The following is a 72,089-nucleotide window of genomic DNA, read 5'->3' on the forward strand; positions in this document are numbered from 1 at the left end:
TTAATTCTAGGAGGAACACTAGGAATTGAACCCAAGAATACTTTATCACTAAGCTATATCCCCAGCATTTTTTTTTTTTTTTGAGGTGAGGTCTCACTAAGTTCCCAAGACTGATTATGAACTTGTGATACTCTTGCCTTAGTGTCTCAAATTGCTGAGATTACAACCATGTACCAAGTAACTCTAAACCTTCAAGAACAGTGCTTGGAGCAAGGGGTGTGACAGGAAAATCACAGATTGGAAGCCAGCCATAGCAATTTAGCCAGACCCTCAGCAACTTAGTGATAACCTGTTTCAAAGTTAAAAAAAGGACTAAGGGTGTAGCTCAGACGCCAGTTCAAGCCCCAGTACCGAAAAGTGGGGTTAGGAGTTCAAGGTATAGCTCAAAAGTAAAATGCCACTGGGATTAATCCCCGGTACCACATATCCACAAAAAGAATTTTTAAAATTCAATGGTTAATATTCATTTCAGGATGTTGAAAGGCACACTGTAAAATATAGATCATAAAGAGAGCCCTATATAAACAGAAGAGCTAAAATTATACAATTCTTAGAATAGGAACATGGGCATTAAGTCTTTGAAAAATTGGTTATAACACCTAAAGGACAAGCAACCAAAGAAAAAAAGATATACAAATTGGATATCAAAGTTAAGAGCTTTTATGATTCAAAGAATGTCACACTAAAAAAGTAAAACACAAACCACAAAATAGGAGAACATATTTGCAAATCATACGTCTTACAAGAAATTGGTATCCTGTATAAGTCTTACAATTCAATAATAAAGTGGACAAAAGGTCTGAAAAGCCAGTTCTCCAAAGATAAATGGTCATAAGGATGCTCAACACTGGGAAAATGCAAATCACAGTGTAATGCCATTCTACACTCACCAGGATGGCTAAAATCAGCTCCTAAAGCAACTATCAAAAAAAACCAAAAACACATAATTTTTTTTTTCACGGTACTAGAGATTGAACCCAAGGCATTCTACCCCCAAGCTATACCCCAGCCCTTTTTTTAAAAACTCTTTATTTTGAAACGGGGTCTCACTAAGTAGCGGAAGGCCTCACTAAATAGCTGAGACAGGCTGCAAACCTGTGAACCTCCTGTGTCAGCCTCCCAAGAACTGAGATTCCAAGCATGTGCCACTACACCCTGCTGATAAATGCCCACTTAACAAAAACAAGCCCCAGTACCACATACGTAAAGAAAAAAAAGCATGCATATGAATGTTCACAGCATATTCATAATATTCAAAAAGTAGAAACAATTCTAAGGTCCATTAACATAAGAACAAATAAAATGTTTCTTTACATAAAATGGAATATTACTCATCTGTAAAAATTATACATGCTATTAATGAAAACATTTTGTTAAGTCAAAAAAGCCAGACACACTATCAGGCACAGTGGCATGTCCCTATAATCTCACACATTAGGGAGGCTAAGGCAGAAGTATTCAAGTTCAGGCCAGCCTCAGCAATTTAGCAAATCCTATCTATCACCAAGTAAAGTTTAAATTGGAATTAGCCAGGCGTGGTGGTATCGCTTGTAATCCCAGCATTTGGGAGGCTGAGACCTGAGGATCGCAGTTCGCGGCCAGCCTCAGCTTCTTATGAGACCATCTGCAACTTAGTGAGAGCCTGTTTCAAAATAAAAAAAAATAAAAAATAGGGCAGGGAGCATAGCTTGGAGGTCAAATGCCCCTGGGTTCCATCCCCAGACCCACAAAAATAAATAAATAAATAAATAAATAAATAGGAATTAAACCCCAACCTCTCACTCTGCTCAACTGTCAACTCAAGACAGATCAAAGACTTATAAATCAGATCAGACACTCTCAGACTTCTAGAAGAGGGCATAGGATCAACACTCCAACATATAGTACTAGTAGAAACTTCTTCAGTAATACCACGAAAGCTCAGAAAATTAAAAAGAAGAAATAATAAGCGGTATGGTATTAAAATAAAAAGCTTCTGTGCAGCAAAGGAAACCATTAAGAGCCTACAGAGAGAGTCTACAAAATGGGAGCTACTTGCCACCTACCCTGCTGATAAAGGACTAATATCTAGAATATACAAAAGCTTTAAAACCTTAACACTAGAGCCAGGTGTGGTGGCGCATGCTCGTAATCCTAGCATTCAGAAGGCTGAGACCAGAGGATCACGGTTCGCAGACAGCCTCAGCTACTTAATGAGGCCCTCTGCAACCTAGTGAGACCCGGTTTCAAAATAAAGAATAAAAAAAAAAAGGGCAGGGGCTGTAGCTCAGAGGTCAAATGTCCCTGGGTTCCATCCCCAGACCCGGGTTTGGGGAGGACACACTAAATAAAAGACCCAATTAAAACGTAGGCTACTGAAATGAACAGACACTTCTCAAAAGAATTACAAATGGCCAAAAAATATATTTTAAAAGTTCATCATATTTAGCAATCAGGTAAATTCATTCAAAACCACATTAAGCTAGGTGTGGTGATGCACACTTGTAATCCCAGCATTTGGGAGAATGAGACAGGATGATTGCAGGATCCTGGACAACCTCAGCTACTTAGGTCCTTTGCAAAATAAAGAATAAAAAATAAGCCCGGGGTGTAGCTCAGAGGTACATGCATATGAATGTTCACAGCATATTCATAATATTCAAAAAGTAGAAACAATTCTAAGGTCCATTAACATAAGAACAAATAAAATGTTTCTTTACATAAAATGGAATATTACTCATCTGTAAAAATTATACATGCTATTAATGAAAACATTTTGTTAAGTCAAAAAAGCCAGACACACTATCAGGCACAGTGGCATGTCCCTATAATCTCACACATTAGGGAGGCTAAGGCAGAAGTATTCAAGTTCAGGCCAGCCTCAGCAATTTAGCAAATCCTATCTATCACCAAGTAAAGTTTAAATTGGAATTAGCCAGGCGTGGTGGTATCGCTTGTAATCCCAGCATTTGGGAGGCTGAGACCTGAGGATCGCAGTTCGCGGCCAGCCTCAGCTTCTTATGAGACCATCTGCAACTTAGTGAGAGCCTGTTTCAAAATAAAAAAAAATAAAAAATAGGGCAGGGAGCATAGCTTGGAGGTCAAATGCCCCTGGGTTCCATCCCCAGACCCACAAAAATAAATAAATAAATAAATAAATAAATAGGAATTAAACCCCAACCTCTCACTCTGCTCAACTGTCAACTCAAGACAGATCAAAGACTTATAAATCAGATCAGACACTCTCAGACTTCTAGAAGAGGGCATAGGATCAACACTCCAACATATAGTACTAGTAGAAACTTCTTCAGTAATACCACGAAAGCTCAGAAAATTAAAAAGAAGAAATAATAAGCGGTATGGTATTAAAATAAAAAGCTTCTGTGCAGCAAAGGAAACCATTAAGAGCCTACAGAGAGAGTCTACAAAATGGGAGCTACTTGCCACCTACCCTGCTGATAAAGGACTAATATCTAGAATATACAAAAGCTTTAAAACCTTAACACTAGAGCCAGGTGTGGTGGCGCATGCTCGTAATCCTAGCATTCAGAAGGCTGAGACCAGAGGATCACGGTTCGCAGACAGCCTCAGCTACTTAATGAGGCCCTCTGCAACCTAGTGAGACCCGGTTTCAAAATAAAGAATAAAAAAAAAAAGGGCAGGGGCTGTAGCTCAGAGGTCAAATGTCCCTGGGTTCCATCCCCAGACCCGGGTTTGGGGAGGACACACTAAATAAAAGACCCAATTAAAACGTAGGCTACTGAAATGAACAGACACTTCTCAAAAGAATTACAAATGGCCAAAAAATATATTTTAAAAGTTCATCATATTTAGCAATCAGGTAAATTCATTCAAAACCACATTAAGCTAGGTGTGGTGATGCACACTTGTAATCCCAGCATTTGGGAGAATGAGACAGGATGATTGCAGGATCCTGGACAACCTCAGCTACTTAGGTCCTTTGCAAAATAAAGAATAAAAAATAAGCCCGGGGTGTAGCTCAGAGGTAGACTACCCCTGGGTTCTATCCCCAGTACCACAAAAAAAAAAAAAAAAAAAAAACACTGAGATTCCATCTAATTCCAGTAAGAATGGCAATCATCAAGAACACAAATAATAAATGCTAGAAAGAATGTGGGGAAAAAGGAAATCTAATACACTACTGTGTATTAGTATAGCCACTATAAAGATCAGTATAGACATTACTCAGATTAGGAATGGAACTACCATATGACCAACCAGTATCATTCCTGGCAACTTTCCAAAGGAATTAAAATCACACTATTATAGCAATAGTTGTAAATCCATGTTCATGGCAGTATAATTTATAACAGACAAATTATGGAACCAGCCTAAGTATCTATTAGCAGATGAGTGGATTTTAAATCTATGGCATATACAGAATGGAATTTTACTCAGCCATAAAAAAGAGCAAAATCATGTCATTTACAGAAAAAATGGATGAAACTGAAGAATATTATACTAAGGAAGATTAGCCAGTCCCCAGGAAACAAATAGATAATATGTTTTCTCTTACATGAGGAAGCTAGAGAAAAGTTCGGAAATATGGGCAACTTCAAGTGGAAGAGCAGAGATACCAATGTAGTGATTGAGTGGGTTTAAGGAAGAAGGGGAGATGGAGACTTAAAGAGTATAGAAGTTGAAATAATGCCTATATATGTAAACAAAATTGTCAATTCCAATCTCATATACGAGTATATGGAGGGAGAGGGATGGGATTCAGAGGGAAATTCAAGAGTTGTGTGCATGTATGTTTCTATCACTTTATGCCCCAATATGATGTAGTTATAATGCATCAAGTAAATAAATAAGATGGAATGGGGATGTAGCCCAGGGGCATAGTTTTTTCCCTGGTTTCAATCCCAGAACAACCAAAGAGAGAAAAAGGGTGGGGGAGGGGGAGCTAGACACAAAGGACTACAAGTTTTGTGGCTATTTATATAGAATATCCAGAACATGCAAATTCATAGACAGTAAGATGATCAGTGCCTATAGCTAGAAGGGATGGGAGTGATAGAGTGACTGCTAATTGGTATGGGTTTTCATGCAACGACATTTGATTAAAGTATTCTAAAATTGATTGTAGTTATGTATGAACAGCAGTGAATATAATAAAAACCACTGAACTTGTAATCCCAATACCTGAGAGTCTAAAACAAGAGGATCGCCGGTTCAAAGACCGCCTCTGCACTTAGCAAGGCTCTTCACAACTCAGTGAGATCCTGTTTCCAAGTATAAAATAAAATAGGGCTGTGGTGTAGCTCAATGGTAGAATGCCACAGGGTACAATCCCCAGTACCACAAAAAGAGAGAAAAAAGCCGGGCATGGTGGCACACGCTTGTAATCCCAGCATTCTGGAGGCTGAGACCAGAGGATAACGGTTCACGGAAAGCCTCAGCTACTTAGTGAGGCCCTCTGCAACTTAGTGAGACCCTGTCCCAAAATAAAGAATAAAAAAAAGACAGGGATTGTAGCTCGGAGGTCAAATGCCCCTGGGTTCCATCCCCAGACCTGAAAAAAAAAAAAAAAAAAAAAAAAAAAGAGAGAGAGAGAGAGAGACAGAGGTAGAAAGAAAAAAAAAACTGTACACCTCAAAAGGTGAATTGGATGGTATGTGAATTATATCTCAATAAAGCTATTTTTTTAAAAAGGTGTTGAGTTTATTAGGTTTAAACCCTACCTAGCACACCTCTACTACATTTAGACTTCATGAGATAAATAACAGTTTTATAGGGATGTGATGAGCTTCTATAGAATTCTATTCCAGGCACACAACTCTGAGGGGGTGTTCCCTGGTTCCTGTGACCCTCAAGAGGGATCCATTCAGTCTGGATGTCTGGATACCCGATGTATACAGTTGTCACACTTCAACAGACCATGACCATCCACATGCCTCCCACTATCTTTGTGGACAACCCATATTTACCTTACTTGTTCAAAGGGTAAACATTTTCTTTTTTTTTTTTTTAGTACTGAGGAGGGAACCCAGGAACATTCTAACTCCAAACCACAATCCCAGCCCTATCTTTTTATTCTTTATTTTGAAACAGGGTCTCACTGAGTTGTAAAGGGCCACACTAAGTAGCTGAGGCTGTACGAAAACCACGATCCTCCTATCTCAGCCTCCCAAATGCTGGGATTACAAGCACTGTCACCATGCCTGGCTTCTCTCTTTTTGTGATACTTGGGATTATAGCCAGTGGCATTCTACCTTTGAGCTACACCACAGCCTGGCTTCCCTTTTACTTTGTTTTGAAACAGGTTCACCCTAGGTTGCAGGGTCTCACTACATTGCTGAGGCTATACTGGAACCTGCAACCCTCCTGTCTCAGCTTCCCAAGTACTGGGATTACAGGCATGCACCACCAAGGCTGACTCCATATGTGTGTGTCACTGAGGATTGAACCCAGCAGCAGTCTAGCTCTGAGCTACAACACCAGCCCAATTATATTTTTATTTTGAAAAAGGGTCTTGCTAGGTTAATAAGAGTCTCACTATTTGCTGAGGCTGGCCTCGAACCTTCAATTCCTTGTCTCAGCCTCCCAAGTACTGGGATTACAAACTTATGCCACCATGCCTGGCAGGCAGACCCATTTTTGTAATTGATTGCTGACAGCTTTCAAACTCGGTCCCCTTTCCCACAGCTGGGCAAACTAACAAGAAAGCTCAGATGCTTCCTATGAGGAGCCAGCAGGAAGTTCAAACCATGCAAACCCTAACAAATGCAATGCCATTCTTGTCCCCTGCCACACTCTTTTATTGCAATAAAAGCCCAGCCATTCTCTTTTTCCTGCTCTCAATCTATTTTTGGACTAGCTTGGAAATATGCCTGTTTTTTGTTTTGTTGCTTGTCTGTTTTGTTAATACTGGGGATTGGACTGACGGGCATTCCACCTCAGAGCTGCACTTTTAGCATTTTTTGGTTTCTTATTTCTTTGAACAGGGTCTCAACAGGTGATTGAAAATCTTTCTATTTTGCTGAGGCTCTCCTTGAGCCTGCAATCTTCCTGTCTCTGGCTCCCAAGTACTAAGATTACAGGTGTACACCACCAAGACATATGTGAATAAAAATTATTTTACTCTTTTGTCTGTTTGTGACATCATCAATCTTAATATCAGAACCAGCCGAGCATGGTGGCACATGCCTATAATCCTAGTACTTGGGAGGATGAGACAATAGAATCACAGGTTTGTAGATTCAGAGACTGCATCTGCAAGTAGTGAAACTGTCATCAACCTAGTGAGACTCTGTTTCAAAATAAGAAATGAAATTGGGCTGGGGATATAGCTCAAAGAAAGAATGCCTGTGGGTTCAATTTCCAGTAGCACATATGCACACATAAAAAAAATCAGAACTAAATTTCAGGTGGAGGTCCATCTTATCTCTCCAAAATGGCCAGAACACCTAGCTACTTACTGTTTTGCTTCACAATAAAGTAAGTGGGTAATTATTTTTAAGGTGTCTGAGCTACAAAAAGTTAACAACTACCCTAAATCATAATGCCACCAAGGCCTGTGAAATATGGGTCTGTGGTCTGGTGCCTAGTCAATAATCATTTGTGAAATGAATAACTATTAACATCCAAAATCAAAACTTTCTTAAGGCAGTAACAAAGTATTTTTAAATGTTAAAATTCTATGCCAAATAAAAAACAAAAACTAGCAAAAATTTTGAGACAGACAAGAACATAGTACTGAAACCTTGACAACTCTCACCAGACCAATTTGCAAAGGTAATGACTTTTTCTCTTTTTTTTTTTTTTTTTTTTTTCAGTATTGGAGATTGAGCCCAGGGGCATTCTGCCTCTGAACAGTTTGGGCACATAAATGAAAATCCTTTTTTATGGTACTAGGGGGTGGAACCCAGGGGCTTTTCTACCTCTGGGCTATACTCCCAGGCCTATTTTATATTTTATTTAGAAATAGGGTCTCCCTAAGTTGCTGAGAGCCTCACTAAGTAGCTAAGGCTGGCTTCGAACCTGTGCGATCCTCCTGTCTCATCCTCCCAAGCACGGGGATTACAAGTGTGTACCACCACACCCGGCTTATAAATGAAAAAATTTTGGTGCACAACACTATAGTAAAGAAAGAAACCCTTAAGCCAAGGAAGAATATGAAACGGCCACTAAACAGGTGGGAAAACGCGGCCCTCGCTAAGAAACAAAGCAAAAACATGCCACCTACAGGCCTCGGTGGGAAACCACACGGCCCCCGGAGCAACGCAGCTGTCCTAACCTGTGACCCACCACATAACCCCCAGTAAACCTGGGCTGCACCGCGCCAGCCCAGGCCTCCCAGCCGTCCCGCAAAGCCGCCCCTGCAGAAAGACCAGCTCGAGGCATCGGCCCGGAACTCACGCAGCGCGACAGGATGCGTCATGGCAGCGAGAGCTGCATGCCAAGCCCACCCGCCCCAGGAGGTCCTCGCTCCCACGCCGGGCGCTGGGGGAAACTGAGGCACCAGAGGAGTAGGGAGCAGCGGCACTTACAGCGGGCAGCCGGAGGCAGCCATGTTAGCGGCGACTGCGCAGGCGCGGTGCCGGTGCCCGGATGTGCGCTTCCCAGAAGGCTGTGCGGCCGCCGCCGGCCCCGCCCCGCCGGCGTCCGGGAGAGGAAAACGCACTTCGGAGGGCTGGGGCGGGGCCGGAACGCGCCACCTTTCACCCCGCGCCCGCCTACTGACGTCTGGGAGGAGGACGCCACACGGTTGCGAGCCGCTGAGCGGTGGAGGGCGGAGCGCGGTGCTTTAGGGGACGTAGGCGATTTTCTGTTTACTCCTTTATGCGGTCATGCTAGGACTAGGGTTGCTGCTTTTCTCCTGGGTGTGTGTATGTTGCTGTGTTGTTGGGGTTTGAACACAGGAGCATTCAACCTCTGAGCTGCACGAAACCCCATTTTATTTTTTATTTTGCAACTGGGTCTTCAAGCCCGGCGTGGTGGCGCATGCATGTAATTCCAATACAAGCAAAGGAGGCTGAGACAGGAGGATCACAGGTAATGGCCAGCCTCGGCAACTTCGTGAGGCCCTCTACAACATAAGGAGACCCTGTTTCAAAATAGAAATATGGCAGAAGGTGGGGTTCAGAGATAGAAGGCCCTGAATCCACTCCTCAGTACCAAAAAATGTGTCTGCTATACAAGTATATAGGCTGTAAAAGAACAAAAACAGACCAAGAAGGTATCTTCCAACCTCAGAGTGGTACCAGAGGAGGAGGGGAGAGAGACTAGGAGGAAACAAAGTCAAAATACAAACGTCTAACTACTTACTAACACAAGTAAAATCTGAATTAGAGTACATCGGCATCGCCTTTGTTACTTATATTTTATGTTATTATTCTCAGAATCTCTGAAGGTTGATACTTCATAATTCTGAAAAAGAAATTTGAAATAAATCTGCTAATGATTATTGAGCCAGGCGTGGCAGCACACTCCTGTAATTCCAGTACTTAGGAGGATGAGAAAAGGATTGCAGATTCTAGGCCAACTTCAGCATTTCTTCAGTTCCATAGGGAAGAGGCTCCCCTAGTACTAAGTCGTGCTGGCACAGCAAACTTTTTCTGTGAATGTCCCAATAACAAATATTTTCATCTTTGCAGGCTTTAAGATCTTTGTCATGACCACTCAACTCTGCCAGAGAACAACCATAGATAATATTAAACAAATGGATGTGGTTGTATACCAATAACACTTTAATTACAAAAATAGGAGGATCACCAAGGCCACTGTTTATCAAAGCCTGTCCAGGGATTGATTGTTTTGGAGGTAGGAAACCTTTAGAAGGACTTGATGTAGACATCAAGATAGGAGTCCTACCTGGGCATGGTAATGCAAGCCTATAATTAAGTACTGGGGAGGCTGAGACAGGAGGATCATAAGCTCAAACCTAGCCTCAGCGACTTAGACTCTCAACAACCTATCAAGACACTGATCCAAAAATAAAAAATTTAAAAATGAGGTGAGTGTGGCTGGGAGGTAGAATGCCTCAGTTCCAATTCTTAGTACCACAAAAAAGAAAAAAGATACCAGTTGTGATGGCACATGCCTATGAACCCAAGACTAAGGATGCTGAACCAGAAGGATCACAGGTTTGAGACCAGCCTCAGCAACTCAGTGAGGCTCGCATCAACTTAGACCCTATTTCCAAAAACAAAAAAAAAGCCTGAAGGTGTAGCTGGGAGATAGACTGCCCCTGAGTTTAATGTCCAGCACCACACACACACACACACACACACAGAGATAGGAGTCCTAGAAATCTTTTATGAGCCCGGCAAGGTAGCACACACTTGTAATCCCAGCATTTGGAAAACTAAGATAGGAGGATCACAATTCAAGGACAGCCTTAGCTACTTAGGCTCTCTGCAACTCAGTGAGACCCTGTTTCAAAATAAAGAATAAAAATAGGGCTGGGGGTCTAGCCCAAAGGTAGAATGCCCCTGGGCTCCAACCCCAGTAACCACAAAAAAAAAACTTTTATGAAATGACATATTTGTCTAGGAACTGTTAAGTCTTGTGTACTAAAAATGTAAAGAAAATAGTCACATAACAATGTATTAACACATCAGAAACATACAGGGAGCTTCTAGAAATTGAAAATAGAATTGATGTAAAAGCTCTGAATGGCTGGGCATGGTGGTGCATGCTTGTAATTCTAATAACTGGGAGGCTGAGACAGGAGGATCATAGGTTCAAGGACAGCCTTAGCAAGTAGTAAGACTCTAATCAAACAAGTGAGACACTGTTTCAAAATAAAAATATAGGCCAGGCATGGTGGCCTGGAATCACAGCATTTGGGAGGCGGAGAATGGAGGATCTTGGTTCTCGTAAGCCTCAGCTGTTGGACCTGTCGGCCCCCAGGAAGCACGCACCCTCCCAGTAATCACTCACAGGCAGAAGTCGATGCAATTTGCAAGAGGTTTTATTATGTCCAGCGCTGGGGTCGCCTCTCAAGTTGAGGAATCGACCCTTAGCAACAGATGTTGGCAGCTTTTATACACTTTTACAGAGGCGCGGTTAACATTAGGTGTTTTATTATCATTGGTTCTTATTTTTAACCTGTCTCAGGATTGGGTGGTTTGGCCAGAGATACCATTTTTTAGCTCTAATGACAGTTTGTGGTAACCAAGGTCTGGTGAGTGGAAAGTCCCTGAATTGTTACTTTTGTCTTAACAACGGTTGATGGGGAGCTAGTTCCTGGAACACAGGGAAGTAAAGTCCTAGCAACGGCAAGTCCCAGTACCTGCAAACAGGGGCACTGGGGCGGAAAGTTCCGAATGCCAAGGCGGTTGGGGTACTGGGGTCCTACATTCCCCCCTTTTTCTTTGGGTAATTCCAATCTTGGAATTACTGTTCTTTTCCTTCTAAGTGCATAGTCTGATATCTCCGCTGTAGCATGAGAACCTGGACAGTGCTAATGCGCTCTCGAATAAAAGCAAGCAAGTGATTTATTGTTAAGCCTTTTTCTTAATTTGCTCATCGAGTCTTTGATGACTCCTGAGTGATTGATATAAAAACAGCATTTTTTTAAGAGCTGCACACCGACCCCCTTGTTGGAGAAAGAGGAGGTCTAGTCCCCTCCTGTTTTGTAAAACAACCTCCGAGAGCGAGGAGAGGGATTCTTCAGCTTAGAGATAGTTTTTTCTATGTCTTTTATATTTTTATCTATTGCAACTTGAAGACTCTGGTAGTAATGAGGCAATTGAGTCAAAGCCGCCCCTCCAGTAGCTACCCCTGCCGCAATACCCAACCCTAAAAGGACAGATAGTTATGCTGACAGGTTCTCTTTTGACCCGTGGATATTGGTTTTCATAAGCATCCAACAAAGTAATTTCTGAGTGGTATATCATTCTGGGTGTTAATCGGACCATAACACAGAAATCTCGGGTCTTTTTTTAAAACTTGGGCATTAATGCATGGGGTGAGTCCTGAGGCACAGGCCCACCACCCATATTCTGGTGGAAGTATATAACTTGAGTTTTTTACACCTGGAGGTTCACGGTAGGTCGATCTACATAAAGGTTGGTGGGTGCGGGGTATGTTGCCTAGGCATGTACCTTGCCCAGATACAGTGGTCAGGGTAATTCTGGCCCCCGCTATGTTCCAGCGGCATTTGGAGGGTCGGACCGTGGCTATAGGGGCAGGAGGTTTAATTTGCCATGCTTGGTTAGGCCCTACTACCATGTGATGGCCTATGGGCTCTAATTTAAGCCTAATAATGAAAAGGAGCCCATCATCATTTTTTTTTTTATAGAACCGGAGGCCCCATGTATATCTTTTAGCACAGCCGGTGGCCTTTTTTTCCAGTTCACTGAATGAAATCTTTAGAGGGTGACACCAGTCAGAGCACTCGGGGATATTTCCCCACCAAGGGTTTTCTTTTCCTTGTTTGTGATGTGTGTAATTAGCAGAGACTGTAATGAAGTCCCAGCTGGAGGAAGGTTTTCAGTAGGTGTACCCAGTGGTTTCACAACCCCAGCTTTTCCAGAAATAGTCTGCCTGTCCTCCACATTTAGGATTAAGTGACCGGTCTCGGTGGAGCCCGGGACATACATAAAAGGTTAATACCCTTAACTTGTTCCTATGGCTAGGATTTCCACAACCTCCCCAAGGGTCCAATCCAAAACGCCCGGGAGGGGAGGGAGATGAGGGCGTGTATTGTAAATCAAAATATCCCTCTAGGTCCCAGTGGGCCGGGGCTCCCATAGCTAGTTTGCAGACATCAGGGAAGAGGTCTGGCCACCACGTCCCCAGGGGAGCAATGTTGGAGCTGCTCCAGATAACATCACCCGCCCCACTTATCACTTGCCAGATTAGGTTAAGGGGTTGATGAGGGTTGGGAGCCCTGGTGTTAACTAGATTTAGACACAGCATCAGTATCAGGAGGGACCTCATCTCGTTGGAGAGGCAGCTTCTGGAGTTTTAGTTTGAAGGGGTGATCTGTTCGCCGCACCGTCCACAGTTCTTTTTGGGATTCAGGCACTGGTTTGGCATGTGTCGCGTGGATCCAGGCTGGAATGCCGTCTACCTGGAACTGATGGGTGGTCTCAGGGGTCCCCGGCTCGTAGACAGCTGCCAACTGTGACCATAGGTCCTTTTGCACCGCCTGTAGTCCTCTTAACATGGCACGTAAATCATTGTTATTGTGACTGAATAATCCGCCCTCGCCCAGACTGGCCAGGGGGCAGGGGCCCCATACAAAATTTCGAAGGGTGTTAAATTAAATTTTGAGGGGGTATTTCTGACACTAAAGAGGGCCAAGGGAAGGAACACCACCCAGTCTGTTCCGCCAGTCTCCATGGTCAATTTAGTTAAGGTCTCTTTTAGAGTTCTATTCATTCTTTTTACCTGTCCTGAACTCTGGGGACGATACATACAATGAAGTTTCCAATCGGTCTCCAAAAACCTGGCCACTCCCTGACTTACCTGGGCAACAAAGGCAGGCCCATTATCTGATCCTATTACCTTAGGTGTGCCAAACCGAGGAAAGATTTCTTCCAGAATCTTCTTGGCAACTATCATGGCCGTCTCCTTTTTGGTTGGGAAAGCTTTTATCCATCCTGAAAAAGTGTTTACAAAAACTAGGAGGTATTTATAATCATACCTGGCTGGACCCATTTCTGTAAAGTCTATTTCCCAATAGACTCCAGGTGGTCTCCCCACAGGCGTTTTCTTGGCTTAATTTTTGTTCTGCCAGCATTCACCTTTTGGCAGGGGACACAGTTGTGGACCGTCTCCTCGAGCAGTGGGGTTAGGCCAATTGATTGGGTTGTCAGTTTGTTTACCCCAAGGTGGGTTCATTGATGCATTTGTTGTATCATCTGCTTCGCTTCTTTTTAGGCAGGATTAGTTAAAAGATTGCTCTGGACTTTTATCCTCTGCAACCACCAAGGCTTTTCTTTCTGATGTCCGGGGCAATGTATGATGATCACTTTGGTAGGCAGATGCAGGGCTCCAAGGAGGGCCAAGATTTTTTTTTTTTTTTTTTGCCAAGGTTAGGAGCCCACGCTGCTGGTAGATAGCCCCATGTACATGCGCAGTGGCGAAGACATACCTGCTGTCTGTGTAGATATTAATTTTTCTTTACGCCACTTGTTTGTTTCAGCGAGCACCTGCTGACAATCATGCAGAGGGGATATCTCAAATTCAGGGTCTGGCAGGAGAGTAGCAGGATTTAGCCCCACAGCGGGGGTAAAGGTGACAAGGTCAGAGTTCAACAACAAAGCCTGATAATGGGTCATTCATGCATTGGTTTGCCATCAGTCTAGAGGCTGTCACACCACATTTTCAAGGGCATGGGGGGCTGTAAGTCTTGCCCCCAATTTAGCTTGTCTGCATCTCTGACCCAGGCTGCCACTGCCACCACTATGTGTAGACAGTCTGGCCACCCTGCTGCCACTGAGTCCAGTTTTTTTGATAAATAGGCCACTGGTTGCTTACAGGGCTCCAGCTGCTGTGTGAGCATGCCTTTGGCTATTAAAGGCTTAGTTACATCTGGCAGTCCGAGTGAGGGTGCTGAATTGTTGAAGGCTATCTGTTCTTTCTTGCCCCAGTTAAACGGGTGGGATGCCTGGCCCACTCCCAAGTCCACTGTTCTTCGGGTAGTCCATGAATATTGTTTATTACCAGTGGCCTCTTGCACTCAAGACTTTTTGACAGAGAGCAGGCCGGAAGTCTGAAGCAGGACTGAGTGCTGGGCACCAGTGCCTACCAAGAAATGAATAGGCTTTCCCTTCACTCTTACAGTTACCCTAGGCTCGGGGAGGGGATCCAAGCCCCGTATTTTTTAGTTACTGTCTTCACCCAGGATCAGTACTCGGGAACTCAGTCCAGAAGTAGCATCGGGTTTCTTAGGGCCAGAGTTTCCCCCCCTTTTTCTTTGGGCAGCCTTTGGCCCAATGTCTATTTTTTTTATTTTTTTTTTAGTAGGCGCACTGGTCTGTATCTAAGGGCCTCCTGTTGCCAGGTACCTTTTTTCCTGTCCTTTTGTTCATAACTACAGTGGCCAGGATCCAAGTTAAAAATTTTTTATGCCTTTGATCTCTCTTTAAGTTTTACGCCTCCTGTTCTTTCTGCTTTTGCTTTTCCCCTGAACTGTTTTTCTTATCTTACTCAGATTTATGGGGCACCTTGCAGCCCCTTTTCTTACCTTATTCAGATTTATGGGGCGCCTTGCATCTCCTCTGAGACCTGCCATTAGAGCCTGGCGGTAGACTCTCAGGTGCTCCCTACCTTCTGCTGAGTTCATTAGGTAGGGGAGTTGGCCTCCCATCGGTCCTGGGGATGTTTTTCCGCGCCTCCAGTAGGATACGCTGTCTCTCTTTCGTGGTGAAGAGAGCCTGCAACAACTGCTGGCAGTCGTCCGAAGTTGGCTGCTGCTGGGCCTCCCAGCTCTCTCCCTACTTGAAAATGAAACAAAGGGCCGAACCCAAGGAGGAGGAGAAAGAATGAGATCTCTTTAATTTTGGCAGATGAAAAAGACCCTGTGGCTGGCTAGCCAGTTCCAAGAATCAGCCACTCGAATTCACATAAAGTCAGTCTGTCCCACTTTTGTCACCGGCCACACAGAAGCCAGTCCAAGTCCAAAAACACAGACGCCACAGACACAAGAAAACAGAAGCACTCATTCCTTACAAGTTTTCCAAAGTAACCTGATCGCAGCCGTCCCAGACTGCAGTGGCCGTCTCCTGGCCACTTCAGAATGAAGATGGATCCTTTCAGATCCAACTTCCCAGATGGATTCTGGAGCGTCCTCCAGAATCACGTGGGGGCGGTTCTCCTGGCACGTCTGCCGAACCGCGTCCCCTCACTTGGGACCCACTTCAGCAGTTTTTGAGACCCACTAGGCAGTCTCTGAAATCCACTAGGCAGTCCCTGGGACCCACTTCCGCAGTTTCTGAGACCCACTAGGCAGCCCCCCAAAGCAGCCTCAGAATCTGCTAGGCAGTCCCCAACTGGGGCCCACTAGGCAGCCCCCCAAAGCAGTTACTCTCAAACACCAGTTCCACAGTTTCAGAGATAAACCTTAACAGCAACAGAACAAGAACGACAGACAAGACGAACAAGACAGCTCGAGCATATCTTAACCTCCGAAGTCTGCGTGTGGGATTCAGGGGAGTGCGGCTGAGCTTCCCGGCCAACGCACCAAATGTTGGACCTGTCGGCCCCCAGGAAGCACGCACCCCTTCCAGAAATCACTCACAGGCAGAAGTCGATGCAATTTGCAAGAGGTTTTATTATGTCCAGCGCTGGGGTCGCCTCTCAAGTTGAGGAATCGACCCTTAGCAACAGATGTGGGCAGTTTTTATACACTTTAATTACAGAGGCGCGGTTAACATTAGGTGTTTTATTATCATTGGTTCTTATTTTTAACCTGTCTCAGGATTGGGTGGTTTGGCCAGAGATATCATTTTTTAGCTCTAATGACAGTTTGTGGTAACCAAGGTCTGGTGAGTGGAAAGTCCCTGAATTGTTACTTTTGTCTTAACAACGGTTGATGGGGAGCTAGTTCCTGGAACACAGGGAAGTAAAGTCCTAACAACGGCAAGTCCCAGTACCTGCAAACAGGGGCACTGGGGCGGAAAGTTCTGAATGCCGAGGCGGTTGGGGTACTGGGGTCCTACACAGCTACTTAGCGAGACCCTTCACAACCCAGTGAGACCCTGTTTCAAAAAAATAAAAAGACTAAAAATAGGACTGGGGGTGTAGCTCAGAGGTACAATGCCTCTGGGTTCCATCCCTAGTACCGCAACAAATAAGTAAAATAAATAAATAAAAATAAATAAATATATTGATAGGGCTGGGGTGTAGCTCAGAGGTAGGTAGAATGCCTTTAGTTTCAATCCTCAGTAACAACAACAACAAAAAAAAAACCTCTGAATGGGCAAGTTAAGGAAGAAGAAACCAAATAGCTGTTAAGAATACAAAATGCTGATCAGGCTTATGTATGATAAAGGAAATTCAAATTTAAGTAATAAAGAGTGCTTTCTTCTTACTTCCGGGAAGATGGCGACCGAGAAAAGCGGGGCTTAAGAGCCCAGCTAACAACCAATCTCCATTACCACAAAATCAACGCCTTTCATAGCCATAAAACACCATCACCAGAGAAACAAAAAAAAATCACCAGGCTCCAGAGAGAAAACGGACTGAGAACAGAGCTCAGAGCCACAGAGGAGATACACCGGCCTCACGCCCGAGGACACGGCAGCAGCGCCATACTGCCGGCGGCAGCGGTGATTTCACCGGACGGCTACAGCAAGCCGAGGTGAGCAGCTGCGGAACAGCCAGGCGGGATTTTTCAGCGCAGGGAGCATCTAAAGCTCCCAGTGGCTGAGCTCAGCACATACTGCAGGGACTCAGAGTGGAACTCAAAACCAAGAAGAATTAAGCCAGCCTCACGGCTGAGGGCGTAGCAGCAGCGCCATATTGCCACCGGTGGCAGCAGCAGCAAATTCACCAAGTCCAGTACAGCTACATCTGCGAACTCAAGAATAGTGAGTCAAATTGCGGGCCACAGAGGAGAAATCCCAGTACTGTACTTCCTGGGACTTGACCCAGTGGGGGAGGGGCGGTGGCAGAGATATCACACCATAGGAGAACGTGCAACCTGGCACCCCCCATAGTTTAAAGCAGCCTCTATTGACTCCCTGGGTCGGAGACTCTGTGATACAACCCAGTAAAGGAGTAGTGGGGTCTGAGATACTACAGACTCGAGATCCAGAGCACCTTAAGTGAAGTCATAGTGACCCAAGGGAAGAACCCAGAGAAGGCACAAACTTCCGAAATCATGGGAAAGAGGAATAACACTGGAGCAATGAATGCCCACAACCCCACAACATCAGAACCCAATAAAACAGAAAATCAGAGATTTCTAGAAGATCAAATCAGGAAAATAACTGTAGAAATAATAGAGGTGCCCCAGTACCACCACCAAAAAAAAAATATATATATATATAAATATATATATATATATTCTCCACATATAATCTATATATGACTATATATATATATATATATATATATATATATTTTTTTTTTTTTTGCAGTACTAGAGTACTAGGAATGGAATTCATGGGCATTCTACCTCCAAGCTACACCCTCAGCCCTATTTTATTTATTTATTTATTTATTTATTTATTTATTTGGTGGTACTGGAGGTGGAACCCAGAGACTTTCTACCTCCGGGCTATACTCCCAAACCTATTATATATTTTATTTAGAAACAGGGTCTCACTAAGTTGCTAACAGCCTCACTAAGTAGCTGAAGCTGGCTTTGAACTTGTGCAATCCTCCTGTCTCAGCCTTCCAAGTGCGGGGATTACAAGCGTGCACCACCACGCCCAGCTCTTGTTTTTATTTTGAAATAGGGTATCACTGAGTTGCAAAGGGCCTAAGTAGCTGAGGCTGGCCTCAAACCAAGATCCTCTTGTCTCAGCCTCCTGAATGCTGGGATTACAAGCATTAGCCACCATGCACGGTGTCTCATATGTTTTATTTTATTCTTACCCACATGTTAATATCAACCAATAATAGACCATTGAGTAAAGAAAGCATCTAGAAAATTATATTTCAATAATGAAGTACGTAAGTACATGCCTGACACTGTGGAATATACTGAGAGGACAACTACAAATTAAACATTGCAACCAAATGAAAAAACTACTACTGTTAATCCAGCCATTTTCACACATGATTGACAATGCATTCTCTGCATCTTAATTTTTTTTTTTTTTTTTTTTTTTTTTTTTGCGGGTCTGGGGATGGAACCCAGGGGCATATGACCTCCAAGCTACACCCCCAGCCCTATTTTTTATTCTTTATTTTGAAACCGGGTCTCACTGAGTTGCAGAGGGCCTCACTAAGTAGCTGAGGCTGTCCGAGAACCGCGATCCTCCGGTCTCAGCCTCCTGAATGCTGGGATTACAAGCGTGCACCACCACGCCTGACTTGCATCTTAAATTTGAAAGCCTTCTATAATGAAAAATTTCCTCCTATCACAAATCTTCAAAAGATATATGAACGAAGAAGGCCACTTGGCCTTCTTAATATCTTTCTCCATCTTAGTGTCAGGCACTATCCCAGACTGTAAGGGATGTCATGTGCTATTTGTTGCATGTACCATGCTATTAATCCAAAATGTTTATTAATTCCAGTAATTCTGGTCCTGAAGTTTTTGGACAAGGAACTGGTCTATGTATATGTGTTTCTAAAGCAAAAAAATATGTACAACATTGTTATTTTACATGTATAGCAGTTAACATTTATTAAGAGTCATGCTTTTTACAAACTACACTAAATAAAATGCCATGCTTAATTTGCTACAAGAGGAAAGGTATTCAATCATACAGTTACATTAAGATGGTTTTCCTGAATCAATTTTCCACAATATATTTATTTAAAACTAACTTTTAATCAAAAAACATGTTTTTATTCTATATCATTAAACATGAAGACATAATTTAAAAATATTCAAGGGTATTGCCTCTTTGAGATGATAAAGCCCTCCATCAAACTTGAGGGTGAGCAACTAAATTCTCATTCATATACAAAACAAATGTTAGTAAACACAATTTTTAATATGACTCACAAAACAGCCTGTCACACTAGCCAAAACCACTCAAAATCAATTTTCTGGAAGAGAACACCAGGAAGACCAAAGAATACTTCGTAGCCGGGTGTGTGGTGGTACACACTTGTAATCCCAGAACTTGGGAGGTTGAGACAGGAGGATCACAATTTGAGGACACCATCAGTTATTTAGTGAAAGAGTAAAAAATAGGCATGGGGATGTAGAATCCTCCTAGGTTCCATCCCCAGTACAAAAAAAAAAAAAAAAAAAAAATTCATTTTCCTGGATTGACAAGAGAGAGAAACAAACTCCATATTCTGGTCAGTAGACTTTGACCTCTTTCTGGACTTGGAGACTGGCCCAAATGTGAAAGAGAAAGACCAAATTGGGATGGTGTCCTACCTACAAGAGCCAAGAAAAGTCCAAAGAAATACTATTAGAATCTAAAAGATATCCACATGAACTCTAAATAAGAGTATGTATCAATTAACAGACTATCTTATTGCAACAAGGATGAACAGGGTGTAGCCCAAGAGTGGACTAACAGCTCCTGAAACAAGTTAGCAAGCAGTGAACAGGAAGACCATGGGAAGGTACAAGATGGCTGAGACCTGCCAGGAAACCCCAAGAAGTGGAAAATATACCAGGCCTTGGGCCCAAGAAAAATCGATCAGTAAGCCCTGAGCCCTAAGAAAGAGTATCAGAGGGCCAGGGTCTCAATGAAAACAAGACCACACCAAGGAAGGTCCTCAGCAACCTAAGAAGACGCTGTTTCAAAATAAGAAAATAAAACAAGGCTGGGGGCCAGGCATGGTGAAGACTGCTTGTAATCCCAGTACTTGGGAGGCTGAGACAGGAAGATTATAGGTTCACAGTCAGCCTCAGCTTCTTAGTGAGGCCCTCTGCAACTTAGTGAGAGCTTGTTTCAAAATTTAAAAAAAAAAAAAAATAGGGCTGGGTTCCTTTCCTAGTACACCAAAAAAAAAAAAAAAAAAAAAAAAACGGTTCGGGGTGTAGCTGGGAGGTAGAACTGCTCCTGGGTTCAATCGAGGAGGAGGAAAAGGAAGGGGGAAAGAAGGAGAGAAGAAGGAAGAGAAAGAGAAGACCACACCAGACCTGGAACCTAACATCAGAGGAAGAGGACAGTCAGTGGTCTATGAGAAAGAGAACACTTCCTTGTCCAAGAAGGAAAATATGCATATGCCATATTCTGGTCAGCAACAGACTTCTGCATTACTTCCTGAATAGGAGGAAGCTGATCCCAGGGTAGCCCTACCCTATGCCTGGGGTAGAATCAACTCTAATTTTCTCTCCAGATTTGGGGTGAACAATTAGGCCCAGCCTCCCTAGGACTGGGGGGAGGGGGACACCACGCCCATATTTTTGCACATCTCGAGCCCTCCTTCCTCTTCTTCCCAGAAAGAAGGCTGATGTCAGCCCCGCTCCGGACACTCTTCCAGTTCACCCAGACTCCGCCTCCGACCTTGGCGGACGCTCGGCCCCGCCCACTCCTCTCACGCGGCCTGGACGCCTCTTCTCAGAAGCCTGTGCGTATTTTAGCCTCAGCACCTGCACACTTCCTGCCCTTCCCTTTCTTCCTCTCTGTAGACGTAACCTTTAGCAACCCCTGCGGCCTTCTCTCTTCCCTCTCGCGGATCCCGCGTGGACTCCGGCCCCGCCGCCCTCCACCGTCACGGCGGGCGCGCAGGCCCCGCCCCCACCTGGCCTAACGTACCCCACTTCCGGCACGCCCCTCCCTTTCACCAGCTTCCGGCCCGCCCTCGAGGTAACCCTCGTCGACCAGGACTCTTCCGAAATGGGTCTCTGCCCACGGAAGTCCGTTGGGCCCGTGGCCAAGAATCACCTTGAAGACTTTCCCCAGCAACGCTGGCCATCAGAGGGGTGCCGTCGAGACACATTTGCGGCGGACTCGTCTTTACGGGCCGCCCGGACGGACGGGCCAAGATGGCCGCTGCGTGGGTGCGGTCTCTTGGGGCCCGCCGCGGGGGCGTCTGGGAGTTGTAGTCCGTGCCGCGCGCGCTGACGCACTTCGCTGGGGGCCGACGGGCGCCACGCTCTCGGGGTGAGTGCGGCGCCAAATCCGTTCCCGTCGGGGTTGCGCGGGGTTGGTGCGTGGTGGTTCCGTGGTGGGAGCGCTGCCTGGGTCTCTAATCCTGAAAGCTCGGGAACCGGGAGCGGTCCTTTCCTGCTGCCCCCTGCCGCGGGTCCGGCAGGGGCGCTGTGGTCAGGAGCCCGAGCCCGAGGGCCAGCGGCGCGCTGCGGACGTGACAGGGGTGGAGGGAGCGGCTGCCTCGGGAGTGGGGAGATGGGGTGTGCGGTCTGCTCTCGGCTGGGGGAAACCGGCCCCCTAGGCATAGGGCGACAGGTGTGACCGCACACTTGGGGAGTTCACGATGTGGGCTTGTCATTTCCTGCAGAACGACCTGCTTCAGGTCCGAGGCGAGGGAGGCCGTGGCTGGCTCTCAGGCGACTTCCGGTTCTCCTGACGTCGATTTTCTCAGGATTCTGCCCACTCCCACGAGAGAGACACCGAGGAGGAGAAAATTATGGCCTCCAGGCAATTGACAGCCTGGTCCTGTGTGAGTAGAAGCTTCATTCAGTTTTGGGGATGTTGATTTATTTTCTTTCTTTTTGTGGTGGTGGTAGGTTTTTGTGTTTTTATTTGTTTGGGTTGTTTTGTTTTGTTTTGTGGTGCTTAGGATTAAACCCAGGGCTTCATACATGCTAGCCATTGCTATAACTATATTCAGGTTTGGAGATGGCTCTTAAAGGGGGAGGGGGGCAGCAGGTGGTTGGATGTTAGTCTGTGAAACCATTAAGCCCCAGAGTACCTGTGGTGGGGGATGAGACAAACATAAGAGACCCTGCCTGATAGAGAAACCGCTCTGCTCTCCAGAGGGCAGGTTAGAAAAGAGGCCAAATTTTAGGTGATTCTCAAGCTTTAAAGTATATATACTTTAAGGTGAGAGGGAATTGCCAAGACTAGGCAGGGATCAGGCTCATGTTTAGATATCAACAGTTAGTTTGATGTCAACTAGAGGTAACATGAATTCTTTAAGGAAAGTTCATTAAGGGGAGAGAAAGAAAGTAGATATGGATCTCTGACTAGCGGAGGAGGTAGAAGCAACAGAGGTCACAGGGATGAAGGCTTGGGTGTGACAAGTCAGATCAGGGAATTTTCTAGAAGACATCCATACCAATTTCAGAGTCAGATCCCCGTATTAATTTAAAAAAAAAAACTGAACAGGTCTTCATAGACCAGAGGTATCACTAAAAAAAAAAAAGATGAACAGGTCTTTGTAGACCAGAGGTATCACTTGTCCTCCCTGCTGTGACTTGAAGATCAGACCCCATTTGCTCAAGGTTCCAGACACGAGAGAAACTTAAGATGACAAATATAGAATGCTTTCAGGACATCTTGGTCAGCTTCCCCCACTACACACACACACACACACACACACACACACACACACCCCTACCTCTTTCTGTCACCCTGGAGGAGGATCTTCCCTGGCTGAACAGTCCCTGTGGGTTTTAGGAACCAGTGAATTTTGAAGATGTAACACTGGCTTTTACCCCGGAGGAGTGGAGACTACTGGACCTCAAACAGAAGTCCCTGTACAGAGAAGTGATGCTGGACAACTACAAGAACCTAGTCTCAGTGGGTAAGGCTGGCTTCTATTTCAGTAAAGATCTCTGTTTTGTAGCATAATATATAGGGCCTCTGAAGTGTTTGTCTGCTTGGATTCAGGTTGCAGGGTTCAGAGTGGAAGTGTTAAAGCCCTGAAGCCTGAGAAGGAGGGCCTGTAACCATAGGAAAAAGGCAGCTCATCAGTATGATCCTGAAGCTTCACCCAATACCTCACTCATCTCCTTAAAAATACCAGGGAGGTGGATCTGTAAAGGAAAATTTCATCTGTAATAGTGAATGTTGACTGTTTTTGTAATAACTTTAGGGAATGAGGTGTCAGTATCTAACAGCTCTGGACTCTCATTAATGATCTTGATCCCTTCCATCTCTTTGATTCTTATGAACCTTCCTATTTTCTGGCTAGTTATTGTGTGGCTGTGGCCCCCAAGATTTTCTTTCCTTTCTTTTTTTATCTTTTCTTCATTACTGGGGATAAAACCCAGGGCATTCTACCTTTGAGCTATTTTTCTTTTTTTCTTTTTTTTTTCTTTTTTCTTTTTTTTTTTTTTGCAGTAGTAGCGAAGGAGATGGAGTCCAGGGTCCTTCTATCTCCGAGCTACATCCTCAGCCCTATTTTTTATTCTTTATTTTGAAACAGGATCTCACTGAGTTGCAAAGGGCCTTACTAAGTAGCTGAGGCTGTTCTCTAACCATGATCCTCCTGTCTCAGCATCCCAAATGCTGCGATTACAAGTGTGCACCACCATTCCTGGCTTCCTAACATTTTCTATGTTTGAGGCAGAAATAAAGGGAAGTGGCCGGGAGTGGTGGTGCACACTTGTAATCCCCACGCTTGGGAGGCTGAGACAGGAGGATTGCACAGATTCGAAGCCAGCCTTAACTATTTAGTGAGGTTCTCAGCAACTTAGTGAGACCCTGTTTCCAAATAAAATATAAAATAGGCCTGGGAGTATAGCACAGAGTAGAAAGCCCCTGGGTTCCACCCCCAGTACCACCAATAAATAAATAAATAGAGCCGGGCATGGTGGCACACACTTGTAATCCCAGTGCTTGGGAGACTGAGACAGGAGGGTCACACAGGTTCAAATCCAGCCTCCGCTACTTAGTGAAGCTCTCAGCAAATTAGTGAGACCCTGTTTCCAAATAAAGTATAAAATTGGTCTGGGAGTATAGCCCGAAGGTAGAAAAGCCCATGGGTCCCACCCCCAGTACCTAAAAAAAAAAAAAAAAAAGAAGAAGAAGAAGAAGGGGAAGTGAACAGCATGGCCAATCTTTTTTTTACATCTGTCAACATTTATTAAGCAAAAGACCAGGTGTGGTGGTGCACGCTTGTAATTCCAGCATTTGGGAGGCTGAGACTGGAGGATCGTGGTTAGCAAACAGCCTCAGCTGCGCATTGAGGCCCTCTGCAACTTAGTTAGACCCACTTTCAAATAAAGAATAAAAAATAGGGCAGGGGGTGTAGCTAGGATGTCATATGCCCTTGGGTTCAAAAAAAAAAGCTTTCCCAGAAGAGCCCCCAATGAACAATTTCCATTTGTCTCGCTGGCCAGAATCCTTGTCCTTTTTACCTTTCCCAGCAGGGGAGTCCAGAAAATCCCAAAGAAGGCATGAATATGGTGTTTGTCACTACTCTAGGCCTGAAGTTAGGTCATGCCCTAGAAGGGGAGAAGGCAGGGACAACATGTGTTGTATTAGGACAGCATTTTCTCCTGCACACAGAACCCCAAGCCCTCTCTCTTTTAACTTGATCAGAACATCAGCTATCCAAGCCAGATGTGGTGTCTCAGTTAGAGGAGGCAGAAGACTTCTGGCAGGTGGAGAGAAGAATTCTTCAAGACACCTTTCCAGGTGAGAACCAGGCATATGGGAGTTCCCACATGGGACAGCAGAACTGGTTATTGGCTGATTGATGTCTTGGGAAAGAGGTGGAGTATGAGAACCTAGGTGGGGTGCTATGATAAGAATCAACTCCAAGTTTTCATCTGACTTCAGTCACCAATTTCTTACTTGCTTTGAAGGTGAGCCTTTGCTACTGGATAGTTGTGTTGACAGTACGTGTTTCCCTCATCCATTCTACTCATTGTCAAGTGCTCTCTTTTTTTGTGTTCACTTGTAACTCTCATGTTTGTCTCCAGCAAGGCTGTGTGTGTGGGTGTAAACATTTTTTTTCTTTGTGAGTACTGGGGATTGAATCAAATCTAGGGACATTCTATCTCCAAGCTACACCAAGCCCTATTTTCTATGCGTTATATTGAAATAGGGTCTCACTAAGTTGCAGAGGGCCTAAGTAGCTTAGGCTGTCAGGGAACTCACTAAGTTGCTGGACCTGATGAACCTCAGGTCCCCTGACAGCCTCAGCTACTTAGTGAGGCTCTCTGTAACTTAGTGAGACCCTGTTTCAAAATAAAGAATAAAAAATAGGGCTGGGATGTAGCTCTGGGGTAGAATGCTCTAGGTTCAATCCCCAATACCGGGAAAAAAAAAAAGTTGGTTTTTCTATAGGTTGGATTTCTACAAGTGCAAGTATAGGATCAACCAATATATACTCTAAAACTCTGATATGAACAAATTGCTCAGCTGGGCATGGTGGTGCATGCTTGTGGTACATACAGAAATCCCAGTACTTGCGAGGCTGAGACAGGAGGATCACAGGTAAAAAGACAGCCTTAGCAATTAATGAAACTCTCATCAACTTAGCGAGACCCTATTTCCAAAATAAGGCTGGTGGTGCAGCTTGGAAATAGAATGCCCCTGGGGTTCAATCCTCAGTACCACAAAATTAAATTAAATTAAATGTATAGCTGCTCAAGTGAATGAGCACTCCTTTCTCATTCAGCACTTGTAGTTTGTGATGGTCCATTTTTCTTTTGCTACTGGGAATTGAACCCAAGGGCATTATACCTCCAAGCTACATCCTCCAGCCCTTTTTTATTTTGAAACAGCGTCTCACTTAAGTTACTGAGGCTGGCCTTGAACCTGCTATCCCCCAGTTTCAGCCTCCTAAGTACTAGGACTAGAGGCATTCGACACCATACCTGGCTTATAATGATCTCTTTAAGGTTTACAAATTTCATGGCTTGTAATGGTCTTCTTAACATTTGCAAAAGATGTTCAGTCCACATTTTTCTCATAACCACTGAAATGAACCATTTGTAATTTTTCTTTAATGAGTTCATACATTTCCCCTTCTTGGAATTCATTTTTATTGTATTTGTCGGACCTCTGTTCTGGATGTATATATACTGTTTTTATATAGTCTTAACGAAAATTTATAATTTAAAAACTTCCTGTTTTTCAAATCTTTACTTATTCATTTCTTTTTTTTTTTGGTGCTTGGGTTCAAATCTGGGCCTTGCACGCACCGAGCGGGTGTGCTACCACTGAGCTACATCTCCAAGCCCATGTCTCTGCTTTTTGTTTGAGGTTTTTACCATGTGGGCAGATTATCCAAATACTTTAATGTATTCAATCCATTGTTCAAATTATTTTTTATCTAGTTCAGTATTTCTGGAATTTCCTCTTATGGATACAGTGAGGCCTGTGTTCTTTCAGCGTCATTTTCCAACTAGATTCTTCCTCTGCTTATTTTAACATCATTTTTGCATGCTCTCAGTCCTCTTTCTGGGCTCTCCTTAGTGCTGCTTTGATCTTTTTTCTAGCTAAGTGAACATGGTATTGCTGTACTTCCAGGTTATAATGGGTTTTGATGTTACATCTCCATGTAATTTAAAAATAATAATGCTCCTGGGCGTGGTGGCACAAGCTCGTAATCCCCGCGCTTGGGAGGCAGAGACAGGAGGGTCGCGCATGTTCAAAAGACCCTGTTTCCAAAATAAAAAAATATATAAAAAATAGGTCTAGGAGTGTAGCCCGGAGGTGGTAGGGTTTCCAGGAACCCCAGTACCACCAGAAAAATATGTTAAAAAATAATCATGCTGTCCTTGGCCATCTAGTTCTCCAGATGAACACTCACCAGCTTGTCTGGGTTAGTTGAGGAAGTGCTGTCAGTGTATACATTGTTTTGGGCTTACATCATTGCTGTCGTCTGATCTGGTTAATCCTCTCTCAGCCCTGCAGAGGGGATCCAGAGAGGCCTGTCAGTCTGCTGAATTGTCTTAAGATTTGTAACACTCAAGTTAGGTTCTCATTAAATTTCCCTGTACAAAGTCCTTTTATCAGAAAGTATAAAATAGCCGAGCGTGGTGGCACACGTTTGTAATCCCCGCACTTGGGAGGCAGAGACAGGAGGATCGCACAGGTTCGAAGCCAGCCGCACTGGCTTAAAGAGACTCTGTTTCCAAATAAAAAAGTATAAAAAGAGGTCTGGGAGTGTAGCCCAGAGGTAGAAGGGTTTCCAGGAACCCCAGTACAAGAAAGAGAGGAAGGAAGGAAGGAGAGGCAGTTGTGTTAATTTGTTACTTCTTTTGGATAATCGTGTGATGGTGGTGGTACTTTCAAAACATGATGCTGAGAGTGATTAATCTGATTTAAATAGGAAAGTGTCTTAAGTTTTCATGAACACAGCGCTGGATTCAGCTTTTTTTTAAGTCATTTTTTATCTGGATGAAGAAGTAGTCTTCTACCCCTTTCTAGTGATTGAAAAATTAGTAACATTTTAGTTTCCCTTCCTGAGCTTTCCAAGATGATCATAGGGATTTGTCTTCTCCTTTAAACAGTGAACATGGTGATAATAGACACAGAAATGGAAGGACTAATGCACTGCTGGAGCCACTTGATGTTTTGTGTTTCTGTGTCATTCATAAATTAGGTTCGGAAGGTGGTTTTCTTTGTATGTTTGCTATCTTTGCTAATTTTTCTATCAGCATTTTGGCCACAAAGCACAATGGATGCCTCCCCTTCTCCTTCTTTGTGCTCTGGTGTAAGTAGCATTGGGATCACCTGCTTCTGAGAGTACTCAGCTATGAAATCTCCATCTGGTCTCAGTCTTTAGTCATGATCTGTTTGCCACTGCTTGGTGGGACTGGTGTTTGTGATTCCTCCTATCCTACTTCTGGTTTTTCCATGTTTCACAAGCTCCATCCTACCATTCCCTCCATCTAATAAACCTAATTTCTGTGGGTTTTTTTTTTTTGTTGTTATTGTTGTTTTTTTTTTTTTTTTTTTGGTGGTACTGGGGTTCCTGGAAGCCCTTCTACTTCCGGGCTACACTCCCAGACCTATTTTATATATTTTTTAAATTTGGAAACAGGGTCTCCTAAGCCAGTGAGGCTGGCTCCGAACCAGCGCAATCCACCTGTCTCTGCCTCCCAAGCATGGGGATTACAAGCATGCACCACCACGCCCGGCTTAAACCTCATTTCTGTTAACACAGCTCACCAACCCATACTTCAGCTGCAAGACTCCCCCCAGCAGTGAAAATGCTTTGTATCTGCCCGTAATGGTTTCCATTCCTTTGGTTGCTCCCTTTGTTCCAACCTACTAAGGTCCATTTTTGGCTTTGTGGCTATGAATTTGTTCCATGTCTTACTTGAGCAAACCTCCTGGCTGTTCTCTTCTGGATGATCTATCCCCTGAATTTAGCTGCTTTGGGAGTGCTGTGATGGCCCGTGGTTCTGCATATCTGAGGAGAGCTGGTTTCACAGGTGAGAGCAACTTGGGGTAGTATCCCAGGGAAGAAACCATGTGAGGGGAGGCTTGTCAGGAAGTCCTTGCAGACTGGGCATGAGCTGTAGATAGCTGAATCACCTCTCTTCTGTCAGAGTCTTTAATGAGAGGCTTTCCTTCCCTCTCTCCCTTTTTTGTACCTCACATATATATATTTGTGGGGGGGTAACTGGGGATGGAGCTCATGGGCCTTCTACCTCCGGGCTACACTCCCAGACCTATTTTTATATTTTTATTTGGAAACAGGGTCTCTTAAGACAGCGAGGCTGGCTTCAAACCTGTGCAATCCTCCTGTCTCCGCCTCCCAAGTGCAGTGATTATAAGTGTGCACCACCACGCCCAGCCCCTCACAAATATTTATATAGGACCTTTTTTGTTTCATTTAGTATATTAAACGATTGGGTGATAATCCAAAGACCTGACATAATCCCTGTTATCATAGACTCCATAAATGGATGGTGGCCTATAAACAGTTTACATTGTACAAGGTAAAGTACACTGAGAAATTATTCTTGGCAAGTCGGTTGGTATACTGCAGGGGTGGGATTAAGCTGAAATCTTAACGGCAAAGAAGACTCTAGACATTAAGAATGGTGATGAAGCTGGATTTGGTGACACACCTGCAATCCCAGAGACTTGGAAGACCGAAATAGAAGGATCACTAATTTATGCCCAGCTTGACTAGCAAAACTGTCTCAAAATAAAAATGGCTAGCGATATAGTTCAGGGGCAGAGTACCCCCAGCCTCAGTCCCAAGGAAGCAAGCAAATGCACACACACACACACACACACACACACACACACACACACACACACGCAGAGAGATGCAGTTTGGGATGACCATGAGTCAGGGAAGGGTTTAGTATATTCAGAGAGCAGAAAGCTGCCCAGTAGACCCCTGAAGTGGAGTAGGTAATTAAAGCATAAAGACATGTAAGTTGTGTTTTTGGGGGTTTTTTTTGTTTGTTTGTTTGTTTTTTAGTGGTACTGGGGTTCCTGGAAGCCCTTCTACCTCCGGGCTACACTCCCAGACCTATTTTATTTTTGGAAACAGGATTTCTTAAGCCAGCATGGCTGGCTTCGAACCTGTGTGATCCTCCTTTCTCTGCCTCCAAAGCACAGGGATTACAAGCGTGTGCCACCACACTCAGCATAAGTAAGTTATGTTTTTCAGAGAACAGTTGGCCTCATTAAATGTGAGCAGAGTAGCCAGTATGGTGGTACACCCTTGTGATCCCAGTATTTGGGTGGCTGAGACAGAAGAACCGTTGGTTGACAGCCAGCCTCAGCAACTTGGTGAGGCTCTCCACAACTTAGACCCTTTTTCAAAATTAAAAAATAAGATAAAATAGGGCTGAGGTGCAGCTCAGAGGAAGAATGTCTCTGGGTTCAATCTCCAGTACCACCAAAAAAAAAAAAATGTGAGCAGGGTTTAATTTTCATTCTTAACAGGGGAGATATATGGATTTTCACAGCTCACTTTTGGTGGTTAGTAAAGAAAGAGCTGTGGTAGAGCAGTGAGGGAGTCCACAGTAGCATCTGAAGGAGAGATAATAATTACCTGACCTAAGAAGTAGGTCAAGGCAGCACTTAAAGCAAGGAATTTTAGAATAGCATTCTCTGCAGCTGGCCCTAGTGGTGTATACCTATAACCCCAGAACTTGGGAGGCTGAGAGAGGTGCATTGCAGGTTCACAGCTGCCTCAGCAATTTATCGAGACCCTTAGCAACTTATGCCCAATTTTTTATAAAAAGGGCTAGGGGTGTATCTCAGAGGAAGAATATCTTTAGCTTCAATCCCCAACTCCACACACACAAAAAAATTAAAATAAAAAGAACAGCAGTCACTGCAGTAGTCCTCTTTTCCTGGAACACTGATGTGGCTGTGCCTCCCATTAATGCATGGAACTGGGATTAAATATAAAGCTGGGCTTTTTGCAAACTCAGCTTGCTTGCCTACCTAGCTTTCCATTATATAACTAGAAGGGCTCTCAATGGTTGTTGAAGTAGAAGGAAAAACAGGATAAATGCTGAGACAAATAGCATTCATCCTCAAGAAAATACTGAGTTGGAATAAATGCTGTGAAGTTAGGAGTATGAGGAAATTAGTACTCAAATCTTCAGCTGTCACTTAATATCCATTCAAAAAGCACTGCTGCTGGGTGTGGTTGTACAGGTGTATAATCCCAGTACTTCCGAGTTGAGACAGGAAGAATGAGACCAGCCTCAACAATTTAGCAAGACCTTGTTTCAAAATTTAAAAAGGGATTGGGGGTATAGCTCAGTGGTAGAGCACCCCTGGATTCAATCCCCATTCCCTACCCAAAAAAGAAGGCATTGCTTATATATGACTACCAAGTAGAACAGTTGAAATAACAAAAAGGGCTGGGGTGTAGTTCAGTGTTATAAAGCCCCTGGATTTAGTCCCCAGAGAAAGGAAGGAAGGGACGGAAGATAAATTACATTTAACCATTAAGAGGCTGTACATAGAAGAGACTTATATAGATTAAGATTATAGAAAAGCCTTCAGAACACAACCTTTTCAACTGGATAAGAAATTAAGCAGGAAATGAGCCCTACAAATACAAATGTGACAACTCTTTCAAACAGAATAAACATTAGTAAAAAATAATAATTATAGTTTATATAAGGAGAAGCTTGGGGAAGCCCTAATCTTCTGGATTTCATCCTTTTTGTAGACTGTGAGGATTCCCACATTTTTGTAGACTCTGAGGCTAAATCAATGGAATGCAGTTCTTTTATATAAAACATAATTCACTAAAGAACAAGATAGAATAAATGTATTTAGTGTGAGAAAGTCTAGTTTGAGCTCAATTTAGCCCTGAAGTAAGAGAAGCCTTACAAAGAATAATGATCTCTTAAGACCCTGGATGGAAGTAATCTTATTCATGAGTTTTTTAGTATCTGAGAACTCACACAGGGGGGAAAGAATCTCTGGAATACAATTGTAGTAGGGAAGACATCTAGCCCAGTTCAGTCTTAACTTGAGATAATTCATACTGGATAAACATTCAGTTATACTGAATTTGGAAATGTTTTTATGCCAAATAATTACATTTGAGAACTCTGAAAACCATGGAAGTCTTACTGCTTTGGAAAAGGGTTTGTGTATGTAATTCTCTTATCCAGCATCACAAACATCCTTCTAGAGATGGCCTAAGAATACAGTCATTTTGGGGAGGCTTTGCATGTCAGAACTTAACTGACGAGGGCTGCCGTGTGTAGAACACACCCTGGGGAGCCCTTCAGTAGGAGTCCTCATTGTGCTCAGTATTAGAGGACTCATATGGGCAGGCAAATCATCAGCCTTAGCTCTCACCTTATTTGACAAAATAATTCAAATGGGCTGAGGTTGGGCCTGGAATCCCATGCCATAATCTCAATACTTGGGAGGCTGAGACAGGAAGATCTCAGTTTCAGGGATAGCCTCAGCATAGTGAGACTCTCAGCAACTTGGTAAGACCCTGTCTCAAAAATAAAAAAGGGCTGCAAGTATGACTCAGAGTTAGCCCCTGGTTTCAATACTCATTACCAGACACACACACACACACACACACACACACACACACACACACACACACATTTTAAAATAGGCTAGAAAGAATCTCACTAAGAACGATGCAATAAATTATTTTTATTATACCAGGTGTTATACATAAAGCAAGCCATACATAAAACTTTGATAACAAATGTAGTAAAACAAGTCCCATCTTTTAAAATTTGTCCTATTATGTGACCCAAATGGCTAGAACAAATATTAAATAATATAGTTGGGAGCAGGCTTCCTTCTTCAATTCAGCCTGTCCCAATTTGCTAGCACATTGACTGAATTATTAGTTCACTACGCTACTGCTAATACGTAGCTGGAAAAACTGCATGAAACAAGAATGTGTCTTAAAACATTGAGGAAGAGCTGGGCGTGGTGGTGCATGCTTGTAATCCCCGTGCTTGGGAGGCTGAGACAGTAGGATTGCACAAGTTCGAAGCCAGCCTCAGCTACTTAATGAGGCTCTCAGCAATTTAGTGAGACCCTGTTTCCAAATAAAACATTAAAAAAAGTAAACATTGAGGAAGTCAGGCCTTGGATGAACATGATATGGGAAGTCCTGAGATGAATAGTGATACAAAGAACTTTGGGAGGTTACAGCTTTGGGGTTTGATTGAAAGTCCTGAATCTTGAATGACTATCAAATATGTTTTGGCTAGAATCTATTCTAGCAGAGTGTAGTTGAATAATTTGTGATCTTTTATTCAGTAACACCACATTCTGTGTCATCTCTGATATACTTGCTCTTTAGGACCTGTGTATATCCTGATCCTCTTATCTGGGAGCCACTCTAAGCCTGAAATGTCACAACTATTAAGAAAGAAAACAACTAGGTGTGATGGTGCACACATGTCATCCTGGTACTTGGGAGGCTGAGACAAGAGGATCACAGGTTCAACAACGTAGCAAAGTTCTTAACAACTTAACAAAATCATGTTTTCACATAAAAAGTGAAATAGGGCTGGGTTGTAGCTTGGAGGTAGAATGCTTCTGGGTTCAATCATGGCACCATGAAAAAAAGAAAAGAAAAACAAGGTTCTTTGCTTTTTTTTTTTTTTTTTTTTTTTTTAAGCTGGGTAGTCAGTCCATGGGCATTCTACCTCAGAGCTACATTCCCAGACATTTTGTACTTTTATTTTTGGAAATAGGATCTCACTAAGCAGCTGAGGCTGCCCTCAAATCTGCTTTTCTTCCTTTCTCAGCCTCCCAAGCACTGGGATTACAGGTTTGTGCTACTGCATGGTGCCAGGCTTTGAACTAAGCTTTTGAAGCTTGAAGCAAACATTTAGTGTAAACAATCCCTCCAAAGTCCTTTAGAAAAAAATAAAAGGTGTGTGTGTGTGTACGCGTGCGTGTATGCATATGTGTACTGTGGTACTGGGGTTTGAACACTGGTAGCATTCTACCCATGAGCTACACCCCCAGCGCTATTTTTTATTTTGAAATAGGGTCTCATTAAGTTGCTAAATTTGGCCTTTAATCTGCCATCTTCCTGTTTCAGCCTTCCAAGTACTTGGATTACAGGCATATAATACCATGTCCAGCTGTATTTTAAATTTTAAGGAGCTACCACACTGTTTTGCCCAGTGGTACCACAATATGTATTTCTACCAGTAGTGTATGAGACATCCAGGTTTTTTTTTTGTTTGTTTGTTTGTTTGTTTGTTTTTTGCGGGTCTGGGGATGGAACCCAGGGGCATTTGACCTCCAAGCTACACCCCCTACCCTAGTTTTTATTCTTTATTTTGAAACTGGGTCTCACTGAGTTGCAGAGGGCCTCACTGAGTAGCTGAGGCTGTCCGCGAACCGCGATCCTCCAGGTCTCAGCCTCCCGAATGCTGGGATTACAAGCGTGCGCCACCACGCCCGGCTGACATCCAGTTTTTTTAATATCCTGCCGGAGCCAGCCAGCAAAAGTACGGGTTCCGAAGAGAGGAGTGAGGATTAAAGAATTCAATTCAAAGAATTCAATTCAAGCATGGGAGGATCGCTAGTCTGCTCCTGGGTCAATATCTCTACTGGCCGATCCTGGGTTTATTTCTTCTGTGGTATTTATAGTTTCTCACTTCAGGTTACACCGGAATACAGTAATGACAAGTCCAAAGTACATACATTATGGGCAGGTCAATCAATACCCTTGTGCCATCACGAACAACACAAACCTAATCTTCTCTCAGACTTTAATTACTTTGAACCCTCCATGACCCCAAACCTTGTTGACTCTGGGCGAAGGACAGTCAGCTGAGCGAAGGACAGTCAGAAGTATTCTTTTAGTGTAAAGGTAAGGGGAAAACCTTAATGGCTCCCCACAATATCCTCAGTTGTTTATCTGATTGCATACTTGTGCTTCTGTTCCTGGGGATCAAGCTAAGTCCTTGCACATGCTAGGCAAGCCCTCTACCACTAAGCATCCACCTTTGATAATAGCCATCTTAGCAGGTGTGAAGTCATATTTTACTCTGGTTTTGATTTGTGGGTGATGGCCTTGAGTATAATGTGCTTATAGGTCACTTCTGCTTTTGACTTACAGAATATCCTGGGGCTCTGCTGGACCCTCAGCTGAAGCCTGCTGCGAATCCCCTGATGAAGATCAGGGTTGTTGAGGTCCTCACACTCAACCAGGAGGTGGCTGGTCCTCGGAATGCCCAGATCCGGGCCCTCTATTCCAAAAATGGGGGTCTGAACCCAGATACCATCAGGAAGCCAGCCCAGCAGCCAGGCCATTATCCAGCTGACCCGGAGGCCGCCCGTCAGAGGTTTCGGCAGTTCCAATATGAGGAATCCACTGGTCCCCAGGAGGCCCTGGCCCAGCTTCGTGAGTTGTGTCACCAGTGGCTACAGCCCAAGGCGCACTCCAAGGAACAGATCATGGAATTACTGGTGCTGGAGCAGTTCCTGGGTGCACTACCCAGGAAGCTCCGGATGTGGGTGGAGTCACAGCACCCAGAGGACTGCCAGGCTGCAGTTGCTCTGGTGGAGGACGTTACCTCCATATCCAAGGAGGAAGGTAAGTGTATTGGAAGGGTGAGAGGAGAGAGCTTGGTGAAGGCGTCCTGGAGGAGTAAGACCTGTGCCACCCTACACAGCTCTATTTTTTTGTTTTTGAGACAGGTTCTCCCCCTGTTGCCCAGACTGGTCCTGAATTCCAGAGTGCCAGGGATCCTCCTGCCTCAGCATCCTGAGTAGCTGGGTTATTGGAATGTACTACTACACCTAGCTTCTTGTATGAACTTGCATGTTGTCCTGAAGCATTGAAAAGTGTTATGTTAATCCGGGTGTGGTGGTGCACACTTGTAATCCCAGTACTTGGGAAGCTGAGACAAGAGGATCACAGGTTCACTGTCAGCCTCAGCCACTTAGGCCCTCCGCAACTTAGTGAGGCACTGTTTCAAAATAAGGAATAAAATAGAGGGCTCGGGGTATATCTCGGAGGTAGAATGCCCCTGGGTTCAATCCCCAGTACTGAATAAAAAAATGTTTTGCTACAGCAGTGGGCATCAGTCCTTGAATGTTTGGAGTGAGCAGCCCAGCCTGGTTTGAGCTTTAGGGATGCCCTGGGCTGCTGTTTTTATGGGATGGTGCATGGAGAATAGGGACTAGAACTGTTGCTCTGTCCACAGGGACACATACTGGCTCGGGTAGGAGAGCCCATGTGGGGAGGGAAAGGACACATGCATGGGATGTATTAGGGAGCGAAACTTTGAGACTCAGTTTCTTTGTCAGACTGAGTTTATGGAGTGTGAATGCTTTACATTGCTCACCTCCGTTTTCCAAATTTTATGGATGCCCAGAAGATGTTTCTGGAGTAAATAAATGATTGACTGGTTGACATTTGTGTTTGAGGAGGAAGGAGGAAGAGTCCGCAGGTGGATGGATGGCAACATTCACAGAGAACAGGCTTCCTGAAGAAGCTGGTGTGGGAGGGAGCGAGGTAGGCAATAGCATGAGTTGTCTCTTTCTGACGCACTGAGTTCTGTTGTTGTCAGAGTAATTGTCCCCAAAGCTGTCCACATTCCAGTTCCTGAACCCTGAGACTACCTTGCCTCATACGGCAAAAAGGACTTTGCAGATGTAGTTAAGGGTCTTTTGTGTGCGTGTGTGTGTGTGCGGTACTGAGGATTGAAACCAGAGACATTCTACCTCCCAGCTACACTTCCAGCCTGTTTAATTTTTTTGCATGGAAACAGGGACTCACTAGGTTGCTGAGAGTCTCACTGTGTTTTTCTGAGGCTGTCTTCAAATCTGTGCTCCTCCTGTCTCAGCCTCCTAAGTACTGGGATTATAGGAATGTACCACCACACCATAAGAGTCTTGATATGGGAGTTTATCCTAGATTTCTCTGATGGGTTTAATGAAAGGAAAACAGAAAATCAGGTCAGAGAAAATAAAGTGACAGAGCCAGGGTGATCCAAGGAAGAAGCCTAAGCTGGAAATGCTGGACAGTCTGCAGGTCCTGCCCTGGAGCCTCCAGAAAGAGCACAACTCCACTTGTACCTTGGTTTTAGCCCAGAAAGGTGTATGTCAGACTCTCTGATCTTAAGGCTTAAGATAATACATGTGTGCTAATTTGAGCCATTAAGTATATGGCAATTTGTTACAGCAGCAACAAGCAACCGATACAGGTGCCAGAGTGGCAGTTGCAGAGTTCATGAAATGAAGCACAACCTCAAAGATGATGAAAATCAGACAGTATCACCAACAATGACAGAAAGAGGTCTTTCAGAGACCACGGAGATGATGTGTTCTGTGGTCACTGTATTAGTTGAGCCCCTGGTGTGTCAGCCAGAAACACACAGAGTAGCTCCAGTAAGATTTTCTTTTTTTTTTTTTTTTTTTTTTTTTTTAATGTACTGAAAATTGAATCTGGGGCATTCTACCTCTGAGCCACATTCCCAACCCTTTATATTTTATTTTGAAACAGGTTCTCACTAAGTTACTACATGCTGGCCTTGAACCTGTGATCCCTATTTCTCAGCCTCTCAAGCACTGTGATTACACACATTCACCACTGCATCTGGTGAGAAGGAGGTTTTATTGAGAAAGCTCCAAGGTGTCTGTAGCTTCAGGCACAGCTGGACCCAGGAGCTCCAGTAGTGTTTCAGGGCTCATGCCCTTGTTTCAGATCTGTCACCCTCTATTGACTTTACTCACAGGCATTCTCTCTGCCCATCAGCTTCCCAGCATAGGATTTGTTTCCCAATTGTTCCAGCCAAAGCCTTGCTGGAGCAGCTGATTGCCTGGCTGTGGGCTCTGTGTTTTATCAGATACAGTCACTGTGTCCAGGAGGAAGCCACAGCCTGGTGGGCCAGGGAAGCATGTAGGGTGCAGCAGCCCCTGTACTAAGGAGCCAGCTGTGCTTGGCCTTTTCAGTCCCCACCCTGCTGATCCCACCACACTGGTGTCTCCTGCAGCACTACCTGCTCAGGGTCCTGCGTATTCTCCTGAGACTACTGCTCAGCACAAGAAGGCAGAGGAGGACACAGCCAGGGGGCCAGTGGCGGTGCTGCCTGAGGTGAGTGGGCTCACCCCTTGTTCCTTAGCCATAATGCCCTGTGAGTGGGGCCCTCCCTCTCCCGGCTTTCCAAGGCCTCCCACAGCTGGTCCACTCCATGCTTCTGAGCTCTCAGGATTATGCTGGGCTCTGAAGCAACCTGAGCAGGAAGGGAAGCCTCTTCCTGGCCTGTGTAGGGCACCAGGGCAAGTGGAGAAAGCAGGAGATGAGAAGAATCCATGACCAACCCCAGGCTCATGGCTCCATGTTCTCTTCCTTCCCAGGCAGGCTCTGTTCCATCTGGGAAATGCCTCCCAGATCCAGCGAAAGACAGGGTAGGGAACCCTCTTCCTTTTGGAGTCCTGATCAGCTCCCCAGAAAGGACTGATGATTACACAGCCTCCTGGAGAAGGCTCTCTGGCTAGGGATGTTGGTATATTACAGGCCTATACAGTTTGAGTTTCTTACTGCACTTGAGGCTGTTCATGAGCCAGAATTCTGCCTCCCTTACTGGGCCCCAACTCTGATTTGCAAGATAGAATCCATTGCAGACCTGATTTCAGTGTCTCAGCAAATTCCCAAAGCAAAGGGATCCCTGTCATGGCAAACTCCTGTGGAGTAACCCAGCCAGCACGCTTCTATCTCATGGACAAATCTGTGGGTCCCTGGCACAGTGACCTTCAGTGGAGGGTCCCAACCAGTCCTTTCCCTTCCCATGGACGATCCATGGGTCCCAGGCACAGCAGGCTCCTGTAGAGTGTCTCAGACAACCCTTTTCCCTCCCATGGACAGATCCCTGGTCTTCCTGCTGAGCTGACATGTGTACCACCACAAGAGCCAGTGACCTTCCAGGACGTGGCTGTGGACTTTAGCCAGGAGGAGTGGGGGCTACTGGCTCCAACACAGAGGACCGAGTACCATGACGTGATGATGGAGACCTTAGGGAACCTGGTCTCAGTGGGTAAGGACATACCTGCCTCTGCCGGACCTCAGCTTCTCTTGGCTGGGACTGGCCTGCCCTATGGGGTCCCTTGCTCTGTACAGGTCCTAGAACTGTGGACCTGGAGGGTGAGAGCACAGAAAAGGCAGAGGCAGCCTCACCTGTGATTCACCACCCAGCCACGGGAATGAAAGAACAGAATCCTGGAAAGCTGCTTCTCAGAAGCTCCCTACCCTTGCCCATCAGCTTGTCACCAAGTCAATTCTTCTCCTCTTTGCTACCTCACAAATTTTCAGTGTCACTCTCCAGGTTAAATGACTAAACCCCTAACTTCAAGGGGCATTCTACCTCCAAGCTACACCCCCAGCCCTTTTTTTATTCATTTTGAAACAGGGTCTCACTGAGTTGCAAAGGGCTTCACTAAGTAGCTGAGGCTCGCCATGAACCGAGATCCTCCTCTCTCAATCTCCCAAATGCTGGGATTACAAGTGTGTGCCACCATGCCCAGCTAGCCCCCTAACTTTTTTTTTTTTTTTTTTTTTTTTTGCGGGTCTGGGGATGGAACCCAGAGGCATTTGACCTCCAAACTATACGCCCTGCCCAATTTTTTATTCTTTATTTTTGAAACAGGGTCTCGCTGAGTTGCAGAGGGCCTCACTAAGTAGCTGAGGCTGTCTGTGAACCACGATCCTCCGGTCTCAGCCTCCCGAATGCTGAGATTACAAGCATGTGCCACCACGCCCGGCTGCCCCCTAACTTTTGAGTATTTAATTATGTGCTATGCTTCCCACCCTATCCTGAAACTTTCTCTCTGCATCATCCATATGTTTGGATTTCTTTCAGGGTGGAAGAATACACTGGGAAGCAAAGAGTTAACTCCAGATTCTGGCACTCCTGCAGAAGAACCAGTTCAGGGCTTGAAAATGAAAGAATCCTCAGGGGATATTACCCAGTCCTCCACCTCAGAAGATGCCTTGCAAAGTGAGGTCCCAGAAGTCCCAAACAAAGGGTTGGAACAAGAGGAGCTCACTCAGGAAAAAGACCTCCCTCAGAAGCAGCTCTGTAAAAGCCCTGGATCCAAAGCAAAAGCTGTTTACAACATGAACAAAGGTTCACCACAGAAAATTCCTCCTAAAAAGCATTTGCGCAAACATGGTGCCCAGACTAAAAGTGTGACCCATGGTTCACATGTAAAAATGCATCAGAAGAGCTGTGTAAAAGGAAAAGCCAGAGAAAGCAGTAGTCATCGGAAAGTCGTCGGCCGGTGTGCTCAGCAGATCACATTTATAAGAATTCACAAGGGGAGCCAAGTTTGCCGGTGTAGCGAGTGTGGTAAAATGTTCCGGAACCCAAGATACTTTTCTGTACATAAAAAAATCCACACAGGAGAGAAGCCCTATGTGTGTCAGGACTGTGGGAAAGGCTTCGTTCAGAGCTCCTCCCTGACGCAGCACCAGAGAGTTCACAGCGGGGAGAGGCCCTTTGAGTGTCAAGAATGTGGCAGGACCTTCAATGACCGCTCGGCCATCTCCCAGCACCTGAGGACTCATACCGGTGCCAAGCCCTACACCTGTCGAGACTGTGGGAAAGCCTTCCGCCAGAGCTCCCACCTCATCCGGCATCAGAGGACTCACACAGGGGAGCGCCCGTACGTGTGCAAGAAGTGTGGAAAAGCCTTCACCCAGAGCTCACACCTCATCGGGCATCAGAAAACACACAGCAGGATGAAGTACAAGAAAAAACAGCCTGCCGCGTAGTCCCTCATCTGTTGAGGAAGCCTTGCCCGATCAGTTTGACACTGAGGTGCACTCTGCGAGGAGCTGGGTGTGAATGGGAAGCTCCGAGCCAGGACATTCCCACAATCAGAAGACACCAAGCACATAATGAATAAAGTAGGAAACTACTGGGGAGTTGGTATTGGATATACAGGCTGGGAAAAGAGGTTTAATTGGTTAACTTCTTAGTAATTTATTTATCCTTTCATCTGGACATCCCAAGTAATATAAAGCTGGGCATGGTGGGGGACATTTGTAATCCCAGTACTTGAGAAGCTGAGACAGGATGATTGCAGGTATGTAATTTAGTGAGGTCCTCAGCAACTTAAGACCCTGTTTCTAATAATAATAATAGGGCTGGAGGTATAGTTCAGAAGTAGAATGCCCCTGGATTCAATCCTCAGTACCACCAAAAAGAAGAAAAAGAAAAAATAATATGAATGATAGCTACAGTGGCACACATCTGTAATACCAGCAACTCTGGAGGCTGAGGCCAGAAGATCCTAAGCTCAAGGCCAGCATGGGCAACTTAGCAAGACCCTGTCACTCACACACACACAAGGACTGGGTGCTCAGAGGTAGAGCACCCTTGAATTCCATCCCCAGTATCACCCAAAAAAAGTAACTTTAATGAAATCTGAAAATGCTTTTAAATTTAAAAAGCCATAATCTGTGCACTGATAATTTCATCTGTGGTAAAGTATATGTATATGGACAAAGACTATTAGAGAATATGGATATATAAACTATATTTCTGTATAGAATTTGTTTCCTGACTATTCAGTTGTCTTTGTATTAATGATTTAATACTTAAGCAGTATTAAAAGGAGGTTGTCCAACTTAGCGAAGCTCTTGGCAACCTAGTGAAACCTGGTTTCCAAGTAAGAAGTAAAATCGAGCTAGGGATATAGCTTGGAAGAATGCCTCTGGGTTCGGTCCCCAGTATTGCCAAGAGAAGTAAAAGGAAATTGTTGATTGTAGCTGATTCTGTGCAAGGTTGTGGCACCTTGGGTCCAAGATTCCATGTGAGTTGGGATGAGAGGATGAAGGGGTCTTTTCCCTATTTACAGCATCACCATGATATGTTTAGGTGCAGGGAAGGGAAGTGCTCTGTAATCACTGAGGGCCCAGAGCACAGGAACCCCCATGAGCCTCCTTTGAATGTTTATTTGCTTAAGTCTCCTCTTCTGAGGGACTCCTAGAAGGGAGAGACTTTCCCCTGGCCATTTGCACATCACTGAGTTAAGCAAAAAGACACTTGGCAGTCTGAGGACATGTGTTTGATGCCTGCTGTCACATGAGATGACAGTAAAGTTCTTTCAGGTCACACAGTCTCTACCATGCCCTATTTCATCTCTCATTCCAGGGCTCCACTGAGTTCTGCATTCTGTGCTAGAGTTCCTGGGGGGAATTTGCTGGTCCTGATTCACTAGTAGGGGGCAGTCAGTGGCCCTGTTATTGCCCAGATCAGAAATATGCCCTATCCTGGGTCCTTAAAAGTTTGTGCTGGCAGGTCTCTTTTCTCCTACCCATCAGAGAGTTGGTACCCACCACAGTATGTTACAAGTCCTTTTCTCTCTTTCAAAGAATAGAAGATATATAAAATAGTAAAAAAGAAAATGGAAAATATATAAATGCATTATTAATAAGGGGTTTTAAAAAAAAAAGCCAGGTTATAGTGGCACACACCTGTAATCCCAGTACTTGGGAAGCTGAGATAGGAGGTTCACAGGTTCAAAAACAACTTCAGCAAATAATAAGACTCATTATCCTAGCAAGACCCTGTTTCAAAATAAACAATAAACTGTAGGTATAGCTTGGAGGTAGAAAACTTCTCAATTCAATCTCTAGTATCACACATATACACAAAGACATTCCAAAGCAGACATGGCACATATACTTGTAATCCTAATACTTGGGAGACTAAGACAGGAATATCACAGGTTTGAGGCCTTCAGCAACTTAGAGGTTATTAAAAAAAAATATATATATAGGGCTCAGAGTTTAGTTCAGAAGTAGAATGAGCCGAGTGTGGTGGCACACGCTTGTAATCCCAGCATTTGGGAGGCTGAGACCAGAGGATCGTGGTTCCGGACAGCCTCAGCTATTTAGTGAGGCTTTCCGTAACTTAGTGAGACCCTGTTTCAAAATAAAGAACAAAAAATAGGGCAGGGGTTGTAGCTCAGAGGTCGAATGTCCCTGAGTTCCATCCTCAGACCTGCAAAAACAAAACCAAAAAATTTAAACGGCTTCTGGGTGCAAGCCCCAGTACTGCACACAAAAGCCAGATGTGCAGCTCAGAGGTAGGGTATGTGCTTAGTGTATGTGAGTCCCTTGGTTGTAAACCCAGCACTAAAAAAAAAAAAAAAAAAACAAAAAAAAAACACTAGAACTAAATCAGAAAGACAGGTTCAACAAATCAATGATTGCTGCTCTGTAAGGGCCCCCTAGGCAGAAGGATATCATAAGTTTGAGGCCATCCTGCACAATTTTGTGATACTCTGTCCCAATAAAATTGTTAGCTGGGCATAGTGGCACACACTTGTCATCCCAGTACAGGATCGGAGGCTCGAGACCAGCCTAGACAATTTAGCGAAACTCTGTTTTAACATAAATGAAATCAAACAGGGAAGGAATGTAACTCAGAGGTAGAATGCCCCTGTCCATCCCCAGTACCACAGAAAATTTAAAAATGAGAAAAGCCAAGAGCATAACTCAGGGCTACAGTGCTTGCATGGCATGTGAAAGGCCCTAGAATCAACCCCCAGTACAGAAAAAAAAAAATTATTAAAGGAGCTGATACACTGATAGCATTCTCACAAACCTCTTTCTACCCACCCCTCTCGAAAGTCTCCTGTAAAAGAAGAGCCATTGCTGGGCGTGGTGGCACACACTTGTAAACGCCACACTTGAGAGGCTGAGACAGGAGGATTGCACAGGTTCGAAGCCAGCCTCAGCTACTTAGGCTCTCAGCAACTTAGACCCTGTTTTCAAATAAAATATAAAAAATAGGTCTGGGAGTATAGCCCGGAGGGTTCCACCCCCAGTACCACCAAAAAAAAAGAGCCATGAACTGAGCATGGTAGTGTACGCTTGTAATCCCAGTGCTTAGGAGGTGGAGGCAGGAGGATTACAGGTTTATGACCAGCCTAAGCAATTTAGTGAGGCCTTACACAACTTAATGAGACCCTGTTCCAAAATAAAATAAGCTGTGCGTGCTGGCTTACACCTGTAATCTTGGTACTTGGGAGGCTGAGACAGGAGGATCACAGGTTCAAGGATAGCATCAGCAAGTAGTGAGACTTCTCAACCTAATGACCCTGTTTCAAAATAAAATAAATAGGGCTGGGGGTATAGCTTAGAGTTAGAATGCCCCTGGGTTCAGTCCCTAGTACCATAAAAAATTAGTTAAATAAAATAATAAAAAAATAGGGCTGGGGCTAAATAACTCAGGTAGAATCCCAAGTACCACAAAATACAGAAGAGCCATGAACCCCCAAATGTCTTTTATTCTTGAGATGACCCACCATTCCCCTTTAAATGCATTTTTATTGCTTTCCTTAATAAATTTCTGTAGCCCTACCTTTTGTCTTGGAAATTCTTTTCCAACTCATGTCCTTTGTTCACTATGAAAGTGAACAAAAGTATAAAAGTGATGTGCACAAGCTCCCTGTGTTAGCTTCTCAGTCACCAGATAAACAAAAGACAAACTTTGCAAGTTACTGTGAGTATTGTTTCTGCCATGATATGTCTTTTCATAATCAGAAGAGAATTCATATAGGAGGAAAATTTTACAACTATAATAAATGTAGACATGTTCAACTATAATGTATTCCTAAGTGAAAATCCCTATTTAAAAGATTCCATATAGCCGGGTGTGGTGGCCCACGCTTGTAACCCCAGCGCTTGGGAGGCTAAGATAGGAGGATCACACAGGTTCGAAGCCAGCCTCAGCTACTTAGGTTCTCAGCAACTTAGTGAGACCCTATTTCCAAATAAAGTATAAAATAGGTCTGGGAGTATAGTCCAGAGGTAGAAAAAAAAAAAAGCCCCTGGGTTTTACCCCCAGTACCAAAAAAAAAAAAAAAAAAAGATTCCATATAGCCAGGCATGGTGGCGCACGCTTGTAATCCCAGTACTTGGGAGACTGAGGCAGGAGGATCATGGTTCTTCGACAGCCTCAGTTACTTAGTGAGGCCCTTTACAACTCAGTGAGACCCTGTTTCAAAATAAAAAATAGGGCTGGGGCATACTTTGGAGGTAGAATGCCCCTGTGTTCCAACCCCAGTACTGCCAAAAATAAAGATTCCATATGATTGTAATAAGTGTGATAAACCACCACCCCCTGTTATAGCCTTGGCTTTCTCAAAAAGAGGGCTCATACAAGAGAGCATCTCTGGGCCTCTGCATGTGGCCATCCATTAGCTAGAGCTCCTTCTTGGTTTCACACCACAGAACTCATAGCGAGTGAAGCTTCATGGTCATGATCGGTATGGGAATTCTTCACCTGATGCTCCCAGTGTGTTAGACAAGATGGACTCACATTGGAGAGATGCTTTGTGGATTTCATGAAAGGGTTCTCAGCAGGTGAGTCACAACCAATTAGGCATCAGAAACTCACATTGAAGAAAAACTCCATTATAACCAAGGTAAGAAATCTGTGTGTGTGTGTGTGTGTGTGTGTGTGTGTGTGTGTGTGTGTACACATGTGTGTACATGTACATATATACACAGGATTTAACCCAGGGGCATTGTACCTCTGAGCTAACTCCTGGACCAAATATTAATTAATTAATTAATTTATTATTTATTTATGTACAGAAGGTTGAACCCAGAGGCCTTCTTCCTCCAAGCAACAACCCCAACCTTATTTTCTTTTTTCTTTTGAAACAAGGTCTTACAGGCCAGGTTTGGTGGCACACAGTTGTAATCCCAGTACTTAAAAGGCTCAGACAAGAGGATTGCAGGTTTGCGTCCAGACTTAGCTACTTAGTGAACCCCTCTGCAACTTAGTGAGACCCTGTTTCAAAATAAGGAATAAAAAATAGGGCTGGGGTGTAGCTCGGAGGTAAAATGTCCCGTGTACAAACCCCAGTACTGCAAATAATAATAATAATTAATAATAATAATAATACAAAAAAACCTGAGTTCTTGCTAAGTTGCTGAGGCTGGCCTCAGACCTGTGATCATCCTGTCTCAGCCTCCCAAGTCCTGGGATTATAAGGTGTGTGCCACCACACCTGGCTCCAGTCACATTCCTGATTTTAACATGCACCAAAGGAAGCATAATTGAGTGAAGCCTTATGAGTCTCATCAGAATAGAAATTTTTTATCAGAGCTCACACCTTATTGCTCATCAAAGAATCCGTGTTGAAAGGCAGCCTGTGAGTGGGAAAGGTAGCCACTAGAGTTCTTTCATGCTTATCAGAGAATTCATACCTCAGAGAAAAGGCCTGAGTGTCCCAAGTGTGAAGAACCCACTTATTAGGCATTAGAATTCACACAGAGAGAAAACTTGTGGATGTCACCAGGATGGGAAATCCTTCAGCCAGAATTATGACTTCCTTGAATATTAAAAAGTTCATAGTCTTACCCTAGAAAAAATGTAGACAAAGTGGGAAGTAATTCAGGTGGAGATTGTACTGTGTATCAGTAAGTTCCTGTGGGTGAATAACCACGTGAATGTGAGGAATGTGAGAAAGTCTACAGCATACCTTCTGGCCTGTGGATCACCAGGAAGTTTTTTTTTTCTTTTTTTTTCTTTTCTTTTTTTCTTTTTCTTTTTTTTTTTTTTTTTTTTGGTGGTACTGGGGTTCCTGGAAGCCCTTCTACCTCTGGGCTACACTCCCAGATCTATTTTATACTTTTTTTTTTTTTTTGAAACAGGGTCTCTTAAGCCAGAGCAGGGCTGGCTCGGAACCTACGTGATCCTCCTGTCTCTGCTTCCCAAGCGCAGGGATTACAAGCGTGCGCCACCACGCTCAGCTACCAGGAAGTTCTTAGTGGGAAGGAAACTGTGTGTAACCAGTGCTGAAGGGCTTTCAGGCAGCACGCTACCCATGTTGGGTGGGAGAACTCATCCTTCAGAAAAACTGTTGAGTGCCATTTTTTTTTTTTTTTTTTTTTTTTTTTTTGCTTGCTATGGTGGTAGAGCCCAGGATTAAAACCAGGGGAATTCTAACTCCAAACTACACCCGCAGCCCTATTTTATGTTTATGTATGTATATACATATACTAGGAATTAAACCCAGGGGTATTCTATCTCTGAGCTACATCTCCAGGTTTTTTTTTTTTTAACAAGGTCGCACTTAGTTGCAGAGGGCCTTGTTAAGTTGCTGAGGCTGGGATCGAACTTGCAATCCTCCTGTCTCAGCTTTTCAAATACTGGGATTACAGGCATACATCATTACACCCAGCTCTATTTTATTTTTTATCTGGAAACAGGTCTTGCTATATTTCTGAGAGCTTTGCTAAGTTGCTGAGGCTAGCCTCAAACCTTTTATCCTTCTATCTCAGCCTCCCATGTATTGAAATTACAGGCATAGGCCACAATGCCCAACCCTGAACGATATATTTTGTGTGTATATAATTCTGGAGATTGAACTCAGGGACATCCTACCTCTGAGCTATACCCTCTTTTATTTTTTATTTTTGAAACAGAGTCTTACCAGGTTGCTGCTTGAACCTACAATACTCCTGTCTAAGCCTCCCAAGTACTGAGATTACAGGTGTGTGCCACCACTCCCATCCCAGTTGTGACATTTTTAACATAAAGATAAATTGATATATGGCTAGTCATTGTGTGTGTGTGTGTGTGTGTGTGTGTGTGTGTGTGTGTGTGTGTGTATGTGTGTTGGTGGTGGTGGTGGTATAGAGGATTAAACCCAGGGGTGTCCTACCTTCAAGCTACATCCCCAGCCCTATTTTTGATCCTTTATTTTGAAGCAGGGTCCCACTAAGTTTCAGAGGGCCTAAGTAGCTGAGGCTGACTGAGAACCTGCAATCCTCCTGTCTCAGCCTCCTAAGTACTGGGATTACAAGTGTGTGCCACCACATCCAGGGTTTGCTAACTTTTAGCATGAGTACAACACCCAAACAGTGTTTTGAGATAATAGCTGTCACCTGCAAGACAGCATAAAAGGACCAATTAAACTGGCCTAGGTGTTTAACAACTGAGTCTTAGAGGACAATTGGGAAATACAAGGGCTAAAAGAACAGCCAATATTTTAGCCCTCGCCCTCCAAGATCAAATAGGACCAGGACCCAGGGATGCTGGGAACTTGGCTACAGGGCCCTGAAATTGTGGTAAGTCATGTGACCCCCTCACCAAACAGGAGAATCATTAGGGCCCCAGAGATTGGGAGCCACCAACACATATTCTGCATAAAGAGGGGCATCGGAAAAAAATATATATCTTTTATGGCTCAAGGGAAGCCAAATGGTCAGCAAGACCATGACCTGTCCTGGAAGATGGCACAACTAGTAGAGTTAAGCCTCACCAAGTTCCTAAGAGTATCCCTGAGGATCCTTGACTGACCTTAACAGCAAAATAATCTTAGAAAAATTAATGTTTGCCCAACATAGGGCTCCTGGGTTCAATCCCCAGTACCACACAAAATAAAATAAAATAAAATAAAATAAAATAAAATAAAATAAAATAGGACTGGGGGGCTAAGACAGGAGGATCGCAATTTTTGGACAGCCTCAGCTACTTAGTGAAGCCTTTGCAACTCAGTGAGACCCTGTTTCAAAATAAAGAATAAAAAATAAGGCTGGGTGTATAGCACAGAGGTAGAATGCCCTGGGTTCCATCCCTAGTACTACAAAAAAAAAAAGGACTGGGTGTGTAGCACAGAGGTAGAATGTCCCTAGGCTCAATCCCCAGTACCACACACACACACACACACACACACACACACACACACACCATAAAAAGAAACTGTACACTGTTTTGACACCCTGCCTTCATCTCTCCGTATTCGACATCTTTGACATCTTGACATATCAAAGCTGATGGTTAAGCTTGACTGTTGAGGATGACCTCCTGTCTGTGGGATAGCAGTGAGATACTCCAGCAAGCACCTGGCCATTTACTTCAAGCCTAGAGCTGCCCTGACCCATATCCAGGACCATTTCTGCAACTGCAAAGCCTGCTCAGACACTCCGTTGGCCTCAGCCTTGGGCAGGGAGGCAAGGGTCTGAGCCTGCTTCCCTTCTGAGACCCCGGGGAATATCTCAGAGCTGACACCAGCTGCCTTCCACAGTGTGGGACTGAGAAGGGCTTGGAGGGTAGAGGCCCTGAGGTGGTGCTGGATCCTGGTTCCTTTGCCCCAGCCCTGCCGTCTGAGGACCTCTTCCCTCCTCACAACAGCTTCCTCAGGCTTAAGGAAGACATGGGGACACGTTCCCCACAGTCCCATCCCAGGTTAAGAGTGGAGCCTACCTTAGTCTTAATACCTCAGTCTCCTCAGCTGTAAAACATGTTGAGGAATAGCACCTGCCTCCCACCGTGGCACAAGCAAGAGCTCCATAATGCTGGCTTAAGCTTGCTGGTGAAACCTTTTGGCTGTCTGCAGATGAAGCACCTTGCCTGTTACCTGCGTAGATGAATCTAGAGTTCCTGGGACCTAACCTAGCAGGAGTCATCTGTGCTGCTGTCGCCACAGCCACCTCCTTCTCTCCACTCCCTTCACTCCCTTGCCACTTTTTCTTCTTTTCCCTTTCCTTCCTTCCCCTCTTTCCTGTCCCTTCTTCGCTTCCTCCTCCCCAATATCCCTCCCCTTTCCACTCTTCCTACTGTTCCCTTTAAGAATGTAACCCCCCCCCAAAAAAAGAATGTAAAACCCATTCATAGCAATTAACTCAGGCCACCATAAGTAAATACTACAGACTGGATGGTTTAAACAACAGAACTTAATGGACATGGTGGTATATACCTATAATCCCAGTACTTGGGAAGATGAGACTGGAGGATCGCAGGTTTGAGGTCAGCCTCGGCAACCTAAGGAGACCCTGATTAAAAATATAATATAGCCGGGCGTGGTGGCGCACGCTTGTAATCCCTGTGCTTGGGAAGTGGAGACAGGAGGATTGCGCAGGTTCAAAGCCAGCCGCGCGTGTTGGCTTAGGAGACCCTGCTTCCAAATAAAAAAATGTAAAAATAGGTCTGGGAGTGTAGCCCGGAGGTAGAAGGGCTTCCAGGAACCCCAGTACCACCAATATATATATATATATTAAAAGGTTTGTTGCATAGCTTGGAGATAGAATGCCCCGGGTTCAATCCCCCCAGGTTATTCTACCTCCAAGCTACAAATCATCAGGACATTCTAATTCTGAGCTACATCCTCAGCCTTATTTTATTTTTTATTTTGAAACAGGGTCTTGCTAAGTTGCTGAGGCTGACCTCAAACATATATATAGTCCTCCTGTCTCAGCTTTTATTTTCCAGTACTGGGGGTGGAACCCAGGGGCATTCTACCTCTGAGCTACCCCCAGCCCAATTTTTTATTCTTTATTATTATTATTATTATTATTATTATTATTATTATTTGATGGTGGTACTGGGGATGGAACCCAGGGGCCTTCTACCTCCGGGCTACACTCCCAGGCCTATTTTATATTTTATTTGGAAACAGGGTCTCTTAAGCCAGCATGGCTGGCTTCAAACCCTGTGCGATCCTCCTGTCTCAGCCTCCCAAGCGCGGGGATTACAAGCGTGAGCCACCATGCCCAGCTTATTCTTTATTTTGAAACAGGGTCTCACTGAGTTGCAAAGGGCCTAAGTAGCTGAGGCTGTCCATGAATGCAATCCTCCTGTCTCAGCCTCCCAAATGCTGGGATTACAAGCATGTGCCACCACACCTGGCTCTGTCTTAGCTTTCTAATACTGGGATGACAGGCATGTGCCAGAATTCCCAGCTACCAAAAATTTATTTTCTCATAGTTCCAGATCTGGAAGTCCACCGTTGAGGTGCTACATGGTCAGTGTCTGGTGAGGCTTCTTCCTGGCCTGCAACAGAGTTGTCCTCTTGCTGTGTTCTTATGTGGTGTTGGGATAGAGTGCTCTCCTGTGTCTCTTCCTCTTCTTAAAGACACCATTGGACTAGGACTCCATAATGGTGACCTTCCCAAGTCTCCAAATATGGTCACAGTGGGAATTAGGCATTCTCACAGTATTCCGGTCAACATTCATACAACCAGAATCTAAGGACCTGACCACACAACTTATAAAAAGGATTTCATTTCTTATGGTCTGGGTTCAGTCCATGTGAGACCTGGGACTGTGGTTCTCAGGATAAGGCGGTGGAAGATAGAGATCAAATGGGCTGTGTTCTTCACACCATGGAGGCCAGAAGCAAGAGAGAAAACAGAGGGAGGAGAAACCATATATAACCCCCAAGGCCACACTCCCAGGGATGCATCCCCTCCAGCTACACCCTACTGGCCCAGGCCACAACCCAGATAAATCCACAATGGATTCATCCACTGCTGGAATTACAACCCTCAGGACTCAATTATATCAACTCCAAACATTAACAAATAAGCTCTTTAGGGAAATTTTATATGTAACTATAACGGGCTTCAACAAAAGAATTGGAGGAGGTGAACCAGGGGTGGTGGTGCACACCTGCAACCCCAGTATTTGAGAGACTGAGAGAGGAGTCTCACAAGTTTGAGACCAGCCTCAGCAATTTAGGGCCTTGGCAACTTAGCAAGACCCTGTTTCAAATTAAAATAGAGGTGCAGTTGTAGCTCAGAGGTAGGACACCACTGTGTTTAATCCTCAGTACCACAAAAACATGGTGGGAAGTGCAACTCAGTCCACAGCATTACCCTTCTGAACAAACATTGTAACCCACATTTGTTCTATAGGCTACTATTTACCAGCCTCTGGCATAGAGGGTCATCTGTGTCTGGTTTTAAGACTGAGGAACTAGAAGTGGGTATTTCCCAGTGAGGTTCTAGTCTGGAACTCAGGGTCACTGGTGTGACTGGCAACATGCGGTGCTTCAGGGAGAAGTGAAAGTGCATATGGTGTATATGGAGCTGCAGGCTGCTATAACAAAATGCCTTAGGACGAGTAATTTATAAACAACATAAATTCATCTCTCACAGCTCTAGAGGTTGGGAAGTCCAAGTTTGAGCCCTTGGCAGATTGTTTGGTGAGGCCTGTTGCTCCTAGGTGGTATGGTTTGTCCTCACTGGTGGAGGGGACAAACAGGTTCCCTCAAGCGTGTGTGTGTGTGTGTGTGTGTGTGTGTGTGTGTGTGTGTGTGTGTGACTGAGAATTTAACCCAGGGGCAATTTACCTTTGAGCTACACCCCCAGCCTGATTTTATTTCTTATTTGGAAACAGGGTCTCACTAAGTCTGGAGGGCATTGCTAAGTTGCTAAAGCTGGCTTTGAACCTGTAATCTTCCTGTCTCAGGCTCCCTAGTACTGGCATTACAAGTATAACACCATGCCTGGCTTCCCTCAAGCCATTTTTAATCCCATTTATGATGATTCATGACCTAATCATCCCTCAAAGGTCACATCCTCAACAATGCCACAGTTGGCATGAGATTCTACTTTATGAATTTGGAGAGTGGGGAGACACCCATATTACACCCATATTAACCAGTCAGAGCCTGCACATGAGCACATGAGCTTGGAGTCTGTCCCATTAGCAATGACATGTGATGTTTCAGGTATCTCTGAGCTTTAAGAATGTGGCTATGAGCTTTATACAGGAGGAGTGGGGATAGCTGGACCTGGCCCAGAGAACCCTGAACTACAGTGTAATACTAGAAACATTCAGGTGGACTCTGCCTTTAGCAGGAGGTTTCTTTGGGAATCAAAGCTATGGTGCTTCCAAAAAGTATTCTGGAATGAGCCAGAACATCCCAGAAGCAGGTCCCGAATATCACCACTCATTGTGACTCTAGGCCAGGCTTGATTCTTGTGGTCCAGAGAGCAGGGAGAATGAGCCAGAACATTCCAGAAGCAGGTCCCGAATATCACCACTCATTGTGCCTCTAGGCCAGGCTTGATTCTTGTGGTCCAGGGAGCAGGGAATTTCCTCAGGGTGGCTGAGGGGTGGAGGGCTGGCTGACAACTTGCACCTTTATCTCCAAGCAGAGTGCCAAGTCCTGCCTTTCTCCATGACCAGGGCTTCTGCTTTCTAAACCAATGTGATCTGCTGGCTGGAGCAAGGGGAGGGCTGTGAAGGCTGGAGCTGGCACCGCCCCAAGGTGAGCACAGACTACAGTTAGCCTCCAGGCAGGGTGGGAGGAAGAGGCTGGCCAGAGGGCTGTGGAGTCTGAGGAGGTGCATCCTCCAGGGAACTTACTGGAGTGTGAGACAGGGCTTGTGGTATGGGACAGAGCAGACACATCCATCTGCATCAGACCATCCCTCTGTGCCTGGCCTGGGGAGAATTTGTGTTGCTGTTGTCTACATTTCCAACATGTGGGCTTGCTTCTGTACTGGTATTCACTTCGGGCATCATGTCTGGGCTGCTCTCTTTTGTTCCTGGGTCCTCCTGCCCTTTTCCCAAGCCCCTAGTCCTAACCACCCTTGTGCTGGCCCCAAATTCCCTCTTTTTTTAATTCCCTTTTTTGTGTGGCACTGGGGATGGAACCCAGGGTCATTCTACCTCCAAGCTATGCCCCCAACCCTATTTTTTTATTCTTTATCTTGAAACATGGTCTCACTGAGTTGCCAAGGGTCTCACTAATTAGCTGAGGCTGTCCGTGAACCACAATCTTCCTGTCTCAGCCTCCCAAATGCTGGGGTTACAAGCGTGCGCCACCATGCCCAGCCCAGAATCCTTTTCAATTGGGTGTCTTCTGTGAGATCTTATTCATCATAGGATGACAACATCCATTCCTCCCAGAAGGGTCTGCTCTCCCCCTTTTCCCCATGTGTTACAGTTTGGGATGATGTCACCATGGGTTCTTGTAAAATCCAGAACTGCTGAAAGCTTAAACAAGGTTTTATTACAGGCAAAAGGGAGATAACAAACAAGAAAAAAACACCACTTTGGAGAAAGACGTGATAGAGTGTCTCAGAAGTGAAACACTGTTTGCCTTTGAGACCTCAGTCTTTATATAGGAATTTATTATCTTGCCCCTCCTATCCTGTTAGCCAATAGTCTTTCTTTCCCACCAAAAACATAGGGCTAGACCCCTCTGTTGTCTTTGCTGTGATCGCATTTGGTGGCCTCTTTTGTTTCTCCTCATAAGGATAGACTGGTCTGACATCACTGGTCATGGGGCTGCATGGCCTGCATTGTTCTGTGCTCATTTTTACTGACTCCTCAAAATGAAAGCTTTGATACTTGTGTCTTTGTGTAAGTTTTAATATCTTTATCTCTTATGGTAATTTGTCTGCATAACAGCCTCTGTAGTTGCAAGCTCGTTTTGTAACACGAGAGTGTGGCTTTCTGAAGTAAAAGGCTTTAACTACTTTTGCATTATTAGTAGTAATCAATACTGGGTTAGTGCAGCCTGATTTTTCATATTTTAATTCAGTCAGAACTTTGTAAGGGTCTGTGGAATTCTTTCCTTCTAAGTGCAGATGTCTATAATTCCAGCATTCAGTGTTCTGCACCTTGCCTTTAGTTGCTATGACACTCTAGCACGGGTTAATAGCCAACTTCTGGCTGACAAGGCCAGTCTTAGCTAAAGCTTTTGGCTGACAGCTTAGAGATAGAGAAAAAAAATGATTTTATTGTTTTGCCTAAGTATAGTTTATTCTTATTAGCATTTAATACTACCTTTATTAGCAATCAATACCAGCTTAATCCCATCACCATAGGCCCACCTCCATCTGTCCCAGTATGTCATCCTAATGGGGTGTCTGTAGTTTTTCATGGCTTTCTGGTGATAGAATTCACAGATTATTCAGTTAAAGTAAATAATTCCATGGCTTCTAGTGTCATTCCAAGGTTGCACAGTCCTCTCCACAGTTAACTTTAGACACATTCATCACCTCAAATACCTGGGTTTCTCTCTTTGGTTTTTTGTTTTATTTTTTATTTTTCTTTTCTTTGCGGGTCTGGGGATGGAACCCAGGGACATTTGACCTCCAAGGTACACCCCCTGTCCTAATTTTTTTTTATTCTTTATTTTGAAACCAGGTCTCACTGAGTTGCAGAGGGCCTCACTAAGTACCTGAGGCTGTCCGTGAACCTTGATCCTCCAGTCTCAGCCTCCCAAATGCTGGGATTACAAGCATGCGCCACCACACCTGGCTTGTTTTATTTTTAAGTAGTAGACTTGGTCTCCTAGAGCTGTTTAAAGTTTATGATTAAGTTGTACCAAAAGTACAGAAAGCTCCATATACCTCCCCACACTGTTTTCCCTGTTACTAACTTCTTGTATTTGTGTGGTGCCTTTATGGAAATATGCACACTTATATTGACACATCATCTCACTCTGTCCACAGCTTGTATTAAGGTTCACTCTCAGTGCTGTGCAATCTGTGGGCTTTGGGCAAATGTGGAATGACATGGATCCACCATTGCCGTGTCAGTAAAGACCCACTGTGTTCCTCCTACTCTCTATTTGTGAATATCCATTGTACCTTCTATCCCATATGTGCTTCCTCACTACCCTGGCAATCACTCACATCTTCACTGTCTCCATAGATTTGCCTTTTCCAGAATGCCAAGGTTGAAGTCATACAGGGTGTAGCCTTCTCAGATTGACTTCTTTAACTTAGTATTATGCTTTTTAATTTTCTTCATGCTTGTTATGGCTAATAGCTCATTTCTTTTTATTGCTTAACAATATTCCATGGTATGAATATATGTGCTCCGGCAACCATTGATGATTTTATCCCTACAGTTTTACTTGCTCCAGAATGTTCTCTAAAGGAATTATATAGCATTTGGACTTCTCCAGCTTCCTGCTTTCACTAGCCCTGTGCATCACGTCTTCTTCTTCTTCTTTTTTTTTTTTTTTTAAGGTCTATAGGTGGAACCCAGGGGCATTTGACCTACGAGCTACACCCCCTGCCCTATATTTTTTATTCTTTATTTTGAAACTGGGTCTCAGTGAGTTGCAGAGGGCATCAGTAAATAGCTGAGGCTGTCCGCGAACCATGATCCTCCAGTCTCAGCCTTCTGAATTCTGGGATTACAAGTGTGCTCCACCACGCCCGGCATCACATGTCTTCTTACACCACCCACTTGGGCTTCTCCAGGCCTAAGGCCATGAACTTGTCTCGAGTCTTCCTGCTCCTTCCTCTGGAGCTTTCTCATTCCCAGCCTGTTCTTTCCTCATCTGAAGTTCTTGTCTCCTCCTGCCTCCTCCTTACTTACACTCACCCGCTTCCCTGTAAGTGTGGCCCCCACACTTTGCCTCAGATGGTGTCTTCCTTCTGATTTTGCATAGACTTTACCTCCTGACTGACCCACATAAGCAACCTGTCTATTTTATCTCATCATCCTGATGGAGATGTTCTTGCAATATATTTAACCCCTTTCACGTGGATTTTCAATGGCCAAGTTCAGCCTGGACACATCTTAGCCACCCAACAATTTATTTCCTCCTTTTTGTCCTAAATACCCCTCCAGTGGGGTCATTGTTATATTTGGCAAAATTATTTTCACTAGAAATTGAGGTGACTCCCCGAGAGTAACACAGCAGCCTTGGAGATAAGAACAGCACTGAGTGTAAATAAGATTCTTGCCTGGGAGAAACAAAGGACCTTTGACAGGAAAGCATCTTCTTGCCAGAAGTCAAAACAATGGCTAGAGAATGCTGGTGATGCTTTGCCAGATGGAGGGCCCTTGTCTCCTTGGGCTGAGGGAGAGAACACGGTGCTTGAGGGGAGGCCTTGATAGCATCGCTTATGGGTGGTCACAGGACCAAAGTGAACAGAGCCACAGAGCAATTCATTTTTACCTCAGGGCAGGTGTGGGCTAAGCATCTTCATCCCTGGCTTGCTCCCAAGGAGTGGCAGCCACAAAGAGAGAAAGAATAAAAATTAAAATTCTTTAGCAAAATGCTTAAAAAATATTCTGGGGGCCATAAGTCTAAAATCAGTATCACTCAGACTAGGTCAAGGTCTCAGCAGAACTCTACTCCCCCAAGGTAACACATGAAAAACTTGTCCTTTACTTTTCCATCTTCACTTGGTTGCAGCAATCCTTGGTTTGTGGCCCTGTCTCTCCAATCTTCAAATCTCACTCTGCTTTCTTCTCACTGCCTTCTCTTCTGTGTGCATTCAGACTCCGAGACCTCTCTCTAATAAAGATGCTTGTGAGCCAGGCACAATGGTACACACCTGTAATCCCAGTACTTGGGAAGCTGACACCAGAGGATCATAGGTTCATGACAGCCTCAACTGTACTGGTATTGGGAAGAGAGTTTAAAAATGCATTAATGTGTCAATACTGGGAAAGATGTCCAGTCTTGAAATATGTCTTCTTTACTAAGAAAGCCAGGGTTAAGCTAACATGTCCTTGCATTCCTAAGAACAATTTAACACATTTTGGGGGAGAAGACGAAAGGTAAAAGCCTGTGTCTGGAGACAGAGATGCCTCCCTCTCAGGCCATAAATCTGGGCCTGTGTTTGGAGACAGAGATGTCTCCCCCTTTAGGCCATAAATTCGGCTGGAGAGATAACAGAAGCAGAGCCGGGGCGGGCGATAAGGTGTAACATGATCTCCAAAATCAGAGGGACCTGCTGGACTTAGACAGGATTAAAATTCAGGAAACTGGAGTTTGTTGGCATTTTCGTTCGAATTGCCCCCCTGTGTCTGCTCCGGCACAGGGCTGTAACTATCTCTATATTTCTATCTTTTTAATAAACTTCTTTAAATCTGCAGCAGCTGTCCAAGCAATGAATACTTATTCTTAGCTTAGGACAAGAATCCACGGTTTTTCTGTTTGTCTCTGTGTGTCTGGTGGTGGGGGGGGATTATTTCACACCACACACCTTTCCCCCCCAACCTATCCCCTGCAACATCAACAATAGCGAGATTCTCAGAAACCTAATAAGACCCTGTTGCAAAATAAATTTTATTTATTTATTTATTTTTATTTTTATTTTTTGGTGGTACTGGGGTTCCTGGAAGCCCTTCTATCTCCAGGCTACACTCCCAGACCTATTTTACACTTTTTTATTATTTTTGGAAACAGGGTCTCTTAAGCCAGCACAGCTGGCTTCGAACCTATGCGATCCTCCTGTCTCCACCTCCCAAGCGCGGGGATTACAAGCATGCGCCACCACGCCCGGCATTCAAAATAAATTTTTAAAAGGACTGGGTTATAGCTCAGAGGTAGAATGCTCCGGAGTTCAATCTCCTGTACCCTCCCCCAAAGGCATTTATGATTGCACTCGGGGCCCACACAAATAATCTAGGGTAATTACCCCACCACCACTTTTTCTTGGGGAGTGTTAGGGATTGAACCTAGGAATAGTCTATCTCCAAGCTATGTACCCCCAATCCTGTCTTATTTTATGTTTTGAAACAGTCTTGCTGCTAGTTTTCTGAGACTCTCACTAAGTTGCTGAGGCTGATTTCAAACCTGTGATCCTCCTGTCTTCATTTCCCAAGTATTGGTATTACAGGCATGCACTACCCTGCCTAGCATAATCTTCCTTTCCTGATAGTCTTAACCAAGCACACTGCAAATGCTCTTGTTTCATGTTTTCATGGCCTCATTTCCATGTTTTTAGCATCCACAGATTGGTTCATAGATACCTTTTAAGCAGCAGTGGAGGGCTTTACACCCTGTAGACTAATCTGTGTAGGTTTCCCCTTTAGTGTGTGTGTGTGTGTGTGTGTGTGTGTGTGTGTGTGTGTGTGTGTTACTGGGGATTGAATCCAGGAGTATTCTACCTCCAAACTATACTACCAGACCTATCTTTTTTTTTTTTTTGGTGGTACTGGGGTTCCTGGAAGCCCTTCTACCTCCGGGCTACGCTCCCAGACCTATTTTATATTTTCGAACCTGCGCGATCCTCCTGTCTCCGCCTCCCAAGCGCGGGGATTACAAGCGTGCGCCACCACGCCCGGCTTATTTTCTATTTTTGAAACAAGGTCTCACTAAGTTGCAGGGGACCTCATTAAATAACTGAGGCCAGCTCGAACCTGTGATCCTCTTGTCTCAGCCTCCCAATGTGAGGGACTAGAGGATTAGAAAAGACCCCAGCCCCATGAAGATTGAGATTAACAATATAGGACAGTATTAGGTGTATAATAGGAATTAGGACTTAGAGTATAAGGTGAGATTAGGTGAGATTAAAAGGATAAGAAATGGGAAAATAGGATAGTAGTAAGTGTGAAGAAAAGAATGACTTTGGAATAGAAAAATAAATGTTTTGATAGTATTTTTGAGTAAAAGTCATAGGATAGTTTTTCTTGAGAAATGTGTGGGTGTAAGCGTCTTTTATGAATTGCTTGAACTTTAGCTTCTGTACTCTGCTTACGCAAAGATGTGACCTAGGTTTAAAAAGAGATAAAAAGCCTGTAAAGAAATGAATTTTGAAAAGTTTAGAAGTATGCTTTGCTTTTGAAATATGCTTTTGGAATAGGAAGGCTAAAGAAAGTTGAAAGCATTTTACAAGTTCTCTGTTCCAGGAAGCTTGTAACCACGAACTAACCTCTTTGGGAATATGTGAGCAGAGGTTCCTCCCCACAGCATGAAAGTTTAGCCAAGATAGCTTTATAAGTTACTTAAGACAGAATAATGTTAAGAGTGATGTGAGAAATTTAAAATTATTGAATGCAGCAACTAGTGGAATTGTAGTTAACTGACAAGCAGTTAACTGACAAGTTCCTGTTTTTCATCCTGATCTGCTTAAGTTCTTGCTTCTGTAAAATGCTTATGCATAGGACTGGAGAATGTACGGAAAGAGTGTGTTATCTTAGATAGGCTGGTGGGTACTGACAAGTTCCTGTTTTTCATCTTAATCTGCTTAAGTTTTTGCTATCTACTAGAACATCTGCGGGCCAGAGGCGGCACTAGCAAGCCCAGCATAAGGGAGATAAGCTGGCCCTTGGCGGGCAATGACGTAGAAAGGCAGCTTTGTAAAATCATTTGCTGTACATTAAATATGAGTATGCTTGCTTTTAAAATTATTGATTGTACTTGCTTACAAGTTTATATGATTGGATATACTTTGGCGGGCTATGACGTGTGTGACCACCCCCGCTTTGGGCTATAAATTCAGAGCTTTCAGTGAGCTCGGGGTCGACCCTCGACCGAACTCCCTTGCCTATGAAAGGGGCTGCAGCTTGGCCAGGGCCACTCTCTGGTAGCCTATAATCCCCTGTGAGGTGTTTGGTGAGTGACATCTGGGTTTTGACCCCTGGCTTGCAGGGAAAGAGCTGCAGCACAATAAACCTCGCTTGTCTCTTGTATCTCTAAAGTGTCCTCCGTTATTTGGGGTTGTGGGCTTGTCTCAGACCCTTCACCAAGTACTGGGATTACAGGTGTGCACCACCATGCTAGGCTTCCTCTTTAATCTTTACCGGCATGTTTATTCTCATTCCTTTGCCCTCTCTTTAGGAACAGTCCACCTGGCTCTCCCATTTTTTATCTTTGCTTGTATTTTGCACTTCGCCACTGACTGTGTTTGCTGATTCGTCCCTGCTTTCCACATCCTGCACACATATTAGAGTCCCAGGATTAGAAACAAACCAGAAAGCTGGGTGTGATGACACTTACTTATAATACCAGTATTTGGGAAGTGGAGACAAGAATTGAGGATTGGCTGCCAGCCTTAGCCACTTAGGCCTTCTACAATTTAATGAGACACTGTTTCAAATTAAAGAATAAAATAGGGCCGGAGTATAGCTTGGATGTAGAAAGCCCCTGGGTTCAATCCCCAGTACCACAAAAAAGAGAGAAAGAAAGAACAAAAGAAAGAAAGAAGGAAAGAAAGAAAGAAAGAAAGAAAGAAAGAAAGAAAGAAAGAAAGAAAGAAAGAAAGAGACTCAGACAGGAGAATCACAGGTTTGCGGCCCGTCTTAGCTATTTAGTTAGGCCCTCCACAGCTTAGTGAGGATCTAAGAGAACCTGTTTCAAAATAAGGAATAAAAAATAGGGCTGAGGTGTAGCTCAGAGGTTCTGAAGAATAAAAAAACAAAGTTGACACAGAATTCCATTTTCATGGATGATCAAAAAGACCTGGCATGATTAAAGTCCTGTGAAAACCATAAATGTCCTAGAGCCTTCTATCCAAGTATTTACTTGAATACACATGGTAACATTAAAATAAGAGATAAAGCTGGGCGTGGTGGCGCACGCTTGTAATCCCTGCGCTTGGGAGGCTGAGACAGGAGGATCACACAGGTTCAAAGCCAGCCTCAGCTACTTAGTGAGGCTCTCAGCAACCTAGTGAGACCCTGTTTCCAAATAAAATATAAAATGGATCTGGGAGTATAGCCCGGAGGTAGAAAGCCTCTGGGTTCCACCCCCAGTACCACCAAAAAAAAAAAAAAGAGAGAGAGATAAAAGCCCATCAGACTATGCTGTCCATGGTGACTGTGAGGCCTCTCCTCATTTCTTTCCATGGCAGAACATCTCCAGGAGAGAACGGTGATAGCTCTAAGGACTATGGGAACCTCACTCATGGCAGCAGGACTTCAAGCGAACATGGGGCAGAGTGTTTTGGATGAAGCCAGTGTGGGTGCAGCAAATGTAGGGAAACTTGTGCTAGGTGTTCATACCTTGTGCAGTAGAATGCAGTAGGGGAAAGCTGCAATGCCTTCTCTAGGGCCTCTTCTTTTACCAACTGTAACATCCTTCAGTTGGGAAAGAAGCCTTATGCATGCAATCCATGTGGGAAATCGTTCAGCTGTTGTTCTAAGCTTGTTGTACCCCAGAGGACACACACCGAAGGGGGAAAAAGCCCTATGAATGTGCTCATCCAAACTTATAACCTTGTGGCACATCAGAGGACTCATACTGAAGAGAGGCCCTACGAATGTAACCAGTGTGAGAAATTCTTCACCAGAGTTCCAGTTTATTAGGCATCAGTTAACTCACACTGGAGTAAAACCATATGAATGTCATGACTATGGGAAAGCCTTTAGGTGTGATTCTAACCTGATGGGTCATAAAAGCGTTCACATTGGGGGAAAACGTTATGACTGTGCTCACTTAGGGAAAGTCCTTTGGCCAGAGTTCTGACTTTGCCACACATCAAAGGACACACACTGGAGAGAAGCCCTATAAAATGTAACCAGTGTGCAAAGTTCTTTATCCAAAGCATTTGACTCATTTGACATCTGAGAATTCACACTGAAGAGAAGCCATACAAATGCACTCACTACAACACAGCCTTTGCTTGGCGCTCCCACCTTTCTGAGCATCAGAGGACTCATACTGGAGAGGAGCCAAATGTAATCAGTGTGGGAAAGCCTTCACCAGGAGCTCTCACCTTCTCTCCCACCAGAGGATTCATTCTGGAGAGAAACCATATAAATGTAATGGCTATGGGAAATCCTCCCAAAAATGATGTCAGCATCAGCAGACACATACCAGAAAGAAGCCTTACAAATGCAGTCAAGTGTTCAGCCAGAGGTCTCCCCTCATTGTGTATCAGAGGACATGTGTGGGAGAGAAGCCCTATCAATGTAATGTGTGTGTTCAAGCTTTCAGTCAACTGTTGCACCTCACTGAACACCAGGGCATGCACACTGGGGGAAAGCCCTTAGAATGTACTGACTGTGGGAAAGCCTTCAACAATTATTGGTCAGTCCTGACTAAACATGAGAGAACGCACACTGAAGAGAAACCCTCTGAGTGTAACCACTGTGAAAAAGCCTTTAGCCAGCGGGATCAACTTACAAGGCATCAGAGTGTTTATACTAGAGAGAAACCCTATGCATGTAACAAATGTAGGAAAGCCTTCAATTATAGTTCAGTTCAATTATATACATTATTCAATTATAATACATCACCTGTGAGAAACCTTATAACTAATAGTGAAAAAAGAATCCCCTGGTGGCCCCTCTACTAGAAATCGGATAGCTGCGGTATAGCTCTCAGAGTGGGGGTCTGATAACTCCATACATCATAATTGCCTTGAATGTACCCCAAAATGAATAATTTCCAAGATCACCACCCTCCTAAATCTCCAGTAGGAAAACCCAAATACTGAAGTTTCTTCAAGCAGCACACATGATTCATTTACACACTGAACTGTATTGACAACTGCACTTAGGCAACAAGCTGTGAATATGACAATGCGAAGCTTTCCATGAGAGCCGTTAACATGACATAGGACCCTCACCATGGAGCTTAGGCCTATGGATTACCATTCAAGCACACACAACAGCCCAAACTTCATCAGACAGCCACATCACACGTGCCTAAAACTGATGGAGGACAGGGAAACACGTTTGATACATAGCCCTGAAAACTCAAGCTAAGAAAAAACAATTGCATGAGAAAGTTGGTTGTGAGTAAAGAAACAAGTAGCCAGCTATTTTCAGTGCAAACCAGTAGTTAAGAACACAAGCTGAAGCCAGGTGTGGTGACACATACCTGTAATCCTGGTACCTAAGTGGCTGAAACAGGAGGATCACAGATTCTCTGGCAGCTTCTGCAACTTAGCAAGGTGCTCCACAACCTAGTGAGACCCCATTTCAACTTAAATAGGGCTTGGGTGTAGCTCAAAGGTAGAATTTCCCTGGATTCAATTCCCAGCATGTCCCGCCCTCCACACACACACATGCACACACACACACACACACACACACACACACACACACACACACACACTGAACTAGGTATGGTGCTGGCCTATAACCCACTACTTAGGAAACTGAGAAAGAAGAATAGTAGGTTTGAGGCCAACCTCAGCAATTTAGTGAAACTCTGTTTTATTTTTATTTAATTTCTTTGCATGTAGAAATTAGAACTCTTTATTATTATAAACATTTTAGCCGGACATGGTGGTGCACACTTGTAACCCCTGCGCTTGGGAGGCGGAGACAGGAGGATCGCGCAGGTTTGAAGCCAGCTGTGCTGGCTTAAGAGACCCTGTTTCAAGATACAAAATAGGTCTTGGAGTGTAGCTCGGAGGTAGAAGGGCTTCAGGAACCCCACTACCACAAAAACAAACAAACAAACAAACAAACAAAATAAATAAAACAAGTGATCTCACAGTGAAAAACAGCCCACTACCATAGTGAAATGGTGAAAAGAGAAGAGAGTCACTCCGGAAGAAGATCAGAATATGGGTAAGAAAACATAACAATGTCCTTAGAAAATGAGGAAGAGGAATTTCTATGTTAGAGAGAAAGCATACTGAATATTTTGTGTTCACTTGGCCTGTTTTCTAAACATAGTACGAGTGTGAACATCATCGGACTCAGTCTCTCATCACTAAGTAGCTGAGGATGGCCATGAACCTGCGATCCTCCTGTCTCAGTCACCCAAATACTAGTATTACAAGCACGCATCAATTTAACTGTTTTAATTTTTTTGTAGTGGAGGTTGAACCTAGAAACATTCTACTTCTGAGCTATACCACCCCCCAGCCCGGTTTCATTTTTTATTTTGAAACAGGCTCTCACTAAGTTGCTGAGGACCTTGCTAAGTTGCCTGAGGATGGGAAGTCTTCCAAAATATTTTTTATTGTCAGATTTAAAGGAAGACTGAATATTTCAGGTTCACTGTGCTTTACCATAACTTTATTGCTCATTAGATTGATTGTCATTGGAACTGACCAACCAGCATTATGCAAAATACTTTTCAGGTGAACTGAAAGCAGGACCTGAAACAGTCTACAGAAAACATTATGACACAACCACATAAAACCATATAGGGTTGAGTGTGTAGCTCAGTTGTAGAACACTTACCTAGCATGCATGAGGGCCCAGGTTTCTTCCCCAGCATCAGAAAAAAATTTAAGTTAAAATCATAGCCGGGCACATGGTGGTGCACACCTGTAATTCCAGTACTTGCGAGGCTGAAACAGGAGGATTACAGGCCAGCCTCAGCAACTTAGACCCTTAGCAACTTAATCAGACTCTGTTTCAAAATTTTAAAATAGGGTATAGTTGAGAGTTAGAAGGCCCCTGGGTTCAATCCCTTAAACTATTAAAAAAAATTAAAAACCATATGCATATATGGTTAGTTAAAAAGGTCAACTTAGCTGGGCATGGTGATATACACCTCCTAACCCAATACTAGAGAGGCTGAGAAAGTAGGATCACAGGTTCACTACTGTAGCAGATGGCATTGATGTTCATTGATTGGTTAGAAGTCTCTTGCATGAACAACAATGGAGTCAGAATGATTTTTAGGGATATTATTATTATTATTATCATTATTATTATTATATTTGAAAGAGGGCAGCTGAGAGGGCTGAGGAGGAGAGAGATGTCTCTCCTAGCACTCCTTCCACCACTGTCTTTCTTATATTGAGGATTTTAACCAAAACATTGCAAGAAATGATTAATCAAAGGAGACAGCAAAGGAGTCATGGGATGAGGAAGAGAAAAACATCAAAATACTCATGGATGAATCAAAAAGGAAAGGGTAAAATTCTGGAAATAAGGAAGTTGTCAGGATGAGTACCATCAGTGTCCCTGCTTATCAGTCTCATTTGGTCCTTGAATGAGCAGTTTGTGCCCCTCCCAAGCTGGACTGAGTAATCTTAAAGCTAATGACTAAGAAGGCTCCCAACACACTACCAGCCTCAGCAATTTAGCAAGATCCTGTTTAAAGATAAAACATAAATCTGGGCATGATGGCACATGCTTGTAATCCCAGCATTTGGGAGACTGAGACAGGTAGAGCCCCGTGGGTTCCGTCCCCAGGACCACAAAAAAGTTTTACTTTTCAAAATGTTCATGTATAACAGTTACAAACATTTAAAAGGAAAATGCAAAGTAAAATTATTCTTTTAATTTTGTATTGGTATATTCATACATCATATTGGGGTGAAAAACTTGTGTGGAAATACATGTACACATCGTCCATTTAGCCCCTACCCAATTAACACCCCATCCCTCCTTCCCATGCTTGGCTTAGTGGTTGACTTTGATATGTGTAAGTACATTGTGTGCTTTAGAGAATTTTCTTCTTCCCCCTCCCATCCCCTCATATAGGTTGTCTTGTTTGCTCCTCTATAGGATTTACTTTTTCATCTCAAGTTCCTCCTATAACTCATTTCTCCATAGCTTTCACATATTAGGGAAAGCATCCCAATTTCTTATTTTTTGTGACTGACTAACCTCGCTTCCCATAGTGCCCTCCAGTTCCATCATTTTCCTGAAAATGGTGTCATTGTGTTTTTGTTTTTTGCTGAGTAAAATTCCATTGTGTACATATCCCACAGTTTTTAATTCATTTATTTGTTGATGGACATCTTGGCTGGTTCCATAGTTTGGCTATGGTGAATTGCGCAGCTATGAAAATAGATACACATGCATTAGTTTGGTAGTTTGGTTTACTTTCTTTTGGGTAGATACCCAGAAGTGGTATTGCTGGATCAAATGGTAGATTTGTTCCCATTCTTCTGAGGATTCTCCATACTGTTTTCCAGAGTGGTTGCACTAATTTGCAATCCCACCAACAATGTTTTAGAGTTCCCACTTCTCCACATCCTCGCTAGCATTTGTTGTTTGTGTTTTGAATGATTCCCATTCTAGTTGGGGTTAGGTGAAATCTCAGGATAGTTTTAATTTGCATCTCTCTGATTGCCAATTATGTTAAGCATTTTTTCATGCATTTATTGGTCATTTGAATTTCTTTCATGAAGTGTCTATTTAGTTCTCTTGCCCATTTTTGATTGGATGATTTGTTTTTTTTTAGTATTGAGTTTCTTGAGTTCTCTGTATATTCTAGATATTAGTCCTCTATCAGAGGAGTAGGTGGCAAAAATCTTCTCCCATTCTGTTGGCTCTTGATTGAGGTTCTTGATAGTTTCCTTTGCTGAACAGAAGCTCTTCAGTTTCATGTAATCCCATGTATTGATTCACCTTTTAGTTTCTTGTGCCTTTGGGGTCTTGCTGAGAAAGATTTTAATCTGTGCCAATGTGTTGCAGTGTTGAACCTATGCCCTCCCTCTTCAAGGAGCCTCAAGTTCTCTGGTCTAATTTCCGAGTCTTTGATCCCCTTGAATTGACTCTTGTGCAGGGTGAGAAAGTGGGATTAATTTCCAATTTTCTGTATATGTTTAACCAATTTTGCCAACACCATTTGTTGAACAGGTTATCTTTCTTCCAGTGTATGTTTTTGGCCCCTTTGTCAAAAATAAATTGGCTGTAAGTGTGTGAATTTGTATCTGGGTCTTCTGCTCCATTGGTCTATGTATCTGTTTTTGTGCCAGTACCATGCAGTTTTTATTACAATAGCTTTGTAGTATAGTTTAAAGTCAGGTATTGTGATTACTTCTGCATGATTTTTGTTTCTGAGAACTACTTTGGCTATTCTGAATTTCTTATTGTTTCAAATGAATTTAAGGACTGATTTTTCTGTGAGGAATGATCTTTGTAATTTATAATGGGCATTGCATTAAACCTTTACATCACTTTTGGAAGTATGGCCATTTTAATGATGTTTATTCTGCCTATCCATGAACATGGAAGGTCTTTCCATCTTCTAAGATCTTCAATTTCTTTTTTCAATGTTTTATAATTTTCTTTGTCGAGGTCTTTTACCTCCTTGGTTTATTCCCAAGTATTTTATTTTTTTGTGGGAGATCCTTAGTGGAAGTGTTTTCTGAATTTCTTTTTCAGTGGATTTATGGTTGGTGTACAGAAAAGCTTCTGATTTTTTGAGATTGATTTTGTATCCAGACACTTTGCTGAATTTGTTTATAAGTTCTATAAGCCTTTTGGTTGAGTTTGTTGGGTCTTCTAAATATAGTATCATGTCATCTGCAAATAGTGAAAGTTTAAGTTCTTCTTTTCCTATTTGTACTCCTTTGATTTCCTTTTCTTGCCTTATTGCTCTGGCTAGAGTCTCTAGTACTGTATTGAAGAGAAGTGGTGATAGTGGAAATCCTTGTCTTGTTCCAGTTTTTAGGGGGAATTCTTGAAGTTTTTCCCCATTTAATATGATGTTGGATATAGGCTTATTACAGATTGCCTTTATGATGTTAATATATGTTCCTTCTATTCCATTTCTCTGCAGTGCTTCTATCATAAATGAATGTTGGATTTTTATCAAATGCTTTTTTCAGCATCTATTGAAATGATCATGTGATTTTTGTCTTTGATTTTGTTTATATGGTGAATTATATGGATTGATTTTTGTATGTTGTACCAGCCTTGCATCCCTGGGATGAACCCTACTTGGTCATGGTGTATGATTATAAGTGGTTTTGAATGCATGTTGCTAATATTTTGTTTAATAGTTTTGCATCCAAGTTCATCAGAGATATAGGTCTGCAGATTTCCTTCCTTGAACTATCTTTATTCAGTTTTGGTATTAGTGTGATGTTGGCTTCATAGAATGTATTTGGGAGAGTCCCGCTTTTTTCTATTTCATGAAATAGTTTGAGGAGTATTGGGGTTAGCTCTTCTATAAAGGTTTTATAGAATTCACTTGGAAAACCATCTGGTCCTGGGCTTTTTTATGGTAAGCTCTTTATTGCTGTTTCAATTTCTTTGATTACTATTGGTTGGTTTAAATTTTCTATATCTTCTTGACTCAGTTTAGGAATGTTGTATTTATCTAGAAATTTGTCAATTTCCTCCAGATTTTCCATTTTGTTGGAGTATAGTTTTTCAAAGTAGTTTCTGATAATCCTCTGGATTTCTACACTGTCAGAAGTAATGTCTCTTTTTTCATCTCTTACCTTCATAATTTGGGTTGATTCTCTCTTTTTTATAGTTAGGTTGGCTAGTGGTTTATCTATCTTATTAATTTTTTCGAGAAACCAGCTTTTGCTTTTGTTGGCTTTCTGTATTTTTTTATTCTCTACTTCATTAATTTCTGTTCTGATTTTAACAATTTAGCCAGGCGTGGTGGCACACGCTTGTAATCCCCACGCTTGGGAGGCAGAGACAGGAGGATCACACAGGTTCGAAGCCAGCCATGTGCGCTGGCTTAGGAGACCCTGTTTCCAAATAAAAATATAAACTAGGTCTGGGAGTGTAGCCTGGAGGTTCAAGGGCTTCCAGGAACCCCAGTACCACCAAAAAATAATAATAATAATTTCCTATCTTCTACTGGCCTTGGGGTTAGATTGTTCCTGTTTTTCAAGGGTTTTGAGGTGTGTCATTAGGTTATTTATTTGAAGATTTTCTGTTTTTCTTATGTAAGCACTCTGCTATAAAATTTCCTCTTTATACTGCCTTCAAAGTGTTCCAGAGGTTTTGATATGTTGTATCTCTATTTTCATTTGCTTCTGGAAATTTCTTGATTTCATCTCTTATGTCTTCTATGACCCATTCTTCATTCAAAAGTGTGGTGTTCAGTCTCTACATGTTTATGTGGTTTGTCTGAGTCTTCTTATAGTTGATTTCTAATTTCATTCCATTATGGTCTGAAAAGACGCAGGGAAGTGTGTAACATTTTTTTAATTTGCTAGTGCTCATTTTGTGGCCCAGGATGTGATCTAATTTGGAGAAAGTTTCATGAGCAGCTGAGAAAAATGTAAATTCTGCTGTAGTTGGGTGAAATATTCTATGTGTCCAATAGGTCCATTTGATTAATGGTGTTCTTTAGATCTGAAGCATCTTTACTGACCCTTTCTCTGGAAGATCTGTCTAATGGTATGAGAGGGGTGTTGAAATCTCCCAGTATTATTGTATTGGGATTTATGTGAGTTTGTTTTATGAAAGTAGCTGCACCTATATTTGGGGCATAGATGCTAATTATTGTTATTTCCTCTTGCTGGATTGTTTCTTTTACCAGTAAAATATGACCTTCTTTGTCTATTCTAATAAGTTTGGGCTTGAAGTCTAACTTCTCTGATATTATCATTGCTACTCCTGGTTACCTTTGAGTTCTGTTAGCATGGATTACCTTGCTCCAGCCCTTTACCTTAAGTTTGTTATTATCTTTACTTGTAAGGTGTGTTTCTTGCAAGAAGCAGATGGATGGATTCTGGTTTTTAATCCATTTTACCACTTTATGTCTTTTTATTGGGGAGTTGAGGCCATTTACATTCAGTGTGATTATTGAGATATGATTTTTAATTCCTAACATGTTAAGATTTTATTTCTGGTTTTTTTTTTTTTTTTTGGTGGTACTGGGGTTCCTGGAAGCCCTCCTTCCTCTGGGCTACACTCCCAGACCTATTTTATATTTTTGAAACAGGGTCTCTTACGCCAGCACGGCTGGCTTCGAACCTGCGTGATCCTCCTGTCTCTGCCTCCCAAGCGCGGGGATTACAAGCGTACGCCACCACGCCCAGCTATTTCTGTTTGAAATACTGTTTATTCTTCTTAGTTGTGTCCTGAATGGAAATTCTTATTTCTCTGGTTCTGGTGTGTATTACCTATTTCTTCTTTGTAGTTAATCTCTGAGTATTTTTCTCTACTGCTGGTTTTGAAGACATAAATTCCTTCAATTTCTGTTTGTCATGGAAGCTTCTTATTTCTCCATCTAATTTGATAGCTAGTTTTGCTGGGTAGGAAATTTTTGGCTGGAAGTTGTTTTCTTTCAGAGTTTGGAATGTTACTCCAGGCCCTTCTGGCTTTCATGACTTGATTTGGGAAGTCTGGAGTGATTCTAATTGGTTTGCCTCTGAATGTCACTTGGTCTTTCAATTTTGCTGCCTGGTGCTGTGAGGCCTTTCAATTTTCTCTTTGGCTTCTACATTGGTCATTTTTACTATTATGTGGCATGGGGAACCTTTTCTCTGATCTTGTCTAAAGGGAGTTCTAAGCCAGGTGTGGTGCCGCATGCTTGTAATCCCAGTGCTTAGGAGGCTGAGACAGGAGGATCGCACAGGTTCAAAGCCAGACTCAGCTACTTAGTGAGGCTCTCAGCAACTTAGTGAGACTTTGTTTCAAATAAAGTATAAAATAGGTCTGGGAGTATAGCCTGGAGGTAGAAAAGCCCCTGGGTTCCACCCCCAGTACCACCAAAAAATAAATAAATAAAAAATAAAGGGAGTTCTATAAGTTTCCTGAATCTGTATATCTACCTCTTGCTCTGTGTTTGGATAATTTTCTGCTATTACTTCTTTGAAGAGATTATTGATCCCTTTGGTTTCACCTTCTTTTCCCTCCTCTATTCTGATTATTCTTAGGTTAGCTCTCTTAAAATGGGCCCATATTTCTTCAGTGTCCAATTCCTGCTGTCGAATTGTTTTTTCTAAGTTATAAAACTATGCATTTGTTTTTGGAGTGATCATCTTCTAGGAGCAAGATTCTGTTCTCCATGTGGTCTGATCTATTGTTTATAGTTTGAATTGATGCCTTTGCTTCAATTATTGCATCCTTTATTTCTTTCAGACTCTCTCTAAATTATTTTCGAAGGTCCTGTATTATTTCTACAGTTACATTCCTGATTTGATCCTCTAGAGATCTCTGTATTTCTGTGTCATCAGGTTCTGGTATTTTGGGGTTGTGGAAGCTCATTGCTCCATTGTTGTTTCTCTTTCCCATGATTTCTGAAGTTTGTACCTTCTCTGGGTTCTTCTCTGGGTCACCACGACTTCACTTATGCTCTGGAATTTGTGGTAATCTCCGCCACCACTACTCCTTTACTGGGTTGTATTGCAAAGTCTCAGACCCAGGGAATTAGTCGAAGCTATGTGAGACCCTGGGGGCGCCAGGCTGGGCATTTTCCCACAGGGAGCTGCGACTAGGGAGTGGTATCTCTGCCACTACTACTCCTTCACTCGGTTGAACTGCACTATCTCAGACCCAGGGAGTTTATCAAAGCTGCAGGAGTAGAAGTGCAGCACTGGGATTTCTCCGTTAGGGGCTACAATTTCACTTATGTTTTTGATGCACGCTGATCTGGAGCTGTCGCGAGTGTGGTGAACTTGCTGCCACCACTGGCAATATGGCACTGCCACCACGCCCTTGGCCATGAGGCTGGCATATTTCTTTTCTGCTTTTGAGCTCCACTCTTAATCCCTGGAGGGCATGATGAGCTTGGCTGCTGGACGTTTTAGATAGTCTTTGCACTGAAAGAACTGCTGAATTACAACTGCTTGATCTGCAGCTGCTCACTTCAGCTCCTTGTTTACCTTTTCCTCTCTGGAGCCTGGTGCTGTGAGGCAAGATGACGCTGGTACAGTCCCACAACCACAAGGCAGGCCAGTTTCTTTTCTACTCTCTGGTTGTTTTTCTGGTCTTCTTTTTCTCTGACCCTTGTATTTATAGTTTATAATTTCTGTATTGATAGTGTTTTCTGGCTATTTAAAGTGCTGATTTTGTGACAACAGGGATCAAGTATTAGTAGGACTCATAAACGCTGCTTTTCTTGGTTGCCATCTTCCCGGAATTCTGTAAAGTAAAATTATTGGGGAAAAGACAAATCCAGTTTGAATAATGGTTTTGACAATATTTGATGGTCTATTTAATTCCC

At 43.6% G+C, this 72,089-nt stretch overlaps 1 protein-coding gene across 1 annotated transcript; it reads left to right on the forward strand.

Annotated features, from left to right (window-relative positions):
- Positions 1–22,084: 22,084 nt before the first annotated feature.
- Positions 22,085–40,690, forward strand: ZNF274 (zinc finger protein 274; the record flags this gene model as incomplete). Its single annotated transcript, XM_080703799.1, is given in 9 exon segments — positions 22,085–22,161; positions 23,121–23,247; positions 24,990–25,085; positions 34,960–35,436; positions 37,841–37,929; positions 38,713–38,881; positions 38,965–39,117; positions 39,704–40,605; positions 40,607–40,690. Coding segments are annotated over 9 exon segments (2,130 nt in total). The 5' UTR covers positions 22,085–22,128.
- Positions 40,691–72,089: the final 31,399 nt, after the last annotated feature.

Source organism: Muscardinus avellanarius (genome assembly GCF_963383645.1).
Source record: "Muscardinus avellanarius genome assembly, chromosome: 10".
In the NCBI taxonomy this organism is placed as follows: Eukaryota; Metazoa; Chordata; class Mammalia; order Rodentia; family Gliridae; genus Muscardinus; species Muscardinus avellanarius.